Source organism: Bos taurus, chromosome 24 (genome assembly GCF_002263795.3).
Source record: "Bos taurus isolate L1 Dominette 01449 registration number 42190680 breed Hereford chromosome 24, ARS-UCD2.0, whole genome shotgun sequence".
NCBI classification, from domain to species: domain Eukaryota; kingdom Metazoa; phylum Chordata; class Mammalia; order Artiodactyla; family Bovidae; genus Bos; species Bos taurus.
In genome coordinates this window covers 53,452,832-53,524,920 of record NC_037351.1, presented here as the reverse complement: position 1 = coordinate 53,524,920, position 72,089 = coordinate 53,452,832, and the positions used below count along the sequence as shown (strand labels likewise).

General features: G+C 43.2%; 1 long non-coding RNA gene across 1 annotated transcript; it reads right to left on the bottom strand.

The window, feature by feature from the left end:
- Positions 1-19,530: 19,530 nt before the first annotated feature.
- Positions 19,531-61,471, bottom strand: LOC132343793 (uncharacterized). The gene is made up of 4 exons (XR_009492757.1): positions 61,010-61,471; positions 58,947-59,033; positions 40,312-40,552; positions 19,531-20,513 (listed from the first exon to the last, which is right to left on the bottom strand). It is a non-coding gene; the product is annotated as an uncharacterized lncRNA (long non-coding RNA).
- Positions 61,472-72,089: the final 10,618 nt, after the last annotated feature.

Below are 72,089 nucleotides of genomic sequence, written 5' to 3'. Positions count from 1 at the left end.
TTTAACCAAAATAAGATGATACTGTATGCTATTTCATGAGCCTGCCTTTTTGTTTTTCTCTCTCTTTTTTTTTTCAATTAATGATCTAAGGAGATTAACTTTTATTATCTGATTTCTTTTCTTTCACTTTGCAACCCTTGTTTTCAGGCTTATTTCCAGTCGTTTTTAGCCTTTATATCTGAAATGGGATCCTGTAATGCTGTTTTGAATTGCTAAGCATATTTTCTGATTATTAAGGAAAGTTGTTGGGTTCCCTGTGGGGATAAAAAAGAAAAGAGAAACAGATTTAAAGGCCCCATTTCATTATGTAAAATCCACGTAAGCATGTCTCCTGGACGTTTCGGCTGTAATTGACATTCCGGAATCCAGAGCCAGGCAGAGCTTCTATTCTCCACCCAGTGGAAGAGGCCAAGGTCAAATGTGACCCTCGTCGGAACCTCTCCGATTAGATTCAGTGAGCTGTGTGCCTAATGAAAAGCTTCATCTAATGGCTCATTTGTTCAGAGGAACTTTTTCTGAACATTTCTTTCCTCTACCTAATGCAAAAGTCTGCAAGGAAAAGCCAAAAGAAGGAAGCTTTGCTGTTTAAGCATAATTTAGATAATCGTGCAAGTGCACTAAAATGAGACACATTAGATGATCTTATCTAATCTTTACTTTCCATATTTCTCTCTCTCCCTTTTCCTGCTGACCCTGGGGCTTTCAGAAATAGGAACGTGGTTTCTGCCAAAAAAAAAGTAAGAATACATAATGTTTGTGATGGTAGTGATGACTGAATAGGAGCTGTCTTGCTGGGCTAATGGAAAATTGATCCCCTAGTGATCAGGTGCGTAATCCCTCTGAGACAGGGGCTTGACTCTGAATGTTTTACAAAGAGATGGTGGCAATCACCCATGTGGGAGGATTTATGAGACACTGGGAATAAGCTTCCTGCCCACAAATAATTTTTTCCCACTGACCCACCAAGATGCCTGCAATTATGACATGATGTACTTCTCGGGGCGATGTCACTGAAGGGCAAGTTTAGAGCCCAGAGGTTAACTGAGCTCCTTGTACATATAACCGTTGTCTTCAGTCATGCAGTAACTGTGTGAGCCAGGGACCATCAGAATCAGCTAATGCATAACACAGCCTGGGAGGGTTAAGCTTTGATGGGTGATGGGGACTGAGTGTATGCAGGCGTTTAATTGTGAAATGCTGCAGATAAGTGGGTGTCATAATAGAAGCAGAAATTGAAGGGCTCAGGATGGAAGTGAAAGGGAAGATGCGGCTGTAAGAAAGCAGATGTAATGCTACCGATGGCAACGTGCAGCCCTGTCTCATGGAGCCAGGCTCAGTTCAGTTCAGTCGCTCAGTTGTGTCTGACTCTTTGTGACCCCAGGGACTGCAGCACACCAGGCCTCCCTGTCCATCACCAACTTCTGGAGCTTACTCAAACTCATGTCCATCGAGTCCGTGATGCCATCCAACCATCTCATCCTCTGTCGTCCCCTTCTCCTCCTGCCCTCAATCTTTCCTAGCATCAGGGTCTTTTCAAATGAGTCAGTTCTTTGCATCAGGTGGCCAAAATATTGGAATTTCAGCTTCAGCATCAAGCCCTTCCTATGAATATTCAGGACTGATTTCCTGTAGGATTGACTGGTTGGATTTCCTTGCAGTCTAAGGGACTCTCAAGAGTCTTCTCCAACACCACACTTCAAAAGCATCAGTTCTTTGGCACTCAGCTTTCTTTGTAGTCCAACTCTCACATCCATATGATGACTGCTGGAAAAACCATAGCTTTGACTAGACAGAATTTGGTTGGTAAAGTAATGGCTCTGCTTTTTAACTTGCTGTCTAGGTTGGTCATAGCTTTTTTCCAATGAGCAAGTGTCCTTTAATTTCATGACTGCAGTCGCCATCTGTAGTGATTTTGGAGCCAGGCTACTTGGGTTCAAACCTGAGCTCTGTCACTTACAAAGTGTGAGACATTGGTCTGGTTACAGACTTAGTGTCTCCATCTGTAAAGTGTGGGTAATAGCAGAGCTATCTCACAGGGTTATGTGAGGAGTAAATAAACTACTGAATGTAATATGCTTAGTACAGAGTTTGGAACATAGTAAATTCCCAATAAATACTAGCTACTCTTAATACTGGGCTTCTCAGGTGGCTCAGTAGTACAGAATCCACCTGCCAATGCAGGAATCATGGGTTCAAACCCTGAGTCAGGAAGATCCCTCAAAGTAGGAAATGGCAATGCACTCCAGTATTCTTGCCTGGGAATTTCCATGGGTAGAGGAGCCTGGTGGGCTTTCAGTTCAAGGGGCCTCAAAGAGTCAGACACGACTGAGGGATGGAGCCACTTTGCCACTCTCCCCTTTTAGAGAAGGAAATGGCAACCCACTCCAGTGCTCTTGCCTGGAGAATCCCAGGGACCGGGGAGCCAGGTGGGCTGCCATCTATGGGGTCGCATAGAGTCAGACACGACTGAAGCGACAGTAGCAGCAGCATCCCCTTTTACAGAGATGAGGACATTGGAGCTTACAAAAGTTACAAAAATTGGCCACTTTGAGGTATTAATAGCTAGGAAATCCCAGAATGGACTGGAATCTGAATCCCTCCAAGGTTCTCTGCATGGGGTGTGGACCCTGCACACCCTCTAGGTCGGTGTCTTAGGCTGAGTTCCTGAGACACAGAGTCCAAGATGGGAATGTGGATAAGAGAGACTGAATTCGGGAGAACGTTTCAGGAAAGAACCCATAAGAAAGGGAGAAGGGGAGATTGGAGGAAGAAGGGCGCCCAGTGGGGATGCGGTCTCAGGGGAAGTCTCCTCTTGGCGTGGTCCATGGTGGGGAAAGATGGTCAACAAAAAAATCAAGTCATGCATCAGCGTTGTCCCTCCCAAAGGTAAACCGGGCTGGTCTATGTGCCCATCGAATCTGTCAGTCTCTGCCTTTGGCTCCTCCTCCATTTTCCCCCCACCTTCTAGGTTGGGGGGGCTCTCTAGGAAAGACTGAAGGCAAAAGGAGAAGGGGATGACAGAGGATGAGATGGCTGGATGGCACCACTGACTCAATGGGCATGAATTTGAGCAAACTCTGGGAGATAGTGGAGAACCGAGGAGCCTAGCGTGCTGCAGTCCAGGGGGTCACAAACGGTTGGATGTGACTTAGCAACGGAGCAACAACGACGACAATCCAGAGAAGGGGGCATCTGGGAGCCATTAGCTTCTAGAACTCCCAGTAGCCAGGATGGGCCCGTCAGCCAGCACAGGTGATCTGGGTGGGGTGCCAGTAAAAAATACCAGGCCGGGAAGGTCAGATCCATGAGCCGCAGGTAGAGGCAGTCTGGGAAGAGTGTTAATTTGAGGCAACCCTTGGAAGCGTACCATCACGTGGAATCAGAACCTGATTAGGAAAGCTGTATTCATTAAATGAATCCAAGAGTCAAAATGAGGTGTAATGAAAGAATAATATGTGAAGGTATTGCTAAATCACATCACTGTGAAAAAGCCAGTGGGGCCAGGTGAGGAGTGAAGGCTGAGATCAAGGATGACCCTGCATCTCCTATAGGTGTTGATCTGCAGACTTAAGGAAACATCAGGGGTCATAAAGGGAGAGAGTGACCCTGTAAAGTAACTCCCAGCATATCCTGCAGGGCAGGGTGGTCTTGCCTAAAAGTAGAGCAACCTCTCAACGAACACATGTTAGTCCTCCCTGAGAACAGGTGGAACCAGCCTCAAACGGAGGCAGGGACAGAGGAGGCAATGGGATACAGCAAAGCTCCAGCTCTGTGTCTTCGACACGCTCATTTGGCTGAGCCTCGTTACCCCTGGAACATGGGTTTCTCACCCAGAAAACGAGGGCGTCCCCTCCAGCTCTCAAACTCAATTCCATTTTGTTGGCACTCAAGCCAGACAGCATTAAAGTGTGGCTTCCACGCAAATTAGATGCTACATTCTCTACATGCTTCACCCGTGATGAAGGATGTGCTTGCTGCTGCCGCTTTGTGGTTCACTTTGAGAAATCGATGAAAAGCTTTGAAAAATTAGTTTTAAACAGCACTTAGAGAGGACATTTTCGGTGAAGGTGGATGGTCATGGCATAGCAGCATTCTAGATTGGGAGGTGAGAGAGGCCGTGAGGCTTACTGGTCCATGGTCTTTGGGACAGGCCAGACAGCTAAGAATCACACATTCCCTCAACTCTGTGCAAGGCCACTGGATGGGGCTTTGCTGTTTCATAGCAAAAGGGTGCCCCCAAGTGGTGACCGCTGAGCACCACAGTTCTGGAAGCAGTGCTGTGCTCGGTCTCTTCAGCCGTGTCCAACTCTGGGACCTATGGACTGTAGCCCGCCAGGGTCCTCTGTCCATGGGATTCTCCAGGCAAGCATAATGGAGTGGGTTGCCATGCCCTCCTCCAGGGGATCTTCCCAACCCAGGAAATCGAACCCATATCTCTGGCGTCTTTTGCATTGTAGGCAGTTTCTTTATCCACTGAGCCTCTGGAAAGCCCATTAGCACACTAAGACCCCCTAAACCTTGTTCCCATTAGCTCACAGTATCAGCGACTGGAGAAGTAAACCTACCGATCCGTCTCCTGACTACCTTCCTAACGCACGTAGCCGCTCTGTTATCAACTGCACACAGGCCTCCTGAAGGCATGGTTTCACCAGCCTCACAGAGCCCCTTAAACTGCGGCTGCCGGCCACAGATGCAGTAAGCAAGGGCACCGGTATAAAGACAGACGTTAACGGAATAATGTCGGGGCAGCACGTCACATACTCCCAGCAAACACAGGACACGAAGTAAGTGAAGAACAGAACCAGGAGAAATCATGTCGGAAATCTGGAAGCAGTACTCTAGCAGTATTCACGGAACGTTCGGTGACTGCGTTGATTTTTAGGATCTCTGCTGTTGCCATGCTCATTTAACATTTACTTTTAAGGGGACAGGATCCTCTTGGTTCTGTGTTCACAGTATCCTTTTTTCCTGCTCTCTGTCCACCTGACTCCAGTCTGCTTAGCCTCAACTATGGTGATTGAAAAGCAGCACCTGGATACATGGTGTAGCCCTGGAGTGGGAAATGGCAACCCACTCCAGTATCATTGCCTGGAAACTTCAACGGACAGAGGAGCCTGAAGGGCTACAGTCCATGGGGTTGCAAAGAGTCAGACATGACTGAGTATACGTGTGCACGTGAAAAAAAAAAGTGAAAGAGAAGGTCGCTCAGTCGTGTCCAACTCTTTGCGACCCCATGGACTATACAGTCCATGGAATTCTCCAGGCCAGAATACTGGAGTGGGTAGCTGTTCGCATCTCCAGGGGTATCTTCCCAACCCAGGGATGGAACCCAGATCTCCTGCATTGCAGATGGATTCTTTACCAGCTGAGTCACACACGTGCACATACACAGGGTCTAAATCATGTGCAAATATTTCCCTTGTGTCTACTGAAAGTGACCCATGGAAACTCAAAGAGAGACAGCCAGAGGACAACCTTGAGCTGACATCTGGTCTCCTTGGATTCAAAGATACCCCTTGAGTTCACAGTAGTAAACAACAGGTCTTATATAGGTTGGTTGTTGTTGCTGTTAAGTTGTTAAGTTGTGTCTGGCTCTTTTGAGATCCCATGGACTGTAGCCCTGCAAGACTCCTCTGTCCATGGAATTTTTCAGGCAAGAATATTGGAGTGGGTTGCCGTTCTCTTTTCCAGGGGATCTTCTCAATCCAGGGGTCCAACCTGAGTCTCCTGCATTGGCAGGTGGTTTGTTTACCTCTGAGTCACCTGGGAAAGCCGTGTAGGCTGAAGTACTTCCTTAATCTTCTACTGAACCTGAAGTCTTCTTCAGTAATAGACATAGTACCATACTAAAGTTGTTTTAAAATTTTTTGTTTTTTTTCTGCGATTGCTATGTGTTTGGAAACTGTTTGATACTCCCAGAGAGATATGGGTTTCTTGATTGTGTTGACTTTTGATGATGAAAAGAATTCTCAGCCCCAGAGAGTGTTGGGGGTGAGCACATGGGATTCTATCTCTCAACAGCTCCAAGGACACAGATCTTTTTCTGCCCAGTTAACTCTCGTGAAAAGCTTTTGGGCTCAGGATCCAGGGTTGGGTGAGCTGTTCATGCAATAAAAATGTACTAAACGGTAGGAAGTAAACTAAAGTCCACTTACATAACAAGTAAAATTTAGATTGGAATTTTAAAGGGAAAAAAAAAAAAGACTGAGATTGCTCTATAAATGGGGTTGTTTCACACTACACAGGACACAGCCTGTCTATCCCCGAGTAAAAGCAGTGCTCCATCCCTCCCCAAGGCTCTGTGGGTTCCACCTTGATGCAGCTCCCAAGGTGCTCTGACACCTGCCTGGATGTGACTGTCTATTAAGTCAGTCCTATCTCATTAAATTCACATTGGTCTCATTAAACCCTTCAGTTCTTTTTGGTTTAAAGGTTGGCCTGCTACAAAGATCTGTCTACCAAACTACCATGAACTCCTTGTCAGCTCTTAGGTTTTAGGCATGGGAAAGGACAGACAACTCAGGCTTATCCCTCCAGTGGGCTCTGTTTTATCCACCCCAGACTCTGAGCGGAACCCTGCTTCCAGAACCACCTCCTCTGCAATTGAGGTGTTGGTATTTCTTAGCTGGACCAATAGCAAAGCATCTAAAAAGCAGCTGGACTTACTTTGTTGGCAGTCTAAGGAATGGGAGGGCTTCCCAGGTGGCTCAGTGGTAAAGAATCTGCCTGCCAATGCAGGAGGTGCAGGAGACGCAGGTTCGATCTCTGGGTTAGGAGGATCCCCCAGAGGAGGAAATGGCAACTCACTCTAGTATTCTTGCCTGGAAAACTCCATGAACAGAGGAGTCTGGCGGGCTACAGTCCATGGGGTTGCAAGGAGCTGGACATGACTGAGCAACTGAGCACGCAGGCAATGAATGGGAAGTAGGATTTATAGAAAAGAAAATAAACCAGGAATGGTTTCCTCTATAAGATAATTTTATTTGGAATTTCCTTTTAATCACAACCATGGACATAAACTTGATTCATTGTTAAATTAGCTCGACTTTTACCAAAAAAGCTGTACACTCTCACCCAGTAAAGGGCTCCATTAGAACTCAGAACAAAATTTCTCCTGTTGCTGCTTAATAAAGACAAATAGTCATAAGCAAAATCATAGGTAATTTGTTAATAACTTGTAGGAGACCAATGGCCCATTACTGTCTCTCGTGAAGCCTAAAAAATACCCTCTAAAGGAAAAGTCAAGGCAGGAAATGTTATGAGCTACTTAAACAGACTATTGTAAGACATCACTGTCGGAAGCCTGACCGCCTGTATTGGGTTGAAGAGAGAGAAAGAGAAACTAAGACAGTTTTCTTCTGAAGCAGGACCAAAGTTAATTATGTTTTGACACCTGGACTAATGCCTCACCCAGCAAGAGAGGGAGGTGCTTGATGATGATGGAAACACTAGCGAATGCTCGTTACTCATTTCTGATGGTTTCGAATATGAATTTTGGTGGTTTTATTGATCAGAGCAGAACCGGAAATGGAAGATGAAACCTGGCTACTTCACACCTCACCTACAACGTTAGACTACCCCATCGGCACGTGAAAAATCCGGTCATGTAGAGTTTGGCCCTTAGAGAGGGAACTGGAAAGCTTCTAGTTTTTAGAGGAGAACGTTGAGACCCAGATAAGAGTAACTCGTTAGTTGAAATGTCTGATTTAGGAAGGGAACAGAGACGCAGTTGTTTAATTTTTTTTCAATCATTGCCTTCGACCATGTTAAGCTGGATCTTCCTTTTCCATCCCTCTCTGACGTCACAAATTTATCCCAGAGCTTTCCAGTCACTTCCAGTTATTAATAACTCCAGTCCAGTCTAGGCCAATTGAAAACAATCTTGATTCAGTTCAGCTGGCTGTCTTTCCCCCGCCCTCCTAGCATGAACAGGGCATGGTTCTGAAGGGAGATTGGGTACAGTTGACTGTTACAAGCTCTCGTCCGCCTCCCCCCACTGTGTCCCCAGCTCCTTAGGGATTGGAGATAGCAAGAAGGGAACAGGACTTTTTTAACTGGGCAGGGGGTTGCAGTCCTGTGTTGGGTGTGGGTTTGCGATGTGTTGTCTACAGCAGATGTCCAAGGGCTGGCTCCCTGAGGGCAGGGAGTTCTTTGGGGAATTTAAGGAGATCTTGCGAGATCCTGACAGATCGTGTGGGATCTGTCCGTTGCTAGGTATGTACAGTCAGCACACCCAGCTTCCAATTCTGGTGTTTACTCCATAGACTTTTTTTTAAACTTTCTATTTTGTATTGGGGGAATAACTGATTAACAATGTTGTGGGAGTTTCAGGTGAACAGCGAAGGGACTCAGCCATCCATGTGCATGTATCCATTCTCCCCCGAGTCCCCCTCCCATCCAGGCTGCCACATGACTTTGAGCAGAGTTCCATGTGCAGCACAGTAGGTCTTTGTTGGTTATCCATTTCACATATAGCACCGTGTACATGACCTTCCCAAAGTCCCTAACTATCCCTCCCCCTTGACCACCATAAGTTCATTCTCTAAGTCTTCTACAGACTTTTTCCATGCAATCTCTTTGCTGATGAGCAAACTCTTGGGTGGAGTATGACCGGAGTGCTCATGCTGGTTAGCATCTGAGGGTCCATGTTGCCCAAGGGATACGGGTCCTCTTTGTCCCACTAAACCTTGGGAATGCTGACTGCCCTGCAGAGAAAGTGAAAGTCGCTCAGTCCTGTCGGACTCCTTGTGACGCCATGGACTGTAGTCTGCCAGGGTCCTCTGTCCATGGGACTTCCTAGGCAAGAATTCTGGAGTTGGTTGCCATTCCCTTCTCCAGGGGATCTTTCCAACCCAGGGATTGAAGCCGGGTCTCCCACATTGCAGGCAGATTCTTTACCATCTGAGCCACCAGGAAAGGCCTGCAGTAGACTTATCTTTATCCCACCATCTGAAACACGGGGTATATCAACCAGTCTCTTGGCCAAGCAGATGTCCAACCAGGGAAACCAAGGCCAGAACCCCTTTCTTGAAAGTCCTTCTGGCTCCTTCCTGGCTCCAGCACTCCTTACAAGACTTTGTACTTTGTGACTCTTAGGGTTTTCTTCCTCCAATTCCCCTAGCCTGTTGGTAGGTAGACCAGAGGAGAGTAACACAAACCTAAGTGATGCAATCTGAGTTCGGAGCTATAAGACACAGTGGGATGGAAAGGAAACCGAAAGATACTATTACTTAGGGTGAGTTACTATTTCTTAACTGTATGGGAATTTTCTCGATCAAAGCGTGTACTCAATCTTGCTGCTGCGACTATTTCAGAGGCCAGCTTTGCCTGTACTTCTCAGTGATTTAATACTGTTGGTAATAAATGTGCTGCAGTAATGAACAAAACGTAATGGACTGTGTTGGCAAGTGGCATGGCTTGTGACTGTCCCACTTAAGGTTTTTTAAATTCAATGCAGTGCTGCTCTGGTTCCTTGAGAAGCTCTAATCTTGTGTATATAGATAAATTGTAATATCTTTTTGAATTTGTACATGTAAAACCTTCTCAGCACCTTTTCTCAGGCTGTTTTTAATCATTTGCCAAGAATATAAAACTCAAGGTAGTCCTCAGTTTCCAGGCCAAAAAAGAAGAACTGGTATTTATGGTAGGTTTACCATTGTTTTCACACATTCTCATTAAGGGTTTTGCAAATAGGATGATGCATTTACATCAGCAGTAATGTTCAATGGTTTGGTCTATTGAACAAATATTATTAAAGAATAGCTGCAAAACGCCTTTTTTCTAAATATAGAGCTTATGATTGGACTTCACACAAAATTTCATTGTTTCTCAAACTTTATTTTAAATCAGACTCTTACCTTTCTTTTAAATGAAAATGAAAGTCACTCAGTCATGTCCGACTCTTTGCAACCCCATGGATTGTACAGTCCATGAAATTCTCCAGGCCAGAATAATGGAGTGAGTAGCCTTTCCCTTCTCCAGGGGATCTTCTCAACCCAGGGAAAGAGCCCAGGTCTCCCACATTTCAGGCGGATTCTTTACCAGCTGAGCCACGAGGGAAGCCCGAAACCAATTTTTAAATTTTGTTAAATAATTTTTCTCTAAATTCCAAATTGGTAAAAAAAAAAAAAAAAAGTATTGGAATCAGATATGCAAGTGTTTAAATTAGCCTCAGCTACTAACTGCTATATTATTAACCTTACTAAGCCTCAGTTTCCTTATCTGTTAAACAGGGGTAGTAGTTGTTCCCTCACAGAACAGCCCTGAGAATTATTAGAGAGACTATGCGAGGTGCTTAGAGTCGTGCCCTGCACACCAGCAACGATCAGTCGTCACTCAGGCCTCGTGGCCTCAATTCTTCCCCCGGCTTTTACCTGTGCCGTCTGCCACGTGACCCTGCAGTTCCCTTCACCACAGGGCAAGTTCATGCCACTTTAAAGGCAGAAAGTGAAGAGGAACTAAAGAGCTTCTTGATGAGCGTGGAAGAGGAGAGTGAAAAAGCTGGCTTGAAACTCAGCCTTCAAAAAACTAAGATCATGGCATCCGGTCCCATCCCTTCATGGTAAATACAAAGGGAAAAAGTGGAAGCAGTGACAGATTTTATTTTCTTGGGCTCCCAGATCACTGTGGATGGTGCCTGCAGCCATGAAATTAAAAGATGCTTGCTCCTTGGAAGGAAAGCTGTGACAAACATAGACAGCATATTAAAAAGCAGAGACATCACTTAGCCAGGAAAGTTCATGTAATCAAAGCTATGGTTTTTCCAGTGGTCATGTGTGGATGTGACAGCTGTACCATAAAGAAGGCTGAGGGCTGAAGAATTGATGCCTTCACATTGTGGTGTTGGAGAAAAGACTCTTGAAAATCCCTTGGACTGCAAGGAGATCAAACCAGTCAGTCCTAAAGGAAATCAGCCTTGAGTATTTATTAGAACGACTGATGCTGAGACTGAAGCTCCAATACTGTGGCCATCTGATGAGAAAAGTTGACTCATTGGAAAAGACCTTGATGCTGGGAAGGATTGAAGGCAGGAGGAGAAGGGGATGACAGAGGAGGATGAGATGGTTGGATGGCATCACTGACTCAATGGACATGAGTCTGAGCAGACTAAGTGAGATAGTGGAGGACAGAGGCGCCTGGCAGTCTATGGGGTCGTGGAAGGTTGGGCACAACTTAGCTACATGTTCAAAGAGGCTTGAAAAGGTCCATAATGTGTTTTTATTGCCTGTCTTGATTCTCTGCCGGCCCTCTGCCCTGACTCCCATGAGCAATGCTGGAGGATGACCTGTGAGGAAGGCCCCACTTGTCCCAGTCATCCCAGCAGATGCCTGCCTGGAATAGCTGACCTGAAGCTGACTGTCATGAAATGCTATTAGCCTGGCTGGGACCAGTCTGAAATAAATCGCTTAGCTAGCTCACTTAACAGCTATGTACATGCTGAATGTGGAGCCCTCCCTGGTGGTCCAGTGGTTAAGAATCTGCCTTGCAATGCAGGGCACACGGGGTTCAGCCCCTGGTTGGGGAAATAAGGTCCCACATGTGGTAGAGCAACTAGAACCCATGTGCCACAACCCAAGCTCCCTCGTGACGCAGTGAAGAGTGCAGCAACTAACACCTGAGGCAGCCAAATAAATAAATATTTTATATATATATATATATATATATATATATATATATATATATATATGTGTGTGTGTGTGTGTGTGTTTTAAAAATGCCACATTAGATTTCTTAGGCTCCCTGACCGCTTGGCTGCCTCTGACCATCTCCTTCCATCAGTTTGCTGGTTCTTGGATACACACCGTTCCTAGCTCTGTCTCGTGCTTGGTTTGTGCCATTCGTGTTGGTTCAGGTCATTGTCCCCAGGTTGATACAATTCCGTGACTTCTCTCTTCTGCAGGTATTTTAATTTCTGTTGCCACCAGCTTTCTCATTTAGATTTTTTTCCTGGAAAAATTTTGACTCTTATTTCTGGGTTTCCATTCCTCATTTGAACTTTTTCAGCTATTATCTTGGGTGTCCTGGCTCCTGCCTGAATGTTGTTGGTTGAGAATCTCTGGTGCCGTTAACACTGCCACTCTCTAGGTTCCCAACTGGCCTGAGTTTTCTTAGAAAATAACTACCTTGGGCATTGAGATCCAGAATTTATTAATTTGACATACATGTGTTGAACGACTAACATATGCCAGGTACTGTTACGGACATTAGGGATTTAAGAGTGTTAATAATGAAATATTATCTTCTAGGTGCAGGAAGGTAGAATAGATGATGTGATATAAAGCTGTTTAAGTGAACGGATTGGCAATGAGGGGTGCGATGGACTGAATGTTTGTGTCTCATCCAAAACTTGCATATTGAAATCCTCACCCCTAATGTGATGATATTACAAGGCGGGGCCTTTGGGAGGTGATTAGGTCATGAGGGTGGGTCTCTTGTGAATGGAATTAGTGCCCTTATGCAAGGGCTCCCAGTGAGTTCTCTCAACCTCTTTCTGCCAAGTGGGGATGCAAAGAGAAAACAGGGGTCTGCAACCCCAAAGAGGGTCATCACTAGAGCTCAACCATGGTGGCACCCAGATCTCAGACATTAGCATCCAGAACAGTGAGAAATAAATTTCTGTGTTTTATAAACTGTTCAGTGTATTGTACTTTTTTTTTTCTTTATAGTAACCTAGACTAAGACAGAGGGTAAAGTTTTCATTGCAGAGAGACTAGCACAGTCGTGGATGTAGAGCAGATTCTGGGAAAATCCAGATGTTCATCATGGCAGAGGTCTAAGGTATCGGGCATTAAGTGTTTATGCATAGCAAGAACCAGATTTGGAGAAGAAAATGGAAATCATGTTAGAGCAGGTAAGGAGTGTATAGGTTGTAGAGAAAGGCAGTCTTTAAAAGGTTTAAGTAAGGGACCAAGAGGATCATTAGAATACAGTGAATCTGGAACTTCCCTCATGGTCCAGTGGCTAAGACTCTACACTCCCAATGCACTGGGCTGAGTTTGGTCCCTGGCTAGGGAACTAGATCTCATATGCCACAAACAAGAGTTGGCATGCTCCAGCTAAAATCCTGCAAAGGGCAATGAAGACACAGTGCAGCCATCTAAATAAGGTATAGAAAAAAGAATGCTGTGGATTTTACACCAGCGTGGAGGTGGGCAGACTCCTAGAAGGGAGATGAAAGGCATGACTAAGTCAGGGGCATGATAATGAGTCTGAGCAAAGTTGCTGCTGCTGCTAAGTCGATTCAGTCGAGTCCGACTCTGTGCGACCCCAGAGATGGCAGCCCACCAGGCTCCCCCGTCCCTGGGATTCTCCAGGCGAGAACACTGGAGTGGGTTGCCATTTCCTTCTCCAATGCAGGAAAGTGAAAAGTGAAAGTGAAGTCACTCAGTCATGTCTGACTCTTAGCGACCCCATGGACTGCAGCCTACCAGGCTCCTCCGTCCATGGGATTTTCCAGGCAAGAGTACTGGAGTGGGTTGCCATTGCCTTCTCCGCTGAGCAAAGTTAGGACAATGGGAATAAAGGAGAGGGACTGGATGAGAAAGCTATTGTGAAGCCAGAATCAACAGAAATTAGCCTTTTCTGACATGGTGATGGAGAGGAAGAAAGACAATGTGTATGACTCCCAAGTTTCTTTATGGGCAACTGGTTAGAAAAATTTGTTGAAACCCAGGACACGAAGAGGAGAATGTTTGGGAACAGAGAAGCTTTAGCATGTATCAAGTGCCATGAAAATAGTAAATGGTATTAATTCTAGACTAATAGCTATGCAGCTGCTGCTAAGTCGCTTCAGTCGTGTCCGACTCTGTGCGACCCCATAGACGGCAGCCCACCAGGCTCCCCCGTCCCTGGGCTTCTCCAGGCAAGAACACTGCAGTGGGTTGCCATTTCCTTCTCCAGTGCATGCAAGTGAAAAGTGAAAGTGAAGTCAATCAGTCGTGTCCGACTCTTCCCGACCCCACGGACTGCAGCCCACCAGCCTCCTCTGTCCATGGGATTTTCCAGGCAAGAGGACTGGAGTGGGGTGCCATTGCCTTCTCCGAGACTAACAGCTATAGCAGCAATGAAAAAGGGCATATTCCCAGCTGAGATGCTATGCTAATGAATCACAATTATATATGCACGTATTCGGCCTCCCGGGTGGCCTTAATGATAAAGAACCTGCCTGTGGGAGACAGATGTGGGTTCCATCCCTGGGGGGATGTGGGAAGATCCCCTGGAGGAGGGTATGGCGACCCACTCCCGGATTCTTGCCTGGAGAATCATATGGACAGAGGAACGTCCATAGGATTGCAAAGAGTTGGATATGACTGAAGCAACTTAGCATGCACGGGTGCATATATTATTCCTTAGTATGTGCCATGATGTAAAATTTACTGAAATGTAATCTGCAGACATGAGGGCACCAGAAAAAGGGGCAGGATCTAAAAGGCGGATGGAAGAAATGTTTAAGTCAGTGGCATCTGTGACTCAGTGTGTTAACATCTCTATTTATGCAGTGACTCCCAGACAGGGAGTCTGTGTTGTTGCTTGGTGCATAAAGATGTATGGCTGGGTAAGGCTGTAAACTTTTTTTTTTTTTTTTTGCGGAAAGTTACTACATTACAAGTCATAATAAACCTGTATTTTGGCAAGCAGAATGAACAAATTTGTCTACATGATTAGGAGAAAACTAGCAAATCATCAAGATATACAGGATTTGGCAGTGTGTGCATTTTGGGGTTGTTTTCAGAAACATATTTATTTCTCCTCAAAGGGAGAGAAAAATCTAAATGATCACAGTGCCAAAAATAAGTGAAGATTAGGTGCTTTTTCTGCCTACCGTGAAAATGAGTTCTCCATCTGTATGCCACATGTTTCATGTTCTGCCATGAAACTACACTGTTAATAAGAGGAAAATGTGTGAGAGAGAAATATCTTCCAAATTATGATTCACAGTTGGAAAGGATAAGCATTTAAATGTTAATGACAATAATACCATTAATGTTCTGCCTCAGAATAAATCGAGGTATGACGATTAAAAGATTAAAAGAAATTAAGTTAGCATCAGGTTTCTGCTTAAAACTCACACCTCCTATGAAATGTCAAGGTGACACGCTAGCCTTACTCTGTTGCTTAAAGTGGCTTTCAACAAAATCTGATCAAGAATAGGACTGTCTAGCTTGGAGTGAACTGAAGATTGAAATTTCTTTTCATAATGATTTCCTGAGTTATTTCACTTTTTTAAAAGAAAAGTTTCAAACTACTCACCTATTGATGAATTACATATGTGTACATGTGTGTGTGGAGAAGGCAATGGCACCCCACTCCAGCACTCTTGCCTGGAAAATCCCATGGACAGAGGAGCCTGGTGGGCTGCAGTCCTTGGGGTCGCTGAGAGTTGGACACGACTGAGCGACTTCACTTTCACTTTTCACTTTCCTGCATTGGAGAAGGAAATGGCAAACCACTCCAATATTCTTGCCTGGAGAATCCCAGGGATGGGGGAGCCTGGTGGGCTGCCATCTATGGGGTCGCACAGAGTCAGACACGACTGAAGTGACTTAGCAGCAGCAGCAGCACATGTGTGTGTGTCAGGAGGAGATACACGGATCAGTGAATTGGTCATATTTAAACATAAGCACTCCCTGGAATATATATATATTTGCATGTACATTTATTTCTGTATCTGGGGCTTCCCTGGTGGCTCAGATGGGAAAGAAGCTGCCTGCAAAGCAGAAGACTGGGGTTCAATCCCTCGATTGGGAAGATCCCCTGGAAATGGGAATGGCAACCCACTCCACATTCTTGCCTAGAGAATTCTATGGACAGAGGAGCCTGGTGGGCTGCAGTTTACGGAGTCACAAAGAGTCAGGCCTGACTAAGTGACTGACACTTTCACACTTATTTCTATATCTTTCTATACACATTGAAAACCATGATTTCACCTTGCTACCTCCAATTCTAATCCAACACTAGAAGGTTTGTTATAGACTGCTCTTTTCCATATTTATAGCTCTCTTCTTTTATTAATTTAATTGACAGTGTCTGTTAATTGACATTAATTGAATGCTCACTCAAATTATCAACTGATGAATATCAACGAGCTGCTCTATCTTTAGTTGGGTAGAGTTAGTTCCTCAAGGTCCAGTCTCTTTTTCCTTATCTCCACTATTTTTATTATGTGTTTACTGTTTTCATTAAATTTGAGATGTGCATAACTCACTCAATTAAGTCTATGATGTCACCCCTGTACACAGAGATTTGCTGTTGCAGCAGTTGATTCTTACAACTTGCTATCTCTTTTCTGGGCTCATTTCTCCTGCATGGATAGAATTTTGTGCAGGTATTGCTACTTTTGTGCATTCATTCAACGAACATTATTGAGTATGTACTGAGGTGCTTTCATGACACTCAAATGTAGATGTCTAATTGACAGTTAGACATACAGTATGGGACTCAGAGGAGAGTTTTTTAGGGGTGGAAAAATATAGTAGTAGACCATCTGCTTGTATGTAGGTGGTAACTAAGTCATGCAGTTGAACGAGATCAAGAGAAACCCTTGAGGAATTCTGTGGTCAGGAGGGGAGTGTGAAACTGTAAAGAAGACGTGTAAGGATGGTCAGAGTGTTAGGAGGAAAATTAGAGAAGCGTGAGTCCTGTTAGTCAAAGGAACAGGATTTCAATAAGGAGGAAGTTCAGTGATGCTTGGAAGCCAAGGAAATAAGACCATGTAGTTACAGAGTTTGTGTAAGAGCTGTTTTGAGGAGTAATGAGACTAGAAGCCAGCTTGGGGTAGGCTGAGGAGTGAGTAGGACATGAGGAAACAGAGACCGCAAACATGAACAATTCTTTCGAGAGTTTGGCTTTGAAGGGGAATAAGAAGATAAGAACTAGGGGTGGGGGGCAGAGAGGAATGATTCGTCCAAGTAAAATCTCCTTTAGTGGGGGGAGAATGGAAAGTGCTTAAAAGCCACTGGGGGAAGAATCTTTTGGGGAGAAGGAAGTCAAATATACAAAGAAGAAAATAGAAGATTCTGTGGAGTTTCTGAGAAGGTGGGGAAGGATGGGATTTCTTTCCCATCCTTTGATACAGGTAGGCTTGTAATTACACTGGAGCAGGGATGTGCTGTGCTCAGTTGCTCAGTCGTGTCTGACTCTTTGCGACCCCATGGACTGTAGCCCACCAGGCTCCTGTGTCCATAGGGATTCTCCGGGCAGGAATACTGGAGTGGGTTGCCATGCCCTCCTCCAGGGGATCTTCCCAACCCAGGGATTGAGCCCAGGTCTCCTGCATTGCAGGTGGATTCTTTACCATTTGAGCCACCAGAACAGGGATGGTGGCTGGTAAAAATGATGAAAAGAGGACATATGTGGCTGGTTTGTATATTCGCCTTTGGGAGGATGATTGAGTCCTTGCCCAGTGGCCTATAATTTCTCTAAAGTAGGAGGAGGTCAGATGGAAGTGAAAGGAGAGCTTGAGGAGAGAGTCTAGAGATTTGAGGTGAGCAAAGATATGGAAAAGTAGGCATAGGAAGTGCAGCCTCACAGGGTGCCTGGGAAGAGCTGAGTGATTATGAGTTGATTCTCCTTGTGGATCTTTCTCAGTAGCGTCCAGGTGCCTGGGTCTAGCTGTGGGACAAGAGATGCTCGTGGCTGTCCAGGGTTGGAGTTGTGCCAGATGGACGTGATGAAAGGACAGAGGACCAGTGCACTAGGGTCATGTCAAGGGCATTATCAAAGTGGCACGCAGGGTAATCTAAGTGAGGAGCAAAGGGACAAGAAAACATAGAGGGTTTATGGGCTGGAGGAAAGCAGAGGGGTCAGTGCTCTGGAGGGTGAAGTAGAAGAGGTGGGGTCAGGGAGTGGGGTATCTGAGTTAGTGATTTGGAGGTGGAGTTGTTAGGAGTCTGACCTTGCGAATGAATGGCTGAAAACCAGGGATGGGGGAGGTCACTGGGGACCAAGAGACTGGGTGAAAAATAAGCCATGGGACCTTCCTTGAGGACAGTGAAATCACCCAGGATGACAGCTGGGCATGAGCTAAGTACTTCAGCAACGTACTGAAGTCTTTGATGGGCTTCCCAGGTGGCTCAGTGGGTACAGAATCCATCTGCAATGCAGGAGACACAGGAGACGTGTTCCGGAAGGAGACGTGTTCGGGGAGAACCCTGGAGGAGGCCATGGCAACCCACTCCAGTATTCTTTCTTGGAGAATCCCATGGACAGAGGAGCCTAGTGGGCTGCAGTCCATGGGGTCGCAAAGAGTCCAGCACAACTGAGGTGACTGAGCACGCATGCGTGGTCTTCAATGAGCGAGGAAGAGTGGCCGTAGTTCTCCATTTTAAGATACTCACACTTGATTTCACATTTGAAAGTTTGTTTGGGATAGACACACTGTTTAGTTGTGAAAGGATTTATTTACTGTGGTCATTTTTGTTGTCCTCTCTCTCTTCCTCCCAAGCATTTATTTAAAGGACCCATGAACCCTGTAACTTCACTACACTGAGGAAGCGTGATTGTAAATATATCAGATCAGATCAGTCGCTCAGTTGTGTCCGACTCTTTGCGACCCCATGAACCGCAGCATGCCAGGCCTCCCTGTCCATCACCAACTCCCGGAGTTCACTGAGACTCACATCCATCGAGTCAGTGATGCCATCCAGCCATCTCATCCTCTGTCGTCCCCTTCTCCTCTTGCCCCCAATCCCTCCCAGCACCAGAGTCTTTTCCAATGAGTCAACTCTTCGCATGACGTGGCCAAAGTACTGGAGTTTCAGCTTTAGCATCATTCCTTCCAAAGAAATCCAGGGCTGATCTCCTTCAGAATGGACTGGTTGGATCTCCTTGCAGTGCAAGGGACTCTCAAGAGTCTTCTCCAACACCACAATTCAAAAGCATCAATTCTTCGGCGCTCAGCCTTCTTCACAGTCCAACTCTCACATCCATACATGACCACAGGAAAAACCATAGCCTTGACTAGACGAACCTTTGTTGGCAAAGTAATGTCTCTGCTTTTGAATATATAATGTACCATAAATGGAATAGTTAAATCATTTTAAGCTCTTAGTACTTCATCTGGTGAATAGTAGGTGCTTGATATATGTGTGTGTATGTGTGTGTGTGTGCTAAGTCGTCTCTGACTCATTGATTTCCCTGGACTGAAGCCCACCAGGCTCCTCCATCCATGGAATTTTCTAGGCAAGAATACTGGAATGAGTTGTCATTTCCTACTCCAGGGGATCTTCCTGACGCATGGTAGCTATTTTTATTTTTTTTATATTAGAAACTTCAGGGCTGCCCATAACAAGTGAACACTAATAGATATTACTACTGTGGCTTAATAAATAGCTTCATTTGCATATTAAGTTTCCAGAGACACCTGTTTAAGGATATAAGCAACATCAATAGGGAAAAAACCACACAAGAATCCGTGAATTGGTTGCTTCAGATTCTAATTTTTCTTTGATTTTGTATTTTTGGTTAATTGCCAGACTACAGAGTTAGTTACCATGTAATTGCAATACTTTAAAGTTAATTACTAAAGAAACTTTAAAAAATTCCTCCCTTTGTAAAATTATCTATGGAATACAATGGCTGAGAATTCAACCTTAGGTGTCGGGAAGTTCAGATTTACAGTCCGTGCTTTCTACTGGCCCAAGCTTCCTGTGAATTTATGCTTTACTTTGGCAATCATTCACAATTACCCGCAGAGGATATATAGTGTCTCTCTATGTACAAAGCACAGATTTTTCTAAAACCACCTCTAGAAGGGACAGAATATCCAGGTGCTGCTGGGGTTATTGTCTAATGCTGACTTTCTTAACTCATATGCACTGTGCTTTTCGCCGATAACTTTACATTAATATAAGGTTTGGTGCAGGATGATTTTAGGTCATTTTTATTAGTTGCAGAACATGAATAGTGCTATAAATATTGCTGCGCTTAGAGGACAATAACTTAGGCAGATTCAGTCTCCTCCATAAACAAATCTTACCTGCAGACTGTCTTGGCTACAACTTTAGTCCCTATGTGTCTCTATATTTTTCTTCATAAATAAGAGAAGCTTGCTTAGGCTTGTATATGGTGCTAAATATAAGGAGCCAAACCATTACATATGTGGAGGTTTGCTGAACTCTGTATTTGAGTACCAGATTTTTTGACACTTAAGATATCCTGGTTTTCAAATTTGGAATGAAGGGTGTGGTCAAAGACAGTGTCAGAGCATCAGTGGTCAGCCTCTTGGAATTGTGACAGTCTCCAGTTGGAGGTCTAGCCAGCACTAGGCAAGATTACGATGCAAGCAAATACATCTTCATCATTCCTCCAGGCTCTGAGTTCTAAATTGATTTCTAGTCTTTATGGCTCCATTGATCCCCCTCTCTTGCAGGATTCCATAGGCTCCATGCTCACTCTACCCTTCCCCCATCAAAACTATCAACAACAAATCCAAATTCTGAAAACAAGTATGGAGGTTCCTTAAAAAACCAGAAACAGAGTCACCACATGCTTCAGCAATCCTGCTGGGTATATATCTGTAAAAAAAAACAAAACCTGTAGTTAAAAAGATACATATACAGTCCATAGTGTTGCACAGAATCGGGCACTACTGAAGCGACTTAGCATATCCCAATGTTCATAGAAACACTATTTACAAAAACCAAGACTTGGAAGCAACCTCAGGGTCCATCAACAGATGGATGGACAAAGAAGATGTAGTAGAATATTACTGTCATAAAAAGAATGAAATAATGCAATTTTTCATTCATAAGCATTCATTCATAAGCAATAAGGTGATCCTAGAAATTATCATACTGAGTGAAGTAAGCCAGAGAAAGACAAATATCACATGATATTACTTAAATGTGGAATCTTAAAAAAAGACAAATGAACTTATTTATCAAATAGAAATAGACTCACAGTCATGGAAAACAAACTTAGGGTTACCAAAGGGGAAAGGGAGGAGAAGAGATAAATTAGGGGTTTGGGATTAACAGACATACACTATTATATAAAAATAGATAAACAAGGACTACTCTGTAGCACAGAGAACTATATTCAATATCTTGTAATAACCTATATGGAAAAGAATCTGAAAAAGGACATATAAATGGGTGTGTGTGTATATATATTCATATATATATATGAATATATGAATATATTATATATATATATGAATCACTTTGCTCTACACTTGAGGCTAACACAATATTGTAGGCCAACTGTACTTCAATAAAAAAAGAAAAACATAATACAAGTCCTTCAAAAAAAGAATGAATCTATATTTCCATCCCATTATAGCTTGTTTCTCAAAATTCAGTCTACGACAGTCTACATAGAGTTATTTGGGAAGTTTGTTAAAAATACAGATTCCCAGCTTACTCCATCAAGATATCTGGAGATACAGCTTGGATATCTGCAGGTTATCAATTTTTTAAAGTATAAATATTAGGCATGATAAAATTTGAAACCACTAATTCAAAAAGGATCAGACAGTAAAGAATCTGCCTGCAATGCAGGAGGCCTGGGTTCGATCCCTGGGTTGGGAAGATCCCCTGGAGAAGGTAATGGCAACCCATTCCAGAATTCTTGCCTGGAGAATCCCATGGACAGAGGAGCCTAGTGGGCTACAGTCCATGGGGTCACAAAGAGTTGGAAACGACTGAGTGACTAACACTTATTTACTAATACAAAAATTGCTTTTAAATATCAATTTCTTAAAATGAAGAATACATCCACAGCTCTGCAACTTCAGGCTTGTTTGCAACTGGTTTTTTTTATAGTACCTAGAACTCAGTCCATGGCAGATGGCATAGACATTCCTGGATAAAGAATTCTGGAAAAAAAGAATTATTTTTAGGATGTGAAAAAGTCAATCAAAATTTAAAACTTTGACAGGAAAATGAACTGATTGGCTACGTCCTTAAAAATCTGATACCATATACAAAGTGATCCTTTCAGCTAAATGTTTGAGAATAGCATAACTTTATTTCTTTAAGAGAGGAGGAAGAGGAGAAACAGATTTCAATAGGATGCATTCAATCTGGATGCTAATATAAAACTCTGTATCATTTTGAAAACCAAAATGCGTTCTTAAAGCAAATGTCAGGATAAGTTAAGCGTTAAAAAATCATTTACTTGAACTATTCAGAGAGTCATGTCAACAATAATTTTTAAGAAGCTTGTATTATTCTGACTCAGTGAACCCAAATCACTTAATGACTTTATGGGGGATTGATGCAGACTTAGAGACACAAGAACCTGGAAAATGTTTTCCAAGGAATTTATAGAATTTCTATGTCCTTCCTTGAAGTTCCCAGTTAAGTTTAGCAAGAATATTTCTACACACAAAAAAAGGGCATCCAACGATGTTAGTAGAGGTGATTAAATTCAGGTAAGCGATTCTTTTGGATGGCAGGGGAAGGGATGTGTTCCTTAGTATACCAAATAAGGGCATCCCAGGTGACTGTGTGGGTAAAGAATCCACCTGCAATGCAAGAGACACAGGCTTGATCCCCAGGTTGGATTCCCGGGCTGAGAAGATCCCCTGGAGGAGGGCGTGGCAGCCCACTCCTGAATTCTTGCCTGGACCATCCCATGGACAGAGGAGCCTGGCAGGCTACGGTCCATAGGGTCGCATAGCAACGGACACAAGTGAGGCGACTGAGCACGTACGCGTGCACACCAAGTAAACAATCTGATCTACGACAGTTTTTTAATAGGGTGTTTTGGCCTCGTGGAGCCTAGGCTGCATGTGGCACTTTTCATTTGAGAAGAACAATTTTTCTGGACACCACTCGTGGCTCTTCTCTGTGCTGCTAAATGGCTGCCCAGAGGTTCAACATGCTTCGGCATCCCTGACGAGACGTTTACCTTGGCAAGGTGAGGAATGCCACCGGGCGGAAGCCCAGGTTTTATTCAAATGAGAATTCTGCCGCAGGCAACAGAAACAAAGAACTGATTTAGGATAGCAGGTTGGCATGGGAAAATTGTTTTACCTGCTGCTTATCCAAGATTGTTGTTTTTGAACCAAACAATTAGCCTGAAATTAACTAAAAATAAAGTATCGGGCTCTGGTGTTCCATGTCTATGTCAACAATAATAAAAGGAAAATACAAAGAAATTTAATTTTCTGTGGCATTTTAAAACCTAGGCTTTATTTTTTAGAACTGTTTTAGGGTCACTGCAAAATTGAGAGGAAGGCCTAGGCATTTTCCATATACCTCCTGCTCCCACATTCATAGCCTCCCCAATTATCAACATCCCTCGCCAGAGTGGTACATTTGTTACAACTGATGAATCTGCATTGACATATCGTTGTCAGCCAGAGTCCTAGTTCACATTAGAGTTCACTCCTGGTGATGTACAGTCTGTGGGTTTGGACAAACTTATAATGACACGTACCCACCAGTTTAGTACCATTCAGAGTAGTTTTACTACCCACAGAATTCTGTGTGCTCCACCTGTTCACCCCTCCATCCCCCACAACCTTTGCTAACCTTAATCTTTGTCCTGTCTCCATAATTTTGCTTGTTACAGAATGCCAGTCATGTAGTTGGAATCATACAGCATGTAACTTTTTCAAGATTGGCTACTTTTGCTCAATGATATGCATTTAAGATTCCTCCCTGTCGTGTCATAACTTGATAGCTTGTTTCTTTTAAACAAGTTGCATTTTTACAAAAGAAAATCAGAACCAAAATGAATCATCTGGATGGTTGCTTTCTTTTTTGCCTCGGACAAGGCTCTTGTCCTTAGGTCTTCCCACTCTTGTTACTATTACTTGAGAGCAAATTTGTTTTTCCCTTAATGTCTTTGTTCTTTCCTTCATCCGTCTTTCTTCTAGATTCATTTTAGGCCAGATGTGATCTTGGCAACTTTCCAGTTTCTGAGGAGGTATTTAGAGAAAACTGAGACTGAGATGTTTTAAGAAGACTAGGGCGCAATCCTCATTTTTATATACTCTGCTGCTGCTGCTAAGTCGCTTCAGTCGTGTCCGACTCTGTGCGACCCCATAGACAGCAGCCCACCAGGCTCCCCCGTCCCTGGGATTCTCCAGGCAAGAACACTAGAGTGGGTTGCCATTTCCTTCTCCAACGCATGAAAGTGAAAGTGAAGTTGCTCAGTCGTGTCTGACTCTTAGCGACCCCATGGACTGCAGCCTATCAGGCTCCTCCATGCACGGGATTTTCCAGGCAAGAGTACTGGAGTGGGGTGCCATTATATACTCTACCCTTGGTGAAATGGAACAGCTGGAAGTAGTATTGAAAGCTATTATTTATCAAGAACTTACTATATATTAGATCTTTATTTAACTAGACACTTTATGCACGTTACCTTATGTCATACTTGGAACAACTTCAGAAACTTGGGATTGTTGTTTTTGTTTTATAATATGACAGCTTGGGTTAGTAAGATCTGACTCACCTGGTCTGACTGGTCCTAATTCTTACATCAAAACTGGACAGAGAAAAGGCACAGGAAAATATCATAATGCTTGCTGAATGGTATAAATCTGAGTTATAAAACTGTCACCATAAACTTTTCAAGGAATAGGATTTTATAAAAATTTTTTTGCTGGGTAATACAGTTTTTTTACATTGTATGATATTTTCCTCTTGACTAAACATTTAACTCATACTGACTTCAATCAAACATTTGTGAATTAGATATTACCATTTTACAGATGATGAGCTAAATAACCTCCCACAGTCAAACAGTTGGTGCATAGCTGGGGAACTGGAATCCATCTCTCTGTGAATATGTTTGGAATGAGCAAGGCATGAAATCTTTATAAAGGTGAAATTTTAAGCAGTCAGTGTAGCTAGCCATTTCCTAGGTCCTGTATCCTAATGGAAATTTGATACTTTCTGTGCTTCAGGGCTCAGCCTATGGGATGTCATCTGCCTCTTCAAAGGCTGACATGTGGTTTGATCAAACAAAAATGTTTGTGGAGGGTCTTGGGCTTCTGAGGGGAAGGAGAAGTACAAGGGGATTGCGAAAAGGGGGAAGGATATTAGACAGATGAGTTAAAAGACAGTTTGCCTTGGGCTGGCTGTATTGCCATCTGTCACAATGCTGCCTGCAGGATCATCCTTTCAGCTTTGAAGGGACTAAGAAATAATGATTCTGAAAAGTAGAACATATGAATCAATTTCATAACTTCACTCTTTACTTATTTTTAATCATCTTCATTTACATGTCTAAAACTAATTATACATGAAGGAAAAGAATTGGTGCGTTTGAATAATAACTAACTTGGGGGGTGCTGAGTACATTAATTTTATGGTAAGCCATTTGCCTTCGATAATTAGTTTGATGAGACTGATGTTCTTAACAAATCATATAAAATAAATGGGGTTGAAAGACACATTATTCCAAATTAAAAATCAGATGTAATATGCTAGTGTAAAACAGTGGTAATGTGTGTTAGACTTTGGAAATGAAGGAACGAAGGCTAATTTAAAAAACGTTTTGTGTAGAGACTCCAATTTAAAGAATGATGATACTATAAGCATGCTAAAATATAACATAGGTCTTGTTTTAAGAAATAAAAGCTAGAGAGCAGTTTATTAAACCCAGCTTTCATGTTAAAGCTCTCAGAGTCTATATCTGTATGTGATCAATAGAGGCTTCATACAGGAAAGGCATTACTTCTGCCTAAGCAATGTGTAGACTGTATCCCTAAGTAATATTTTCATGTTCTCCCTCTATTTTAAATGATGTTGCATTGTACTTGCACAATAAGGGGGTATGGAAACTTTGGTATCAGAACCTCATAGAAACTGACAGACTTTTATCCGTAAGTGTAAAAATGAAGCCTTTATTAGGCCATTTAAATAAGCCCCTATGTAAAATCTCTGCAGATGGGGACTGCAGCCATGAAATTAAAAGACCCTTGCTCCTTGGAAGGAAAGTTATGACCAATCTAGACAGCATATTAAAAAGCAGATATGTTACTTTGCCAACAAAGGTCCATCTAGTCAAAGCTATGTTTTTTCCAGTAGTCCTATATGGATATGAGATTTCGACTATAAAGAAAGCTGAGCACCAAAGAATTGATGCTTTTGAACTGTGGTGTTGGAGAAGACTTTTGAGTCCCTTGGACGGCAAGGAGATTCAACCAGCCCAATGTAAAGGAAATCAGTCCTGAATATTCATGGGAAGGACTGATGCTGAAGCTGAAACTCCAATCCTTTGGCCACCTGATGCGAAGAACTGACTCACTGGAAAATACCCTGATGCTGGGAAATACTGAAGGCATGAGGAGAAGGCGACGACAGAAGATGAGATAGTTGGATGGCATCACCGACTCAATGGACATGCTGCTGCTGCTGCCAAGTCACTTCAGGCGTGTCCAACTCTGTGCGATCCCATAGATGGCAGCCCACCAGGCTCCCCCGTCCCTGGGATTCTCCAGGCAGGAACACTGGAGTGGGTTGCCATTTCCTTCTCCAATGCATGAAAGTGAAAAGTGAAAGTGAAGCCGCTCATTCGTGTCTGACTCGTAGCAACCCCATGGACTGCAGCCTACCATGCTCCTCTGTCCATGGGATTTTCCAGGCAAGAGTACTGGAGTGGGGTGCCAGTGCCTTCTCTGCAATGGACATGAGTTTGAGTAAACTCTGGGAGTTGGTGATGGACAGGGAGGCCTGGTATGCTGCAGTCCATGGGGTCTCAAAGAGTTGGACACGACTGAGTGACTGAACTGAACTGATATAAAATCTGTATATTTCTTGCTTTAGTTTTGTTAAATTTTTCTTAGTATTTCTTGAAACTTTTATTTGCTGCATACAGATTCAGGAATTATGTCTTTCTTCATGAACTGATATTTTTTTAAGATTATGAATTGTCCCTCTTTACCTCTGTTAAGCTCATTGCCTATTTTGTGTGATCTTAGTGGAGCCACAGAAGATTTTATGTTCAGTATTTGCATGATGTGTTTTTCCATTACTTACTTTCAACCTGTCCATAGCTTTAATTTAAGTTGTGTATTGTGAAAACGGAATATAATTATGCTACTTTTTAGTTCAGTTCAGTTCAGTCGCTCAGTCATGTCTGACTCTGTGACCCCATGAACCGCAGCACGCCAGGCCTCCCTGTCCATCACCAACTCCCGGAGTCCACCCAAACCCATGTCCATTGAGTCGGTGATGCCATCCAACCATCTTATCCTCTGTCGTCCCCTTCTCCTCCTGCCCTCAATCTTTGCCAGCACCAGGGTCTTTTCAAATGAGTTGGTTCTTTGCAGCAGGTGGCCAAATTATTGGAGTTTCAGCTTTAGCATCAGTCCTTCCAAGAACACCCAGGACTGATCTCCTTTAGAGTGGACTGGTTGGATCTCCTTGCAGTCCAAGGGACTCTCAAGAGTCTTCTCCAACACCACAGTTCAAAAGCATCAATTCTTTGGCACTCAGCTTTCTTCACAGTCCAACCCTCACATCCATACGTGAACACTGGAAAAACCATAGCCTTGACTAGATGGACCTTTGTTGGCAAAGTAATGTCTGTGCTTTTTAATATGCAGTCTAGGTTGGTCATAACTTTCCTTCCAAGGAGTAAGCGTCTTTTAATTTCATGGCTACAATCACCATCTGCAGTGATTTTGGAGCCTGGAAAAATAAAGTCAGTCACTGTTTGCATTTTTTCCCCATCTATTTGCCATGAAGTGATGGGACCAGATGCCATGCTACTTTTAAAAAAGTCCAATCTCATCTTATTTGCCTTTTAATTGGTATGTTTAGTGCATTTATAATTAATATAATTGTTGACATATTTGAATTTATATTACTTGTTTTCTATATAGCCCATGTGCTCTTTATTTCTTCTTTTGTCTTATTTGAGTATTTTTTTAGTCTTTTAGCCTAATCTCTCAGTTGGCTTTTTTGCTATACCCATTTGGGTATAAATAAAGTTAGAAGTTAAAGTTAAGTCACTCAGTCGTGTCCGACTCTTTGCAACCCCATGGACTGTAGCCCACCAGGCTCCTCCATCCATGGGATTCTCCAGGCAAGAATCCTGGAGTGGGTTGTCATTTCCTTCTCTAGGGGATCTTCCCGACCCAGGGATCGAACCCAGGTCTCCTGCAGTAGAGGCAGACGCTTTAACCTCTGAGCCACCAGGGAAGCACAATTTGGGTATAGGGGTTATAATATAACTTATCATGGTTTACCTTGACTGATTATTAGACTACTTAAATAAGAAATTTATGATAATATAATTAAATTTTATACCCTCCAGAACTTTGTGATATTGTTTATATACATTTTACATGTTCATATATTATCAGATCAGATCAGATCAGTCGCTCAGTCGTGTCCGACTCTTTGCGACCCCATGAATCGCAGCACGCCAGGCCTCCCTGTCCATCACCAACTCCCAGACCTTATAAAGTCATTGTGTTTGCATTGTGTCTTTGTTCTTTAAGAAAGATATATTAAGAATATAAAATTAAGTATATTTAAGAAAATATATTTAGCCAAAATTATTGTAATTTTAGTTCTCCTGATTTATTCCATTCTGTATATTGACATTTCTATATGGTATTATTTTATTTTGACCTCTTGAAGTCAAATACTACGATATGAAAAATACCTTTATTTAACCTTCAGTTTTGAAGGATATTTTTGTTGGATATTGGGTTCTTTGTTGATTATATTTTTCCTTTCAACTCATTAAAAATATTGTACCATTGCCTCTGACTTCAATTATTACTGATGAGAAATTGTTCATAATTTATATTAATATTTCTTTCTGTGTGTGGAGTGTATCTTTTTTTCTTTCACTTCTTTGAGGATTTTTTTTCTTTATTTCTGATTTTCAATAGTTTGACTATTGTATACCTAGCCTAGTGTGGGGTGTTTTTTTTGTTGTTGTTATATTTACCATGTTTTGAGTTACTTAGTTTATTGCATATATCAGTTGGTATTTTAATGAAAATTAAAAAAACTTACATCCACTTTCCTTAAAATATTTATTTTCTGTCTCTCCTCCCTGGAACTCAAATTATACATATATTAGTCTACTCAATTTTGTCCTACAGACCAATGGAAGCTATGGTCATTATTTTTAAATTTTTTCCCCTCCCTGTTTTAGCTTTGATAATTTCTATTGTGTTTTAGGGAGAAGGCAATGGCACCCCACTCCAGTACTCTTGGTTGGAAAATCCCATGGACGGAGGAGCCTGTTAGGCTGCAATCCATGGGATCCCTAAGAGTCAGACATGACTGAGTGACTTCACTTTCACTTTCCTGCATTGGAGAAGGAAATGGCAACCCACTCCAGTGTTCTTGCCTGGAGAATCCCAGGGAGGGGGGAGCCTGGTGGGCTGCCGTCTATGGGGTCGCACAGAGTCGGACACGACTGAAGCGACTTAGCATAGCATAGCATAGCATACACTGTGCTTTTACCAAATTCATCAACTCTTTCTCTTGTAGTATGCAATGTTCTCTTAATTCCATCTGATAAATTATTTTATTTATAATACTATTTGCTTAGTTTTAGGACTTCATTAAACTCTTATTTAGTATTTTCTTTTCTATCCTCAAAGATCCAAGCGGTGGTCATAGGGAAGTGTAGTGGAGAGACGTGAAGGTAGAAATCATTAGAGTGGAGAAGTTCAAGAAGAAGTTATCCATTACATCTCTGAAGTTTTCCGAGATGGTGGAGGAGTTAAGGCAGAAAGCCAGCCGATAGTGAAAGGGCTGGGCATTGTTCAGCAGCCCATCAGTCTGGGCAGGGCTGGATTGACTGTAGATCTTGGAGGCAAAGCAGATCTCCAATGGTTTATATAGCAAATAATGAGAGGGTTTTTCATAAAGCTGATGGGTAATGGCCTTGAACTGGAAACAGGCGACGAGGAGAATCCTGACTGTACTGTGTAGACATGGGAGAAACAACAGACTCCACTTGAGAGATCTTCAAGGGAGGTGGAAATTGGGGGAAATGTCAGGATTTAATTAAAGCAAAGGGCATGTTGTGTGTCTTTCAAAGAGACTAAGGGCATAAATGAATCTGTTGGTGATGGAATAGGAGTTTAAAAGGACACAGTGAAAACAGAGGAGGGGAGGATGGGAGTGGGAGGCTGGAGCCACAGGTCAGTGGGATGGGGGTGCTGTGGAGATGGGTCACTGAACGGAACGTCACTGGGCACTGCCAACGACAGGGAAAAAGCATTAAAGAGTCCGTAACATCTCGCAGAGCTTCACCTTAGTGGTTTGGTTACCAAAATGGCTCTGGCGTTCCATGGCGGGGAGGCTCTATGCGTCACCTGCAGCTGACTCCACGTGGTGCTGAGAGACCAGAAGAGGAGGCAGGCCCGCATGCTTCATTCTCGGCAACAGTGGGAGGAATTAAGTCAGAGCTTGTACTCTTGTAAATGAAGAATATTTTTACCGACAGAACCTGTCTGAGAATGGTTTCTAAAAGAGGAAGGAGGAGATATTCAGCTTATTGTCTTACATACTAAAGGAGACCTAGGTGCCACATAAGTGGGAAGAAAATACAGAAGGAGGACTAGAGAGGTGAAACCGTATTTTGGAGTCAGAGCATTCCTCACTCATCTTGCCTCCCCGTCCTGACCCCTCCCACCACTGAATGGCCTGGGCTATCTTCATCCCTCTCTGCTGCTGCTGCTAAATTGCTTCAGTCGTGTCCGACTCTGTGTGACCCCAGAGATGGCAGCCCACCAGGCTTCCCTGTCCCTGGGATTCTCCAGGCAAGAACACTGGAGTGGGTTGCCATTGCCTTCTCCTCCCTCTCTGCTACAGTCCCTTAATTTTGGGCAGTTGGATAGACTGTTTCGTGTTGAAACTGTGATTGATGCTAATCACAGGTTCTAGACTCAGGAGTTAGGTGTTTCAATTCCTGCTGTCATTGATGACTTATTATTAATATCATTGATGAATTCTGGTTATTGATGACTTGATAGCTCAACTAAGCTTCAAATTATTTACTTGAAAATAGACTTAAAGCTTTCTTTAATAAACATTTTCCTTTGTAAAGGCAAAACTTTATGGGACTACTTCATAGAGTCACTGAAATTTAGAATCAATACGAAACTTAGAGACTATTCAGGTCTTACCCTCAACAATTTAGTTTACTTTTAATTTCTAAGTATTGTCCCTTTAATTAAACTAGAGCTGACTATTGCTGGAAACTGTCTAGAGCTGGCTTATCCCATATTCAGGTAGAAGGAAAACTTTCTCTTCTACATTTCCTTTAGGTTTCCTGGGCTCTTCTCACTTCTGAAAATTACAAGTGTACTTGGTTATTGCAAGGAGTGGTCCACACAGGTTAAGTCAGATAGGCGTCAAACAAAATCTTAGAATGCAGACAAGTGTCCTATTGGCTGCAGGTATAGGGAAGTTCTGGCTGGATGTCCTCTGGAAGGATAATGTGAAGAACAAGGGTGAGGATTGGGGATGGAGAGCTGGAGGTGGATGGGACTTGTTCCACCGGGGCCCTGTGGATACTGACTGTGAACCAGCTTTCCAGTCTCATCTTATTGGGTGCCACCTGCCTCTTCCACCTGCTTTCAGTCTGGCAATTGTGTGAGGATTGGTGGTGATAGGGAGTTGAGAGTGATTGGGGAGATTTATTCATATTTTTGGGGGCTTCCCTGCTGGGTCAAATGGTAAAGAATCTGCCTGCAATGCAGGAGACCTGGGTTCCATCCCTGAGTCAGGAAGATCCCCTGGAGAAGGAAATGGCAACCCACTCCAGTCCTCTTGCCTGGGGAATTCCATGGACAGAGGAGCCTGGCAAGCTATATAGTCCATGGGGTCACAAAGAGTCAGACACATGACTATGTGACTAACATTCACTTTCTGTTTTTTTTCACTTTATTTATTTTTTTGGAGACTAATTACTTTATAATATTGTATTGGTTTTGCCATACATTGACATGAATCTGCCATGGGTCTCACACCTCCCTCCCCATCCCATCCCTCTGGGTCATCCAGTCACCAGCCCTGAGCATCCTGTATCATGCATCAACCTTGACTGGCGATTAGTTTCACATATGATAATATACATGTTTCAATGTCATTCTCCCAAACCATCCCACCCTTGCCCTCTCCCACAGAGTCCAAAAGACTGTTCTATACATCTGTGTCTCTTTTGCTGTCTCGCATACAGGGTTATCGTTACCATCTTTCTAAATTCCATATACATGCGTTAGTATACTTCACTTTCATTCATATTTTCTACTAAATGTTTCCCTCCTGCCTGAATTGTTGTTGTTGTTGTTATTGTTGTTCTCTTAAGCCATAGACTTTTGAAGCTCAAAACCTAATGAGACTCCTTTTCCCTCTACATTTTCTGCTTTTAAATTACTTCCCAGAGGCAGTGAGCACGGAATAGCTTAGTTGTTTAAATGAGGAGCTAAGGCAAGAAGCAAGGGAGACAATGGTAAGAATCACATTGGCTAACACTAACTACAAAGCCAGCAAACCAGTCAAGAATGTTCTAAAAGCATAAAAAATAAGCTAAAAATACATGCGTGCGTGCATGCTGAGTCACTTCAGTTGTGTCTGACTCTTTATGACCCCATGGACTGTAGCCCACCAGGCTCCTCTGTCCAGGGGATTCTCCAGGTAGGAATACTGAAGTGGGTTGCCATGCCCTTCTCCAGGGGATCTTTCTGCTGTGACCCTATATTGTACCTTAAAAAACCTAGAAGTTCTCTGCCTCTTTATAAATAATATTCAGTGGATATGTTGGTGTTTTACTGACCTTAAATAGTATCTGAAATACAAACTATACAAAATAGAAATAAACACAGTTGGTTGAATGGTGAAAAAAAACCCCAGAAAACAACCAGTAAGTAATTTTTTTTTTTTTTTTGATGTAATTCACTCTTCCTTTTTTCCTTCACACTGCTTTAGAGATAGACTTGTAGGTAAATTTTATAGCCATCGGTAGAAATTTATAGCTTAGTAGTTCCTACTTATAAATTTCCTAACTCATATTTCTGGAGTAAACTTAATGGGCTAAAAGCTTTTTTAAATGGTTTCCAGCTGTGTGAGTGTATGTGTGTGTGCACAGACTTTTGGTGTCTGTATAATGATCCCTCCTCAGTCATGAAATCCATGAATAAAAATGAGCATGTAAAGACATTTATTAGGATATAATTGGGCAGGAAGCACTGTAGTATGCTGCATGTGCATTTAGATTCTGTTATTCACTATGTTTGCAGGATTTAAAATGATGCTTGGTTCTAAAAACCCTGAACAAAGGCTTCCTGAGGAGGCATATTCCATGGTGTGATAGGAGGGCCCTGTGAAACCTGGTATAACCAGTACATGTGTTAATCCTCTGCTCTGGTATAAGCATTCTCATTAGAGTCCAGGTTTTTTAGCATAATTTCAAAGTCATGTACCCAGTTTGATGTGAACAACTAGTGAAAAGTAGGACATTTGGTGAGATTGGGCCATATATCTTTGGGAAGTCAATTCACTGCTTGGGTCTCAACCTCTTTAGCTTAAAACAAGACGGTTGGAATAATAATCTCTAAAGTCTCTCCACCTATAAGTCAACAACTTATCTCATTTTTCATAAACGTTATAGAAAGAATGAAAGGGCAGGACGATGTTCTGAAACAGCATGTGTTTCACTTGGGCTTGGAGGCAGGGCTCCACCTAATTCACTCTGGACAGATCCTTTATCTAAGCTGTTCTAAAAGATCACCAGGGACCATGCTTGATAATCCTCTCTGCCACCTACCTGTCTCAAGAATTTTAGTGTCTATAGCGACACTGTACCCAGAACGTTGTAATTTCTCAGCTAACTGCTGGCTGATGATGCTAATCATAGTCTGCCTGGTGGACCCCAGGCTGCGGTCAAACTCCACTTTGTCAGGTTTTGTTATCCACAGACTCAGAGAGTAAAGATGGTTACTTACAACAGGGGGCCCGTATTCATGAAAAGGAAGGGAATGATTTCCACCCCACCTCTGTCCCTGATTCCACAGACTCAGAAAGTAAAGATGGTTACTTACAACAGGGGGCCCATATTCATGAAAAGGAAGGGAATGATTTCCACCCCACCTCTGTCCCTGATTCTTGGAGACGTTTTGCTTGCGACTCTACATTTCAAAAAATAGCCGGATCGAATAAGGCAATGTGAATGATGTGTTAAGGAACATTCTGTGACTTACCATTTGGGAGGATATATAAAACCCTGCTCTTCTTAGTCTAAAAACTGTTGTTAATACTTTGTTATTTAATGCGATAAGGAACATGAGAGCTTTTGTATCCTGTTCTGTTCTGTGCAGGTATTATGATCACTATTTTATGTCCAGTGGTGCTGATAAGTTTGGGCTGGTTTCCTCTGTTCTCTTTCTTACCCACCTACCCTTTTGATGAATAAGCCGACTGTGGTTAGAGGTAGAGTTTTACACCTTAGGCACAAGAAAATCTAATCAGTTAGTTCCATCACTTGAAATTCAAACTGAGTATTTAGGACAATAAAAGGAATATATATATATATTGTTGTGTCTTCAGGGACTTTGACCAGTCTTTGGGGTTTTGCAGCCCATTCATAAAGACAATGGCAAACGAGCAGGATCCAGAAAGATGCCTGCTTCCTTGAGTCCCCAGGTCAAGTTCAAAATGTTCCTCATGCTCCTGTGGCCTGTAACACTCTTTTCTATGATGGCACTTCTAACTCGAATTATAATTATTTGTATTGTCTGTTTTCCCCGTTGTGTCGTGAATTCCTAAAGAGTGAGGGCCATGTTTGTTCGTCAGTTCCTAATACAGTGTCTATTGCACAGAAGTTGCTCTCTTCATATGCACTTTGTGAATTAATAAATGAATATATTGGAAGGTAGAGTAAGAGGATCTAAAATGGAAGTATGTTCTCCTTAGAAGTTGTACAAGCTGATTCAAAGACCATGGGAGGGAATTATTAGCCTATTTATTTATGTATTTATTTCTTAACACTTTCCGTTTTGTGTGTTTTCCGACGTTCATTCTGTATTATAATAGTTCAGCAGGTGGCTCAGTGGTAAAGAATCTGCTTGCCAATGCAAGAGACTCAAGAGATGTGAGTTCGACCCCAGGGTCAGGAAGATCCCCTGGAGAAGAAAATGGCAACCCACTTCAGTATTCTTGCCTGGTAAATTCCACGGACAGAGGTGCCTGGAGGGGAACCGTCCACAGGGCGCAAAGAGTTGGACATGACCGAGCACACACACAGCGGGTTAAAGTTGGCTTCAAGTTTTCTGATAATCCTTCCACTGAAAAGTAGGAATCTGTATGACTTTCTCTTGAATCTGTGCTGTTCCTGTGACTGCTTTGACTAACAGAATATGATGAAAGGGATACGATATTCATTTCTGTGTCCAGTCCTTAAGAGACTGGCAGCTTCTACTTCATCTCCCAGAGAACTTCTCATAAGTCCTGAGTCACCATGTAAGAAGTGGGAATTCCCTTCTGGGGAGACTATGTGGAAAGGCACTGAGATCTCATGAAGAAAGAGAGAGCCCCATTTGAACCTAACTTTTCTGGTGTCTCCTCTAAGACACTAGGCTTGTGAGCAAAGTGGTCTTGGATCCTCAAACCAGCCTGGCTGAGCCATTAGTTGAATACCACTGAGAGACTCTCGTCAAAGAAGCAGAAGAATCACCCACTGAGCTGTCTTAATACAGGACTAACAAAGTCATGAGTCATAATAATACGGTGGTTGTTTTAAAGCACCAAGTTTTAGAGTAGTTTGGAAGAACAATAGATAACCATCACTATACAGGAGGTGTGCCCTTTTTTAATCGAAGGGGACGCATGATCGAGAGTGTTTGGTGATCACAGAGTTAAATGACAAGGGATTAATGTTGTCAACACGTTGGAGAATGACTCTGCAGTTCTTAAATTTCTCTCTATTTGACTTCTCTGTAAGCAGCTTGAGAAATGGGAAGAGGATAGGTTTTGAATTTAGCCAGATACAGGTTTCAGTTCGGAGAAGGCAGTGGCACCCCACTCCAGTACTCTTGCCTGGAAAATCCCATGGACGGAGGAGCCTGGTAGGCTGCAGTCCATGGGGTCGCTAGGAGTCAGACACGACTGAGCGACTTCACTTTCACTTTTCACTTTCCTGCATTGGAGAAGGAAATGGCAACCCACTCCAGTGTTCTTGCCTGGAGAATCCCAGGGGCAGGGGAGCCTGGTGGGCTGCCGTCTATGGGGTTGCTCAGAGTCAGACACAACTGAAGTGACTTAGCTTAGCTTAGCTTAGCTTAGTTTAGGTTTCAGTTTAGGATCTATTGCCTCTAGGCTGTATGACTTGACTAAGTTACGTAATCTTCCTAAACCTCAATTTCCTCCTGTAAAACAGGACAAATCTCTCAAACAATTTCATTGAAGAATTATAGTGAAGCCTAGTAAGTGGTCAATAAATTTTATCTCCTACTCTCATTACTTTCATTTTTTTCTGGTATCTTATTGACAAACTGAGGCTTTAAAGCAAAGGGTTTAAATTTAGCAACCAGTGGCAGCAGCAGCAGCAGGCTATAACTAGCATAGAAGCATGGGTTATTACTATATTCTTATCTCATAAATATTTTTGGTTTAGTGCTTGAACATACTTGAAACATAGCCAGGAATATTTTTTCAATCAAGACATCTGTTTCAAGTGGGAATGAGGTGGCTGAGAGTTAATTAGTTTCAAGTGGTGTCACATTTCGGGCCAAGTTGAACCACTTGCCAGGGATGGGTTATAATTTTAGCCAGATGAATAGTAAACTATGATTTTTTAAAAATCATATTTTGAGTGTCAGATCAATTTTTTAATCAAATATCACATATCTTGTATCCCTAAATCAGTGGTCAGGCGTCTGTAGATGCTCAATATATCTGTGGATGATGAGGATGAATTTCTCTAAGTGTTTACCCCTGTCAGATTACAGTGATATAAGATTGCCTATTTTTTCTTTTTTTCAGGCTAGCTTATGAAGCTGAGATCAATCTGTTGAACACTGAACTGTCGTACGAGGAAGATGATATCTTGTCCCTAAGTCCATCTATACAGGCTTATTATTGCTTTCATTATTGTGGTGAGAAACACACAGCGTAAAATTTACCATCTTATCCATCTTCACGTGTGCAGGACAGTAGTGTTAATTACATGCCCTCTGTTGTGCCACAAACCTCTGGAATGAATTTCTTCATCCTGCAGATTTGAAACTCTATATCCATTGGACACCCCCTCCTTCCTCTCTCCCCCTAACCCCTGGCAACCATGGTTCTATTTTCTGTTTCTCAATAACCTTGTTATTTTTATACCCAAGTTGTTACCATTCGTTTGCTTCCTTGTGTCGATGATCATATCTCTATTCATCCAGTTCTTTCCACTTACAGTCTCTGCAATTTGTCTTCACCTCCTACGCTGGCTTTATCACCCACATCAAGTAACTTTGTACAGTTCCATGTTTTGAATCACCTCATCATTTTGCTTTCCAGAACAATATTTTTTCACTCTTATCTGCAGCCCCACTCTTAGTGGTAACCTGTCCCAGAGGTTTCCCAATATTTTCCCACCTTGCCTTTGAAAACTGCGGATGAGGAACCCTGGACTACCAGCCACCTTCAAGTATAGTCTGAGGCCATTTCTTACAGCCACACATTGACAGATAGGTTGGTCTCCTTAGCAGTTAGAAGTGGTTGAGCCTAGTAGAAGGTTAAGCATATGGAATCTTGCCTGAGTGTATGCTTGATGAAGAGTAATGCGGTCTCAGCAGTGCTTAAGGGTTTTCAATCACTTAAAATAGATGCTGGGTTTGATACGGTAGTCAATCTCTATCAGGCATATTCAGAAAACCTTGAATCATTCGATTCAGCAAACCTCTGCTTATGATCATTCAATTCAACAAACCGCTGCTCATGTGGCACTCATGATAGCAATTTGAGTGATGAGCGAGTTTTAGAATGGCTTTGTTCCTACTGAGAACATTTCCTTTGAATGTTTCAAGGTTGGTGAACTTGGCCCCACACATGCAGGGGTTGTCAGGTACTTGTGGTGGTGAAGCTGATAATTTATGTCACATTTTTATTTTATAGGGTTTATACTTCTTCCATGATTCCTCATAAACTCTTTATGAAGTACAGAATATTGTACAGGAAGCTGTTTTTAGAAATGATTTTATTTTTAGAGAAAGGGCTGATAAAGAGTTAATATTTCTAGATAGTAGATATAGACTTTTTTCTCCTGGGCTTTTATTAAGCCTCCTGAGCCATCGGACCTTGTAAGTCAGCACTGTCTATAGTCTGAATATAGATTAATGTCCCCATTAATCAATTACACAAGAAAACCATTGGCATTTATCTGCTATCTAGTGTGATGATTTTTCAAACCAAGTTGCATAAGAAACACCTGGAGAAGAACTAGGAAAATGTAAATTCTCAGGCATCATTCCCTCAGGTTCTTATCCACTGATCTTTTGGGCCTAAAAATATGCTTTTTAAGCATTTGAATTTTTTAATCTGTGATGGAATATGCGTAACAAAATTGACCATTTTAATCATTTCTAAGTGTACACCTCAATGACGTACATTCATATTATAGTGCAACCATCACCACTATCCATCTCTACAACTGAATCTATGCTTTAAAAATACCCTTGGTGATCTTGAAGCAGGGAATTCCTTCCACGTTTTGTGAAACACTGATACAGTGTGGGCTTAGAGCTGGACTAGGCATCATGGGAAAAACAAAATTGGTGAAGGATGATCCTGAGACTCAAGTGGTTTACACTTTGACAGAGAACAAGAGAATACGATGACAGAGGAATAGCTAGAGAATAATCCCAGACAGAAGAAAATTTAAGTGATTATATAATTATACATATCATTATACATATACACATGCCCATTAAATTGACAGGTAGGTGCTAAAAGGAATGAGACCTGAAGATACATATGATTAAAGCTTCTGTGCTCAGTTGTGTCCGACTCCTTGCAACCTCTGGATAATAGCTTACCAGGCTTCTCTGTCCATGGAGTTTTCCAGGCAAGAAGACTGGAGTGGATTGCCATTTCCTACTCCAGGGGATCTTCTCCCCTCAGGGATTGAACCGTGTCTCTTGTGTCTCCTGCATTGGCAGGCATATTCTTTACCACTACACCACCTAGGAAGCATATATATGATTGAAAAGTAATGAATACTATGGCGGAATGGGTCTTGAGTTTGACTCAAGCAATGTTCTCTATACAGCCTTGCTGGTCATAAAGGCGACAATGTTAGGATTCTAGGCAAAGAAAGTCATGTGATCTGGTACAGATAAGTCCATTTCTCCAAAGATTGATGACAGCTGATGCAAGTCAGTGATTATGCTGACATCATATTTCCCATCTAGAAATGAGAAAATGAAATTCTGTGAATGTTTCAGCAAGGAGCCAAAGACATAAACAAGCACAACAGTGTCACATGTTTTTGGTCACATGGTCACAAGTGGAAAGTCATAGATCTTTTCATATGAAGAACACCTAGATAAGAATTATTAATTTGGTAAGTATTCTTTCTTGCAGCTAAAATAATAAAGAGAATTTCCACTTTTCCATTATCATGGTTAAAAGCACCTGTCACCTTGCATTCTCAAGACTAAAATTGTTGCCTAATCCAAGGTCATGAAAGTTTACTCCTATGTCTTCTTCAAAGATTTTTATAGTTTTAGCTCTTGCATGTTGGTCTATGATATATTTTGAGTTGATTTCTGTAAGTGATATGAGGTAGGGGTCCAGGCTCAGTGTTTTGCATGTGACCATCCAGTTGTCTCATCACCATTTGTTGAAAAGACTCAGACACCCTCTTTCCTTTGGTCTGTTCCTAGGTAATCTACCAGTCATTGAGGACTTTACCTTATGCTTGCCTCTCCTCCTACAGGGGACAGAGATTTCACTATAAAACTCACCATGGGCTGAAACTGAGATCACATGTCTGCCACGCATAGCTTTTTTCTCAAGATGAGGGAAGGAAGGATTTGGGTGTCTTTCTGAGGTCAAATTCACCCTTGGGAGGAGTGAGTGAGGGGCTAGAGAGAGTTCAAGGTTAGTTTTAGCTAGGGGAACTGACTTCACTTGGAGAAAAGTAATTGGGGATAGGAAATCAGTTTTTCGCCTTAAAATGTTGCAATACCTCTTCCTCCCTCCATTCAATTCGCTGTACCACTCCCCTGCCCCAAATCCTCCTGTGGCTCCCTGTTGTCTACAGCATTGCATCATGGTTTATTTGGTCAGCTCCTTTTTGTTGGGCACTGTATTAGTCAGATTTTTTGGAGAAATAGAGCCTGTTTTATTTTATACAGATACATAGAATTAGGTTTCCTATGAGTGATTGACTCACGTGAGTATGGAGTCTGAGAAGCTCCATGGCCTGTCAGCTGCAAGATGAAGGTCCAAGAAAGCCAGTGGTGTGGTCCCAGTCCAAGTCCAAAGGTCTCAGAATCAAGGCAGCCAATGGGGTCAACCCCGGTTTGAGTGCAGAAAAACAGTGTCCCAGCTCTAGTAGAGCCAAACAGGTTCTTCCTTTGTTCACCTTTTTGTTCTATTTAGTCTCTCAACAAACTGGATGAGATCCACCTTCACTGGGGAAGGCAAACGTGTATACTCAGTCTACTGATTTAAATGCTAATTTCGTCCACGAACATCCTCATAAACACACCCAGAAACAATATCAAGCCAGATATGTGGGCACTCTGATCCGGTAACGTTGACACATAAAATTAACCATGGTAGATAGGGTGGGGAGGGTGGTGGGAGGCGGGTTCAGGATGGGGGGGACACATGTATACTTACTGCTAATTCATGTTGATGTATGGCAAAACCCATCACAAAATTGTAATTATCCTCCAATTAAAATAGATAAATTAAGAAAATTTAACCACGATAGGCACTGGGTTGTTTCCAATTTTTAAGTGTTATCATTAACACTATTGGGCTTCCCTCATAGCTCAGCTGGTAAAGCATCTGCCTGCAGTGCCGGAGACCCGGGTTTGATCCCTGGGTCGGGAAGATCCCCTGGAGAAGGAAATGGCAAACCACTCCAGTGTTCTTGCCTAGAGAATCCCATGGACAGAGGAGCCCGGCAGGCTACAATCAGTGGGGTCGCAAGAGTTGGACACGACTGAGCGACTAAACCACCACCACCGTTAATGCCGCTACTGATTTGGGTAATGGTTTCCAAAACAGTTAAGTCGTCACATCCTTTACCAATGTAACCTTCTTACATGTTGGAACTGTGTCTGTCTCTTTCTGTCAACGATGTCACCGTTTGGCTAGAACAACAGTGCACTAATATGAGTGTGAAAAGAAAGTTCTAGTTTTCAGAAAAGCCAAATTTAATCTTTCTTCAAGTGAGTTGCTAAAAAAAGGAACAAACTTTCCAGTTGTGTGAAGTTGAATGTGGAGTGAATGTTAGATAATAAGGCATTATAGTTAATTTTGTTGTTTGTGATAAAGGCACAATGGTTATGTAAAGCAAATATCTTTATTGGTTTGAGATGCTCTAGAAGTTTGGGTAGCAAAACAAATGACTAGGATTGCTTTAAAATGTTTCAGAAAAAAATGTATATCAGTATTGGCAACATAGTGGTAATTATTGAGCCAAATAATAGGTACATGAATATTCATTATAACATTCTCTCAGTTTTTGTGTATGCTTACAAATTTTAATGAATGTTGAAACATAATCTCATTTAATACAACATGCTAAAGGATTGGAAAAATAATAAATATAGAAAAACATTGTCATCAGAATGCTTTCCAATTCCTTTAAATTATCATTTTTTAAGAAAAGAAACTGAAGTTAAAAATTACAGATGACTAATTATCCTCTGGGTTTAGTTTATATAAGAAAATTGAAGTGCAGTTCAGTCAGTGTATCCATATATGAAGGAATGAGCTTTATTTCTAAAAATAGGTAAAGAATGCATATTTATATATTTAAGAGGAAATTACATGTTTAAGAATGTATGGATTATTTTTGAAACATTTTCACATTAGCTAGCTTTCAAAAATAGCATTTTTCATTTTAGAATAATTATAGATACACTGAAAAGTTACAAAGATAATACAATATTCATGTCTACCCCTTACCAGTTTCCTTTACTATTATTAACTTCCATTAATATAATACATATGCCAAAACTAAGAAACTAGCCTTTCTTAGTTGATTTCTAAGCACATTTATATGGGCTCACATATATATGAACACATTGTGCTCAGATGCTCAGTCGTGTCTGACTCTTTGCGACCCCATGGACGGTAGCCCTGCCAGGCTCCTCTGACCATGGGATTTCCTAAGCAAGAATACTGGAGTGGGTTGCCATTTCCTTCTCCAGGGGAATCTTCCCAACCCAGGGATCGAACCCTCATCTCTCACTGCTCCTGCATTGGCAGGCAGATGCTAGCAGCACCTGGGAAACCCAACCTTACTATATTACTATTAACTAAACCCTAGACTTTTTTTTTCCATTTTCACCAGTATTTCCACTAATACTCCTTTCTGTTTCAGTATCTGTTTTCTCAAATATCAGTTTTCCCCAAGAAGATGGTTATACTGGAGTCTTCCTGCTGGAATCTTCCCAGTGGGCTGCCCCTGACATGTAGATGGGTGAGGGAAGGAGAAGAGATCCCTGAAGTGGATCTTCTAGGCTAGAATCTGTGCAAAGGGAGGCCCCAGGAGACCCAGGAAGAACTACAGATGTCCCCTGAGAGAGCTGGCGTTGAACAGAGGCCACGCCCAGAGACACATGGACAAGATACAGAGGGGACAGCACCACGTCGTGGGGCCATTACTGGGGAAACTTGCCTTTACTCTCTCTCCTTCTACATACACCCCAACCCACGGGACAAGGCCTAGGGAAGAGTGAGGGGGAGAGGGTGAGCACAGACCAAGGTCCCCCACGCTCAGCTGGTGGAGCCTCACATCCAGCCTGCAGAGCAGACAACTTGGGTTCTAACACGCGTCTACACTATAAAAATGAAAAGGGTGAGGTCTTTGAGGATCACCTTGAGACTGATACTGTGATCAGTCATCCAGGAAGGTAAAGGATAAGACTGACATCTTGGTAAGATTCACTGTCACCCCACGGAGTCCAACAGAGCATGATGAGGGCAGCTATAGGAGAAAAATCGGATAAGCACCGCCCTCCCCCGCTACAAACCAAGGCAAAACAAAAAAAACAAGCAGAGACTCTTCAGGATCTCGTTATTTACCCAGAACATCTATCATGGAGCCTGCTACATGTTGAACGTACAATAGATGTCATCTTTCTTTACCATTAGCATTATTAATTTGTTGAGTTTGGGTCTGTTGTCATTTTGTATGTGATTAACAAATCCAAATTTTTTCCTTCCAGCTTGCCTTTCGGTTATGTTTTCTATGCAAAGGAAAACAATGTAAAGGGGCTTATTTTTTTCTTGGATGGAGGGACATTCCTGGGATACTGTTTGAGAGGAGGGGGCTAAAGCAATCCCAGATGGTGTGTATTCTGGGAGACCTCAGCGTGGGGTTCCTCCCTACAGTGTAGAGTTCTTGGAAATTTCCCCGAGGACAGACAAACTCACAGCCTTATATTGCACCAAATCTGAAAAGTGGTAAAAATGAAGCCTGCTTCCCATTTTAAGTAGAATGCTTTAATGTAAGCCTACAACCTACTCCAGTATTCTTGCCTGGAGAATCCTATGGTCGGAGGAGACTGGTGGGCTACAGTCCATGGGGTTGCAAAGAGTCGGACACAACTGAGTGACATTAGTAGGCAGGTTCTTTACCACTGAGCTACCAGGGAAGCCCAAATAGGTTGTTAGACCTCTGTAACAAAGGGGATGAATATCTGATAGCTAAACAGAATAGGGGCTTCCCTGGTGGCTCAGATGGTAAAGAATCCACCTGCAATGTGGGAGACCTGGGTTCTATTCCTAGGTAGAGAAGATCCCCTGGAGAAGGAAATGGCAACCCACCCCAATATTCTTGTGTGGAGAATCCACATGGACAGAGGAGCTTGGCAGGCTACAGTCCATGGGGTCACAAAGAGTCCGACACAACTGAGTGACTAAGCACAGCACAAACAGAATAGAGGCAAAGAAAATGTTGGATTCTATTTATCCTTGCCAAGAGGGGCCCTTGATAGGGCTATATCCTCCCAGGATGGTCTTTGTCTCATTGCATTTGCCAAGCTTCTTAAAATGTTAATAGTTTCTGGGAATACGACAAGAAACAAAACACAAAACACATAATTTGAGACAAAATGATTCTCAGAAAGAGTGTGAGCTAGAGTGTAAATCTTCATTGCCTGAGACAATGCTGAATTTAATTCCAGGGATTAAGGACAGGGGAATCGGTGTGCATCCATCCAGTGTGGTAAGCCTAAATTCTGGACACCTCAGAAAAACATTTCAGAGCATCCTTTCCCTCTCTTATTAACCATCTATGTCTAGCAGCACATACATATGACCATTTATGGACTGCAAGTCCCTCATTCTGCTAGATGCTATGCTGCTGCTGCTGCTAAGTCACTTTAGTCGTGTCCGACTCTGTGCGATCCCATAGACGGCAGCCCACCAGGCTCCCCGGTCCCTGGGGTTCTCCAGGCAAGAACACTGGAGTGGGTTGCCATTTCCTTCAATGCATGAAAGTGAAAAGTGAAAGTGAAAGTCGGTCAGTCCTGTCCGACTCTTAGTGACCCCATGGACTGCAGCCTACCAGGCTACTCAGTCCATGGGATTTTCCAGGCAAGAGTAGTGGAGTGGGGTGCCATTGCCTTCTCCGAGATGCTATGAGTAACACCTAAGAAAAGCACAGCATATGATCCTGACCCTCAAAAACCTTCTGGAAAGAAGACAAAGGATAAGTCAGAGCTGAATTTTTGGATATCAGTGATAAGAACCTATAGTAATTTAGAGACTCTCAGCACAGCAGGCAAGTCAGAGCAAGGTGGACAGACATATATATACTCAGCAGCAAGCTAGTGAACAGATTTGTATGAATGCAAGGGAAGAAGATGGACTTTCCAGGTGGCTCAGTGGTAAAGAATCTGCCTGCCCATGCAGGAGACCAGAGTTCGATCCCTGTGCCTGGTAGATCCCTTGGAGAAGGAAATGGCAACCCACTCCAGTATGTTTGCCTGTGAAATCCCTTGGACAGAGGAGCCGGGCAGGCTACCGTCCGTGGGGTCGCAAAGAGTTGGACGCGACTGACACAACAACAACAAATGGAGGAAGATATGTCAGTTCACTGGATACGTTCAGATAATGGAGGTTTCAGAAAAACTTGGTCTTGTGACGATAAGAAGGCGCTAGAGTAGACCCTTGAGCAGTTGGTATAGCTGTTGGGAAGGGAGAGAAACTGGCTGACTCATCCCCACCAGAATGTGTCTCTCTTCTGGGGGCTCTCCTCAAAATGCACATTCCCTCCTGCCATTCTCCGTCATTAACATCAGCTGAAATTACTCTCAACCATTCAATGAGTTCCTAGAGGACTCGCGTAGAGCTGTCCTCCAGCTCTGAATCAGGAGGCCTGGCTCTCGTGCCTGAGCTTTCTGGCTGTGGTTTTGCATTATTTCTTTCAAAAGTGGTCTTATCTGAGGCGCAGCCAGCCCTTCTCATGGCTCCTCTACCCCCGGATCCCTGTTATATCCACCAGAGCTTTAAGAATTTTGCCGCAAACCACCCAAATGAGAGCTGGCATACATACAGGCCTACCACAGAGGAGGTGCTTAACAAGTCCTGGTTTTAGAACGTTGCTGTGTTCCTTAGAATCTTTGCTTTTTCCCCTCCTTTCCTCAGGTGGCTATTACAGGTCTGTTACGAGTTGTGGACTGACTTAGTGGCCACTGGTGGCATGTCATGAAGAGGCTGCATTCATTCTAGGGAAATCAGTGCCCATTTTGACAGGAGAGAGCTCAGTGATATGGAGTGTGTAAGGAACGTAAGGCAGTGTGAGCACTGATAAACAGGCTGAGGGGATGCAGGGATGTGTCTGGCTGGAGCTTGCAGGTGGCTTCCTGTACTTGTTCGGTCAGATTTGGTGTTGAATCCACTTTCAGCATTCGTTAGCTGCTGAACTTGGTCATATACTCAGGTTCTTGTGCCTCAGTTTCCCCATCCATAAAGTGGGGGGGGGATACTAATACCTACTTTAGGGGGTCTATTATAAGAGCTAACCAGATAATGATTAAAAATGACAAATTAATATTTGATGCTGGAAATTATATGGTGGGTTTCTGTGGTACTATGATAGGACTATGGCTAAGAATTTAGGAATTTCCTGGTCCTGCCCAGCAGCTAGTTCTTTCTCTCAATGAGTTCCTAAGGGAGACAATTACAGCAAAGGACAGCAAAGTCCCATGGGGGCAAAGATGGTCTGTCACCTCTTGTATGGATATTTGGTACACACAGGGAGTGGATGAGACATTTTCTCACAGTGGATTCCCAAATCTCCAACAGGACGTTTCTCTTAAAGCTGGGTCACAGCGTGTGATTTGGATTCAAGGCCCTTGTTGGCTTTCAGTGTCGCCCCTTCCCCAGTCTCATCACTATATTTCACCAACCTAAATCAAGAGGAGGAAATGAGAAGGCCAAGACGGCTGACCTGCAAGAAGGTTCTGGTTCAGCATAACAGCCCCCGAACAGGGAGGGAAGATGAAACAGGAGAGAGTGGGTGGCGTATGTGGGGATGGACTTTTCCTGCAGAGTGGGTCCCCCATCTTCAACATGGACCAATTCGTTTGCATCGCTGGCTCTTGTGAGGAAGGTGGCTTCACTGTAGGAGCCACTTCTGTTTTCTTCAGGGCCCTGTGGGGTCAGATAGCCTTTGAAGGCTGCTTGTAAGGCAATGCGGTGGGCTCTGAGTGTGATGGGGCCTTTGTCAGATTTACTATTTAATCAGACTGCCTTGGATGACAGATTGCTGGTTTCGACATGGCTAGTGATACAGCACTGTTACAATGAGCTCATTTGTGAGCAAATCAAGGCTTAATAAGCCTTCTCCTGCTCTTGCTTATAAACTATAAAGAAGTATTCCTTTTTAATTACCAGTGGCTGTGTGGAAAGCTCTCCTTCAAGGTTCATTAAACTTTTTTTTTTTTTTTTTTTGAGGAAAGGATAATGTTACAGGAGAAGGGTAATATTCTGATTTTTTTTTTTTTTTGGTGACACAGCACAGCATGCAAGATCTTATAAGTTCCCTGACCAGGGAATCGAACCCACGCCCCCTGCAGTAGAAGAGAGGAACCTTAACCATTAGACTGGCAGGGAAGCCCCAGTATTCTGTTTTTAAAGGAAATTTACTTTTACACTATAGTAGTTGAGCAAGATTCAACCAAAGGTGAACTGACCTCTGGGGTTGTGGGTTCTGTTGATTGACAGCTGCATGGCTTGGTGGGGAATCTCTGTTCTCTTTGGATGTTGGTTTATTCATCGGTAAAGTGGATGGTTTCCTAAAGGAAATCAGTCCTGAATGTTCATTGGAAGGACTGATGTTGAAGCTGAAACTCCAATACTTTGGTCACCTGATGTGAAGAACTGACTCATTTGAAAAGACCCTGATGCTGGGAAAGATTGAAGGCAGGAGGAGAAGGGGATCACAGAGGATGAGATGGTTGGATGGCATCACTGACTCGATGGACATGAGTTTGGGCAAACTCCAGGAGTTGGTGATGGACAGGGAAGCCTGGCGTGCTGCAATCCATGGGGTCGCAAAGAGTCGGACACGACTGAGTGACTGAACTGAACTGAACTGAAAGTGGATGGTGCCTGGTCCTGCCTATTGTTTCTGTTAGAACATACTGACTATGAACTGAATGTTTGGTGTCTGCCTCAAATTCACGTGTTGAATCCCCAAGCCCCGATGCAATATTTAGAGGTGGGATCTTTGGGAGGTAATTGGATTTTTATGAAGTCATGAAAGTGGTGTCCCATGGTGGGACTGTGTGCGTGCTAAGTCTTAGTGTCCAGTTCTTTGCAATCCTATGCACTGTAGCCTGCCAGGCTCGTCTGTCCATGGGGTTCTCCAGGCAAGAATGCTGGAGTGAATTACCACTTCCTGCTGCAGGGGATCTTCACCACCCAGGGATCCAACCCACATCGCTTACATCTGCTGCGTTGGCAGGCGGGTTCTTTACCACGAGCACCACCTGGTGTCCTTTATAAGAAGAGGAAGAGCCCAGGGCTCTGTCTGCCTGCCCACCTCCCGCCCACCCCACGGGGGGATGCAGCAGGAAGGCAGCCCGCCATCTGCAGACCTGAAGGAAGGTCTTCATCAGATTCCTGTATGATGGCACCCTGATCTCAGACTTCACAGCCTCCAAAGCTAGAAGGAATACAGCTGACCCTTGAACAACTTGGGAGTTAAAGGCACCGATCACCCGCACAGTCAAAAATCTATGTATAACTTTTGACTTTCCCAAACTTAATAGCCTACTGTTGACCAGAAGCCTTAAAAATAACACAGTCAGTGAACATATTTTGTGTGTTATATGTATACCTACATATATTTTATGCTTTCATGACATAGTTTTTTTATATTTCTCAACTTCATGGCTTAGCAAGTTTTTCAAGTTGTCACAAATCTCTACAAGTTTTTCCAAGATATTTATTGGTAAAAAATCCACAAAAATGTGGTCTCATACAGTTTAAACCTGTATGAGTGTTGTTCGAAGCTAAACTGTAAATGCTGGTTGTTTAGGCTACCCAGTCTATGGCATTTTGTTATAGTAGCTCGAATAAAGACAGTATTTGATAAAGGAATCAGAGAAGGCACAATAGTTACAGGTTAATTTGTTAGAAAAATTTGAAAAGTTTAATGCACTGGGCTTTCTCCTGTTCCAGGATGCCTGTTGTCTAAACCTGGTTCTGACACTTTTCAGCAGGGTGATTCTGAACAAGGCATTAAGATTCTTTCTCTGCAAGGGTCCACGAATTTACAAATACAATTTAAGCCCACTGCTTTATATTTTCTAGGTCTCAAAAAGCACACATGTATGCATGTTATTTTAAAGAATCTTATCTTGGGGTTCCCTGGTGGCTCAGTGGTAAAGAATCCTCCTGCCAACGCAGGAGACTTGGGTTCAATCCCTGATCGGGGAAGATCCCACAAGCTGCAGAACATCAAAGCCCCAGTGCCACGACTACTGAGCCTGTGCTCTAGGGCCTGCTCTCTGCAACAAGAGAAACCGCTGCAATGAGAAGCCTGTGCCCCACAACTAGAAAATAGCTCCTGCTTCCTGCAGCTAGAGAAGGCCTGCATGCAGAAGAGAAGATCCAGTGCAGCCATAAATAAGTTAATAAAATACACCTTTAACAAAGAACCTTATCTTTCAAGTTGCAAAGGTGATATATGCTCACCATGTGAAGCTCAAAAATTACAAGAGCATGGAAAATAAGACTTTCTCCATATTTTTAATCTAATAGCTTGATGTGTTACCCATGTTTCTCTACGCTTATGTAAGTCTCTTTCTCTGTGCATGCATGTGTGTAATTTTTACTTTAGTCTGATCAGGCTATGCTGTGCTGTGCTTAGTCACTCAGTCGTGTCTGACTCTTCGGGTCCATGGACTGTAGCCCACCAGGCTCTTCTCTCCATGGGATTCACCAGGTAAGAATACTGGAGAGGGTTGCCATGCGCTTTTCCAGGGGGTCTTCCCAACCCAGGAATCAAACTGGGGTCCCCTGCATTGCTGGCAGATTCTTTACCAGTTGAGCTACCAGGGAAGCCCCTGATCAGGCTACACTGTTTGCCTATTGCAACCATTTAAAAAAAAAAAAAAATTAGCGGCATTCCAAAGTTCCTTTATGTATCATTATATACCTATCATGCTTTATTTATCCCTTTTCATATCTGCATGAGGCTGTTGGAGGAGGCCACTGAGAGGGTTTAACCACAACCATCTGTTGACCCTGGAAATAGGAGGCTCCTTGCCCCTCCCTCTTCCGTGAAATATACACTCTGCCCAGGGTTTCCATCTTGGGAGCCACTTTCAAGTTCGCAGCCCAGAGAGAGCAGTGTGTTGTTAAGACTCTGAACTGCATTAGTGCCTGAACCCCACGGAGGCCTTTGTGGAAACCTGAGATTCTGGCAGGAGGCTATGAAGATCTACTGGACTGGCAGCCACCTAAAATCAAGCCTCGTAAGTAAATTCCTTTTCTTATCAAACCTGCCCCCCCACCTATCTGGAGTGATCCATCTCTTTCTTTGGTTTCTTTCTACCCTCTGTGTCCTGAGGACCAGTTTCAGAGTTTATCCAGGAAGCTCTTGTGGTTGCAGACCAACATGCATGCGTCAACTTAGATCATTTCACTAGTCACTTGTAAATGAGGATGTTATTTACTTATTTTATATTTCTTACAATTATGGAGATAATATATGCATATGATAATAACCATGAGTGTTGCAGAAAGATGTAAAATATAAAGCAAAACCTTTTTCCTGACCTATTACCGTTTTTTAAATGAAATTCCCTGTAAGTGACCCCTTTGAATAGGTTTCAGTTTTGTTCTTTTGCTGGTTACCACTGTAACTCTAACTTGTGTATTTCTGTGTATTGATTTATCAACTTTGGACAGTATCTGTTGAATGGTTATTATAAAAATAAACAGGTCTGAAATTCAGTGGCAAGGGGACAATGACAGGTTCTTAGATTATGGATTTGAATGTATCCAGATTTAATATCTGCTTATATTATAAAATTATTGATGTATTCCTTTAGAAATGATATTTTTGTTGTTTCGTCGCTCAGTCCTGTCTATCTCTGTGACTCTCTGGACTGTAGCCCACCAGGCTCCTCTATCCAGGGGATTTCCCAGTCAAGAATACTGGAGTGGGTTCCATTTCCTTCTCCAGGGGATCTTTCTGACCCAAAGATTAGAGCTGGGTCTCGCATGGGCAGGCAGGTTCTTTACCATGGAGGCACCAGGGAAGCCCTTAGAAATAATACTTTTCTTACTGGGATGACCCAGAGGGATGGTATGGGGAGGGAGGAGGGAGGAGGGTTCAGGATGGGGAACACATGTATACCTGTGGTGGATTCATTTTGATATTTGGCAAAACTAATACAATTATGTAAAGTTTAAAAATAAAATGAAATTAAAAAAAAAACCAAAGGCTTTTAACACTGGCAGGATAGAAGGGTGGGGGTAATTTCAGTCTGCTATTTTTTTTTTTTTATGAAACTGATTACCTGAGGGGAATTTGTGTAGCCTTGGTTTTATGCCTGTTTACAGTGATCTAGCCTAATCTTGGAATTATTGGAGTGCTTTCTGAAGGGAAGGGTCCACGTTTTAACAAGAGCATTGGAGAACACTAGATATGGAATCCACTGGCAGGTGGGAAACACAAGACAGATTCAGATGGATTTCAAATTTCTCAAGGTTCAGTTTGAGCAAAAGAGGCAGGAGGTGGGCTCAGGCGTACTGGCATCAGTGTGAGCTAGTTAATCAGTATCAGAGACAGCTGAAGCCAGTTTGGTTCTAGGGTGTGGGTGTCTTTTGACCTTGGTGGTTGGAAGGGTTTATAGTGCAGGCACTGATAGAAATCAAATTGGGAGTTTCCAATAGGATTTTCTATTGAAAAAAAACTGCTTGGGTTAGGCAACTAAAATGTTTCCTGCGTTAAAAAAATGTGCTTATGCTGAGTTTGGAATGGATAAAAAGTTAAAATGGGCTGCTGTCCTGAACTCAGTATTATTACAGAATATATTTAAAGATAACTCAAAGTATAAAGGCAGTGATAGATGGAAGAGACCGAGAGGAGCAGGTGGCAATCCTGTTTCAGAGGTGTCATTGATGAACATCACCCTTAGGGTCGTTCCGCCAGCCACGCATCACTTACTGGTGTTATTTGTTGCATCTGTGTGTGCATGTGAACTGTGCTGTTGTGACTGTAAATGAAAACACCTGGGAGCAGTTTAGTAAGACGCTAGAAAATCAGGTCTTGTTCATCTGCCGGCTAACTCAGTGCAGGTGTGCAGATGGTGTAGACTCTGGAGGTGGAAGGTACATATGGGCTCTGCCTTCTTGGTTCCCAGGCATGTGAAGATTCTCTACAGCTTTAAGGGACACTTGCATAGGATTTGGTGGTGGTGGTTTAGTCACTAAGTCGTGTCTGACTCTTGAGACCCCATGGACTATAGCCCGCCAGGCTCCTCTGTCCATGGAATTCTCCAGTCAAGAACACTGGAGTGGGCAGCCATTTCCTTCTCGGGATCTTCCAGACACAGGAATTGGACCCGAGTCTCCTGCACTGCAGGCAAATTCTGAACTACAAGGGAAGCCTAGGATTTGGTGGGATCAGTCCTAATGGTCCTTGGGCTCAGGACTCAGATATGGTGAAGCCTTGAAGGTGGCTGAACTTTTTGAGTAGTTCTGTTTGGATGACGTATCAGCCATCAGAACAGATTGGCAGCCTGTCTTTAGAATGAGGCACTCAGGTTAGTCCTTGAGGTCAGAAGGAGTATTAAAGGTAAAGCTGAAAAGGGAGATGGTGGTAGTCGTGGGGGTTAGCAGAGTGTATACCAGTGGTTCTCCAAGTGTGGTTACCAAACCAGCAGCATCAGGATCACCTGGGAACTTGTTAGAAATGCACATTTTCAGGCGTACTCCACACCTACCAAATCAGAGATTCTGGGAGCAGACCCGGCAACCTGGGTTTTAACACACTGTCCCAGTAATTCTGATCACTGAAGTTGGTGAACCACGGCTGTGGATTACCTATCTGCCTGTTAATTGGGGAGGGCTTCCCTGATAGCTCAGTTGGTAAAGAATCCGCCTGCAATGCAGGAGACCCCAGTTCGATTCCTGGGTTAGGAAGGTCTGCTGGAGAATGGACAGGCTACCCATTCCAGTATTCTTGGGCTTCCCTTGTGGCTCAGCTGGTAAAGAATCCGCCCGCAATGTGGGGGACCTGGGTTCGATCCCTGGGATCAGGAAGATCCCCTGGAGAAGGGAAAGGCTACCCACTCCAGTATTCTGGCCTGGAGAATTCCATGGACTGTATAGTCCATGGGGTCGCAAAGAGTCTGACACGACTGAGTGGCTTTCACTGTTAATTGGAGATTACTCCAGCAGTGTTGATAACAAATCTGAATCAAAAATCCTAGATAAAAATGGTCCTGATGAACCTATTGGCAGGGCAAGAGTAGAGATGCAGAGGATGAACTTGTGGACGCAGTGGGGGAAGGAGAGGATGGGATGAATTGAGAGGGTAGCATTGATGTATACACACTACCATGTGGAAAGCAGCCAGCTAGTGGAACCAGCTCAGCCTGGTGCTCTGTGATGACCTAGAGGTGGGAGTGGGGGTGTGGGAGGGCGGCTCGAGGAGGAGGGCTATGTGTGTGCTTACAGCTGCACTGTTGTCATGCAGCAGAAACTAACACAACATCGTAAAGCAATTATCTTCCAGTTAAAAAGTTCTAGCTAAATCAATTCTAAATTTCTTCTAAACGTCTGCTGTTGAAAACTTTATATTTTCCTCTGTTACATAAAAAATACTGAGACGTTTCTATACACTTGGCAATGTGCTTAGTATTTTAGCTGCATTATTTTCTTGACTTTTCCCATCCTCGCTATTAATGAAGTGTCATTTTTATTTCCATTTTACAGATGAAGAGACAGAAGGATTTAGAATCTCATTAAAGGTTTTGGAGCTGATAAGTGGCAGAGCTGAAATTTGAATCCAGGGAGTTTCACAAAATGAGCTTGGCTTTCTTAACTGCTAAGCTGTACTCTGCATATTCTTAATTTCCCATTACACTCTCCCCCGTGAAGGACTGTGGACCATGCATGATTGGTAATGTATATTGATTACTATTTTCCTGCTGTGGGTATGATGTAAAACTGGTATTCTGGCTGTTATTGCTAACTCATTGAATCTCTTTAGAGTCAACAATTTCTACGTACTTGTATGCAGTTGAACTCAGAATTTAATGCTAAGTGCACTTCAGAATACTATGTTTTAATCTTGCACTTGCTAAATTTATGCTTTTCTATTACACCTGTAAATCTTTCCTTGTCATAATATGAGTGATTTACAATTTTCCCCTCAAGGATTTCCTTGAGTTGTGTTGGTGCCTCCTATTTCATTTGAGGACAAGGGTGAAAATAATGAGACCAGGTGATTTTGAATCAGCTCCAGTGTTTCAGGGCAAGCATGTGATTATTCTTGGTTTTGCTTGTGGTAAGTTTTCTGTAATTGGAAATGTTAGATGATGCTATTTTGAATTCCAAGTGTGAAAATAGTGCTAGAGCATAAAAATCCTCTCTTTGGTGTGACAGAGTGAGTGGGTGTGGGTCAAAGAGACTTGGAACATAAATTTTAATTCAGAAGTGGTACCAGAGAGACAAGTTAATTTTCTAAATCAGCCTGGTGAGAATTGGAGCTCGGAAAATGCTTTCAAGGAAAAATGTCTTTTACTTTGCTAGAACAATCCTGAGGTGATGGGTTCAGCAGTATACTGGCCACCAAGGTTTAGTAATACTTCTGGAGCTGTGGTTGATGTGCCTGAAATCCTGAATATCACATCTTGCTGATTCTAAGAGAAGTCACTTTTTCACATTTTAATATTTATGAAATCAGAATGTACTCTGTGGTTGGTGACTATATGGTAAGATGTTAACATGGGGGTTTTAGCTGAGACTGGAATATAAATTATATTTACAAAGAAGATGGTAACAGAAGGAATCAAAACTTTTTATTTTAAAATTTTAATTGTGGCAAAATATACATAATATGAAATTTACCGTCCTAGTCTTTCTAGGGGTACTGCTACTGCTAAGGCACTTCAGTCGTGTCCGACTCTCTGTGACCCCATAGACGGCAGCCCACCAGGCTCCGCCGTCCCTGGGATTCTCCAGGCAAGAACACTGGAGTGGGTTGCCATTTCCTTCTCCAATGCATGAAAGTGAAAGGTCAAAGTGAAGTTGCTCAGTCATGTCCGACTCTTAGTGACTCCATGGACTGCAGCCCACCAGGCTCTTCTGTCCATGGGATTTTCCAGGCGAGAGTACTGGGGTGGGGTTCAGCATTCTTGAAGGTCATTGCCTTCTCCATCTAGGTGTACAGTTGGTAATAAATACTTTCATGTGGTTGTAGAGCATCGCCACCATCCATCTCCGGAACTTTTTCATCTTCCCAAGTTGAAGCTCTGTACCCTTTAAACAATACATCCTCCTCCTTCCCTCCGCTCAGTCCCTGGAAACCATCCTTCTATTTCTATGAATTTCTTTTCTAAGTACCTCATGCAAGTAGAATCATACGGTACTTGTCTTTTTGTGACTGGCTTATTTTATTTTGTGTAATGTTCTTAAGGTTCCGCTATGTTGTGGCACGTGTCAGAATTTCCTTCCTTGTCTAGGTTAATTAATACTTCCTTGGCTGTATATACCACATTTTAAAATCCATGTATCTGTTGATGGACACTTGGGTTGTATCCACCTTTTGGCTATTGTGAATCATACTGCTATGAACGTGGATGTATAAATATGTGTTTGGGAAATTGCGTTTGACTCTTTGGGGTTTAGTGGAAGTGGAATTCCTGGATCACATGGTAGTTTTGTTTTTAATTATTCAAGGAAGCATCCTACTCTGCCATAATAACTTCATTTTGTACTTCCGAATAACAGTGCACACGGATTTTAATTTTTCCACATCCTCGCCAGCACTTGTTATTTTCTGTTTTCTTTTTGTTTTTGTAGTAGACATCCTAATGGGTGTGAAGTGGAGGAACTATGACTCCTAATGACCTGACTCACATAGAGGGCATGATAAAAGGGTAGGGATTGAATATCAGACATGGCTTTCTGGGAGTATGTTGGTGGTGACGAGAACTGCTGATTTGATCCTATAAGGAGAACAAGTCTATCTAAAACCTTTGGAGAGGTATAAGTTGTGCTTAGTCTGTTTTCTGAAGTCTAAGGGGACCCTTAGGGGCTCTAAGTAGACCATCTAGAGACCTAACACATGTATTTGCCAGCTGCCCTTGCATAGTGGTAATATCTGCTCATGACAGTATTTCAGGCTGGAACTTTCCTGGTCTGTTCTTTCCTCACTTTAACTCTGGAGGAGTTGAAAACCACCAATAGCAAAGTTGTAGAGGGAGGTGGAAGGTTAGGCTGGAAAAGAAAAGAAGCAGCTGACAGCACTGCCTTGCTTGCTTCTCGTTGGCGACAAAGTATTTAGGATGCTTCGACTTTATATCAAGACCGAGTTTTGATCATGTTATGGGACTGAGTACTTGAATTACCAAATTGGAACTGCCTTTTCTCAAGTCAAGTGTTTGGACTTTAAAAAAAAAATTACTTTTAATTGGAGGATAATTGCTTTACAATGGTGTGTTGGTTTCTGCCATCCAGCAACATGAATCAGCCGTACGTATCCACATGTCCCCTCCCCCCACCCCATCCCACCCCTCTAGGCTGTCACAGAGCACCGGGTTGAGCTCTGTGTTATACAACTTCCCACTCGTTATCTATTTTACATACATAATGTATATGTTTCAGTTTCTCAATGTAATGACCCAGAAGAAACCAGAGAATTCATAGGGCCAACTTTCATTTTTGTCAAGGGCAGTACTGTCCTATGGAGCACATTTTAAGGGACAGAGAAAGATTAAGTTGCTTGATGATTCCATGGATTGGGCTTGTTCAGTGAAGTGGTTGAACACAGACATCATGTAGTGAATTTCCCAACTGAACCTCTGTCTGTAACTAAAATGATGGTGAATTGTCGTTGGAAAATGAGAGGGTGGGAGAAGACTTTATCTGAGCCTTGTGAGGATGTTTAAAGAGAGAGACATTTCCAAAGTTATGGAGTTCAGCTGTGGTGAACTTTGGTGTCTGAACACGTGGTGTGTTTAGCCTTGGGATGGAGTGAACCCCTTTGAAGGGAGGCATCTGAGTAGAGGAAATGGGACAGTCCGTTATGGCTGAAGAAGCGATTGGAGAGGGTTCCTTCCCCTGGTCCCTCCATGACTGGGATTCTTTGCTTCTAAGATGTTTAGAGTTTGACCTTGTGGATGCCACCGTTTCTTAGCCACATGCTGGCAACTTCTCTGTCTCTTCCTTAGTCTCAAAAGTGCTACTGCTGCTGCTGCTGCTAAGTCGCTTCAGTCGTGTCTGACTCTCTGCAACCCCATAGATGGCAGCCCACCAGGCTCTGCCGTCCCTGGGATTCTCCAGGCAAGAACACTGGAGTGGGTTGCCATTTCCTTCTCCAATGAGTGAGAGTGAAGTCACTCAGTCGTGTCTGACTCTTCGAGACCCCATGGAGTGCAGCCTACCAGGCTCCTCTGTCCATGGGATTTTCCAGGCAAGAATACTGGAGTGGGTTGCCATTGCCTTCTCTGTAAAAGTGTTACTAGCTTGGGGTTTCTTTAGCATTGAGGCCTGGAGTGTAAGAAAATGCTTTGCCATTTATTCAAAACTCAGCAAACATAGCATTATGTGTGTTTGCCGTGTTAAAATAGCTAATGACAAAAAGTGTCTTTGTGTTTTGAAAATACTTTTGTTTCTGTTGTAATACAAGAACACCCCCAAATTGTTTTTGAATGAAATGTTCAAATTACTCATCCTCTGCTGGATAGTAGTTCATTGTGTCACAGTGGGAGAGAAGTTTATTTTAGGAAAACAGAGTTTGGCTACTCAGTTTTTACTTGGGGGGAAGTAATTTCTCCAAAACTCTACTTATCCTTAACCCTACTAAAACTGCATTCATACTGGCTCCATATTCTACTGCAGTTTTAATTGGATTTTGTCAGTTACTGGGAATAAATCAAATTGGCCTCAACAGCAAGAACATTTATTTTCTTTTAATAACAAAAAATCCAAAGCTAGGGTGGGCTTCAGAGGTTGTACTGCAGAGCCAGTTCTGCTTTTCTGCCCCTTTCCTGGGTTGGCTGCTTCCTCAGATTAGTGACACGAAGGCAGCAGAGTTTCCCCAGAACATATTGTGATGACGGTGCTAGAGAAAGAAGAGATTTTTGTCTCTTCATTAGAATTTTCTCTGAAGCATCTCCTCCTTTCCTCCACTTTACCTGATTGCTTCAGACATCTCATTGACTGGAATTAGGAATCTATCCTAAAACAACAGCGGGTCAAAGGGCCTGCTGGTTTTTTTTTTTTAACTGTTCAACTCTGCCGTTGCAGTGTGAAATCAGCTGTAAACAATACATAAACGGGTGCGACTGTTCCAACAAAAAGTTATTTACGAAAGTAGGAAGCAGGCAGAGTCTGACCTGTGGTGTGTAATCTGCCCTGGCTATAGGCTTCCCAAAGATTGACCTTCTGATTGAAGTTTTAGTTTAAAAGTGGTTTTGAGAAGGACCACATGGGTTTCAAATGAGATTCAAGGATTTGTATTTTTTTCCCCTAAATCAGAAGTCCAAGTCATGGCCTTCACTTTGTTTACGAGATATGAAAACTACTTGTTCCCCAGTCAGTTGATCACAGCTGGTACATTTACAGTTTATTCACGGTTTACTTCATTGAACTGATCTCTCAAGCAGTCTAAGTAGCCTGCTCTTGCCAAGGTGTAACCTTGATGTAATTTAGACAGATAACCCCCCATGAGCCAATCTACCTGCAAGTTAGTCTACCTGCAATTTGCATTTCTCACTGAGCCTACTATGACAACATCTAATTAAATCACACTCTGAATGAGGGCACAGCTTGCCCTAGAAATAATTTAACCAAATAATTAGAAACTTTCTGAAATTGTTGCAAAAATTGATAATAACAGGAAGTCATTTGCAAATTGCCTAAGCCTTCATATTCTAGTAGACACAGGTCATCTATTTTTGGCTGGAAGTCACATGGTGGGTACGTGGCCTAAAGATGCAAGGAAAGGAAGTGATTTGTACTTAGGGAAACTGCATTTTTGATCCCCAGTATCTGTGAGTCTGTTAAAGACAAATACTCTATGTTTTCACTTAGAGGTGGAATCTAAAAAGCAAAGTGAATAAATGAAACAAAACAGAAACAGGGTCTTACCTGGCCATCCAGTGGTTAAGACTCGAGCTTCTGATGTAGAGGGCGCAGGTTCAATCCCTGGTCAGGGAACTAAGATTCCCACATGCCCTGTGGCCACAATACCAGAACATAAAACAGAAGCAATATTGTAACAAATTCAATAAAGACTTTGAGAAGAATGATCCACATAAAAAAAAAAAAAGAAACAACTAAAATGAAAAAAATAAACAACCAGACTCATAGATACAGTGAACGAACTAGTGGTTGCAAGGGGAAGGGGTGAATGGAATAGGTAGAGGGGATTAAGAGATACAGACTTTCAGTTATAAATAAGTCATGGCCAGGTAATGCACAGCCCAGGGAAAATAATTGGTGATATTGTAGTATCTTTATATTGTTCATGATGTATAAAGATATTGAATCACTGTGTTGTACACTTGAAACTAATATTATAAGTCATTTGTACTTAAATCCTTTTAGAAGTAAGGGCAAAATCTCTTTTCCATTTCTTGGAGCAGTCACTGAGGTTGTGCATAATCGTTTTGATCAAACAGTTTCAACTTGTCAGATGTAAACACACAATGACGTTACTTTTCCAATATCAGATTGTGTCAGTCAGGCTACTCTTTCCTGCTGCAAAGCCGACATCCTTAATGACAGTTTGGGCTGAGTCTCTTAATATTTCAGTTTCTTTTGGACATGAACGTAGTCTCATTCCTGTTCTTCAATTTTTTCCTGTTCTTTTTAAAACCTCAATCACCTCATTTCAGGGCTTCCCCACTTTCTCTTTTGCCTCCGAACCCTGCAAATTCTGGAAACTGGGACTATATAGTCTGCCCTCTCGCGAGCCCCTCTCCCTTGCTGTTCCCTCTGGCGCCTGAGTGTCGAGCGCTGGTTCTCTCGCATAACTGCTGGTGGAGAACTGGCCGTCTTCAATGTGGTGTTTGAAGTTGCTGCTCTACTCTGTGAACAGTTTCATATTGAAGGCGGCAAGGTCGTGTCCCCTATCCGTTGGGTGGCCCCATCTCAGCTCTGCCCAGCTCTCAAATGCCTCGGAGGGTGAGTATCACAAGCTGGTTCTTTCAGGGCTCACCCTTTGCATCTGAAAACTCTTCAAGGCAATCTCCCCCTGGTAAAGCCCTGTACTGTGAGAGATCTCCTGAACCTTAACCTCCTCCTTCCCAGCTCCCAGTCCCCATGGGGGGCACCCACCTTGCAGCCTGTTGCTGCTGGCTTCCTCTTGCCCAGCAGGGCGGGCCTGCTTCACGAACGTGTGACCAGGGCAGTTGTACTAAATAGCCCCACCATTGGAGCGTAAGGCCCGAGAGGGTGCCATTTTGAAATTCTTAATCATTTTATCTTTATGTTTTGGAAATGAAGTCAGGCTAGTGGAGCGTGTGTCAGGGGGCTTAGCACCTTGGCCCCTGCACAGACCTGCTGCTTGCTGCCTCCCTGCTTCTTCTGGAGGCCTCTTCCCCACTGCTTCATGCCTCGGGCCTGCCTGGCCTCCCCGTCTCCATCTTTCTCTTAGCACATGTGCTGCATGTGTGGCCTGTGTGGGGGACTCGGGTGTGGGAGGCTTGGAGTGGTGTGTACCCTGCTGTGTCTTGGGGTGAAACAAGGGGGGGATATATTCCAGAATGTTCTGGAGGCACTCAGTGGGCCTCTTGCCCTTCCCTGGTAAGTACCAATCTCAGCCTGGCAGGAAGGTTACAGTGCCTCGGGGCTCACCCTGAGTCAGGCTGGGCCTGTGGAGAGGGTTTTTTCCTGCTCCTGGCCAGGGCCTCACATTTCACTTTTCACTGGGCTCCCCAGTTAGCTAGCTAGAGCTGTTAGTAGGCGGTTCCCTGGGCTAGCCAGACAGCTTAAGCCGCGTCACATACAGCTGGGCACGCTCCTTGTTACTACAGATGGTGGGACAAAGGCATCCCCCGGCCCTCCCTTTCCTGGCTTCTGTTCTGCTCAGTGACTCACCAGCTTCCAGATAACCAGCAGCCCTAACTCTACCGTGGGGGGTTTAGAAGACCCCTCCCCCACCCACAATCTTGTAAGAGGGTCTGGGAAACTTTCGAGAGCCTGCTCACCTTCCTAGGAGGGGGTGGATGGCCCTCCACGATGAAGTGCTTCCAAGGCCATCTCCTCCTTCCAAGTCCACTTGCCTTTCTCAATGGCAGGTGCTGGGAAGCCCCATTAGCCTTTTTGGATTCCAAGGGAACCCAGGCCTCACCTTAGACTTGGGCCTTCTTCTCTCTTTTTCTCTCTTGTTACTCGAACAAGCGTCCCCTGGCTCCAGACACGCGCCAGTGTCCTCAGAGGCCGCAGGGGGTCCTGTGGGTTGAGCGCCGCGCCGCGCAGCTGGCCCTTCAGAGTCTGCACGGCAGACGCCGGCGACGTCGGGCTGACTTCCGGGACTCGGTGGCTCCGCGGCTGTTTGCCGGCTGCAGCTTCCGTTCGGCTTGTTGACGGGAACCTTGACCCCAGCAGCAGAGATTAAAATGAAGCAATTTTGGTCTGAAGAGAAGGAAACAAGCAAGTGGAAGCCCACTGGGGAAATGTCGTGTTCGCTGCTTCCAAAGGAAAAATGGACAGGGATGTGTGTTGATACATGTTCCTGTTTTGGACGCCTTCCTCAGGGGACATGTGGAGAGGCGTAGGCTTTGGGGACACTGACTCTTCTGTCTTCAGTCGGACTGAAGGAAGGACTGACGAGGACTGAAGGAAATCCACAAGATGAGGCTGTTCCCCAGGACAGGTTGTGATGATGAATTGACAGTAGGTTGTGTATTACAGGGCTTCCCTGGTGGCTCAGAGGGTAAAGAATCTGCCTGCCACGTAGGACATCTGGGCTTCATCCCTGGGTCAGGGAGATCCCCTGGAGAAGGAACAGGCAACCCACTCCAGTACTCTTGCCTGGAGAATCCCATGGACAGAGGAACCAGGTGGGCTACAGTCCATGGGGTCGCAGAGAGTCAGACAGGACTGAGCGACTGACATTTTCACTTCGCTTTGTGTGTGTTCTTATTAAGCCCACCTCTGTCACAGTACAGTCAGCGTGTTTTGTTGGTGTATGTGGCAAATAAACATCATGACCCTGTGCTTTTCTTGGTGCCTGAAGGGTTCACTGATGTATGATGTAAACCTCCCAAGTACCATAATCCCACCCCAGACTCAAGGGATGATAGTAATATAATAGTAGTAACTAAAATTCACCCACTGCTGAATACCCTGCATTGTCCTGAATATCTTCAATAGTAACTCGCTTAATTCTCACAGCACCCTTAGAGGATCAGTATTGCTATTATCCCAGTGTTACAGATGAGGGGGCTGTAGCAGAGAAAAGTAACAATGAATAAGTGGCCAGAGCCGGGATTTGGGAGTAGGCTGTCCTGCTTCCTTGGTGGCTCAGCTGGTAAAGAATCCACTTGCAATGCAGGAGACCCTGGTTTCATTGCTGGGTGAGTAGATCCCCTGGAGAAGGGATAGACTACCCATTCCAGTATTCTTGGGCTTCCCTGGTGGCTCAGCTGGTTAAGAATTCGCCTGCAATGTGGGAGACGTGGGTTTGATCCCTGGGTTGGGAAGATCTCCTGAAGAAGGGAAATGCTACCCACTCCAGCATCCTGGCCTGGAGAACTCCATGGACTGTATAGTCCATGGGGTCGCAAGGAGTTGGACATGTGGAGTCGCAAGGAGTGAGTGACTTTCACTGTCTTGCTTCAGTAACAGGCTAGGACTGGCCCTTGTGCTCTTGGGGCCACTCTGTACTTGATGGTGTGTTTTAGGATTAGTCCTCAGGACTGTGTGCTGCTTCTCTCCTTTTGCTAATCCATTCTCTATCCTGTGCCAACTCAAAGAGGCTTGCCTTCTCTGGATTGCATCCTGAGCTTCCTGGCTTTCGGTTTCCATTCGGGTTTGGCCATCAGAATGCACCAGGCGAGAAGAGGCCAGCCTTTATTGGCTGTGGCCCCCTTTTCTCCGCACCCTTGCGGGGTGGCCCCAGCTCTTCAGGTCTGGTGACACCACTGTCTCCTCCTTTATTCAGGCAGAGGAGGATCAAAGCTTCCAGCCTGTGCAGTCCATGTGCCTCACCATCACAGGGAGGTTCTTTGCGCCCTGCCTGCACCTTTGTAAAAGACCCTTCATTAAAATTTAACACTTTGAATTTGTTGTCTCTTCCTGCAGGAATTCTAACACAGAGAGGCTTCGTCTGAGAGTTCATCTGTTGTCCTCTGCTTGAGTCTCCAGGATTCAAAAACACTTGATATTTTTAGAATAATTTTGCAAAAAAATAAAGTAAAAAAAAAGCAAAATTCAGGGTAAGGTCAGGTAGGCCTGTTATCTTGTCATCTTGGAATAGATAATAAGAATAATCCTATACTTATTAAGAAGTTGTCTTCTTTTCCAAGTGCTTTTAGATATATTTGTCAGTAACAATTGTTACAAGTGCCGGGTTCCATGTACCTTATGAAGAACTTCATCTAAATTATTTAATTCTCAGAACAACCTTGGGAGGTCGGCTTCCTGGTTGTTATTCTCATGTTGCAGAGGAAGAAACAGAAGTCGAGAGTGATGGGGCAGCCTGATGAAGGCTGGGCAGTGAGTGAGTAAGTTGTGCGTGTGAATTTACCTACAGACAGTTGATGCTGAGGTCTGTACTTTTAAGCAACTTTTGTATACTTCCTGCATCTCATTTTGCTCTTGGAGCAACTTGGAAAGTGGGCTGGACTGGTGTGATTTTTCTCCCTTTTATTGCAGGTGAGTATACTGAAGGGACAGTGGGCTGAAGTGACCTCTCAGCTTCAGAGCTACTTATGCACACAGACTTTTTGTACAGGACACAGCTGTGTATAAATGGCAGGGCGGGTGCTTACTGGGAGCCTTGCTGTTGAAATCAAGTAGCTTTGAGGCAGCTTTGCTTGGTGCAAAGAGCCTTAGACTTGGGTTAAGAGACGGGGGTTGAAATCCAGACTGAGACTTCGTACTTGCTGACCGCGAGGAATTCTTCCTTGGAGGCTTTGTGTCTTCATTCATAAAAGGGGAGGAATCAATTCCTCCTTCACAGAGTGTGTGAGGATGATATAAAATTATTATGTAAAAGTGTTTATCACAGTAGTTTAATATGTGTGTTAAAAAGTATCCACATGTGTCATCAAAGGGTTGATCTGTGAATTGAAGGGTAGACAAGGAGGCAGAAGATGTTTGGATCCTGATAGCGTAGCTGGTTCCTTGTGAGTGTAGTAACTCCAGGGAAATTTGCAGTGGATGGGCAGGGCTTCATTCAGCCCTGAGGATAGACTGAACACTGGCTGTGTGTTACTGAGGCATTCAGATTTCATGTCACTGAATGGCTTTATTTTTGTGATGGGCTTTTTTTTTTTTACATTAAATCTCTTCTGATACATATATTATCAGAAACTGTCCATATATGAAGTATGAATTATTAAAATTTTAGTTTTACATATTTTCAAGCCAGACACAGTAATTATCACATTCTTCTGAGTGCACAGTTGTTATGGAGTAATTGTCAGTGAAACATACTTCATAAGAAGTCTCAACCTTTCTCTTGCTGTCAGATACTCTTGGCTTTAATGTTCTGTTAACTATATATTTTCTAGGTTTAATGCTGTAAATGCTAAGTTTTATGATTCTGGTCATCTTATTTTGATTAAAAAGTTAGAATGTGGTGGGCTTTATAGTAAAAACTAAAATTCTAACGGGCGTGTGGTCAGGAAAACCTTGAGGCAAAGCTTTCTTTGGCAGTATGTTAGGTGTGTTCCTGTGAGAGGCTTCCCTGGTGGCTCAGAGGGTAAAGCGTCTGCCTGCAATGCAGGAGACCTGGGTTTGATCCCTGGGTCAGGAAGATCCCCTGGAGAAGGCAATGGCAACCCTCTCCAGTACTCTTGCTTGGAAAATCCCATGGACAGAGAAGCGTGGTAGACTACAGTCCATGGAGTTGCAAAGAGTCAGACACAACTGAGCGACTTCACTTTCGGTGTGGTCCTGTGAGGACCATGGTTTTTACAAACAGAATACCCGTGTCTGTTACAGTGATGCCTTGATCTGAGTGGTTTTAGGGTTTGTTCTCAAATGAATTTGGAGTGTAAGGCCTTTCTTAATCATCCCTAGAAGAAGTAATTTTTCACCCCTCTGAACTATTGTTTGTCTGAATGTATTAATACCATGTCTGGTTTAGATGTTTGTACTTTTTCCCTCTCCACTTTGAGGGCTTATATATATATATATATATATTTTTTTTTTTACAAAGCACTGTATTCTTTTTTATAAAAAATTAATTTATTTTAATTGGAGGCTAATTTACAGCACTGTAGTGGTTTTTGCCATACATCGACATGAATCAGCCACGGTGTACCTGTGTTCCCCATCCTGAACCCCCCTCCCACCTCCCTCGCCATCACATCCCTCTGGGCTGTCCCAGTGCGCTGGCTTTGAGCACCCTGTCTCATGCATTGCACTTGGACTGGTGATCTGTTTCACATACGGTAATATACATGTTTCAGTGCTGTTCTCTCAGATCATCCCGCCCTCACCTTCTCCCACAGAGCCCAGAAGTCTGTTCTTTACATCTGTGTCTCTTTTGCTGTCTCGCATATAGGGTCATTGTTACCATCTTTCTAAATTCCGTACATATGCATTAATATACTGTATTGGAAAGCACTGTATCCTTGACAACTGTGTGTGAATGTGTTGTGAAGTGAATTTCTTTCTGATCTGTGTTATGCCAGGTGGTGGGGTCAGGGGAGGTAGGCGTCTGCTATTCCTTCAAAACGTTGAACACGATCTGTGTGCCAGGACTCAGTTGGCTATAGGGGTATAGCGATGTCCTCGGGCTCTGGTACCTGACGAAGGTGCAGATAACCACATCAAGCCCTGTAAGAGGGGAGCGAGGTACAGTGAGGTCTTGGCAGTTACATTGAAATGAATCAGTTCACATAGCATGTTATTAAATGACCCATATAGGTTATTTTCCTTGATAAAAGCCAGAGTAAATTAATACACGAAAACCTCCCACAGCCAGAATGCTTGGTGAAGGGAGTGTTTTGGTTTCTGGGATTTTTCAGTCGGCTGAGAGTTGTGAAAATGCAACGTGGACCTTGTCATCCCTGAAAATACACCAAAAGGCCACTAGGTGGCGCCATGTGTCTAGGAAAACAAAGTTTCGAGTCAAACGACTCAAATTTGAATTGGCATTCTTGCAATCATGACATTTCCCTTGCTTTTTAGGAAAGCTGAATACTGAATGAAAAATTGAGTTTGTAAGGGCTCAGTTAAAAATGAGAGATCACCAGATGTGATCTCAGAACTGAAATTCCCAAGGGAGGTTTTAACACTTTTTTTTTTTTTTTTTAAACAATATAACATTAGAAAAGTGAGAAAATAAAAACCCCAAACACAGGAGGATCAGTAACTAAGCAAATAGTTTTGCCATATGGACTTGCAAACATCAGAGGAGGCAGTGTGGCTTGAAGTTGTGTTTGCTTGATTGTTGTCTTTGATTAAATTGTCTAAATTGAAAGTACAAGTTTACTGTATAAATCTATATATATAGAGAGAGACAATGCTTTTTCTCTACATAAAATAAAAGTGAGTCTCTCTTTACTCCAACCCCCAGGTGTAGCCCACCCAGTTCTTTTGCTGTACATTCACAAGCGTATTTCTCTTTATAGTGAGAGAATGAATATACAAATGGAGAATGGCCAGACCACACATAAAAATAGAACTCTGACCTGCAATCTGCAGCAGCCAGCCAGAAGCCAACCTGCTTCTTCTCTAAGTCACACGTGTAGGAAGTCAGACCATTATCTCTAGCCTCCTGTCCAGAAAGCAAAACAGTAACTTCTACACAGTCAGCTCAGACCTGATTAATTACTGATAGAGCTCTTAGTTTCTGTCCCAGGTTACAGTTTAGGGCTCCCCAGAGAAAGCCAAATATGCACCCCTAAACAATGTCGTGGGATTCCCTCCTCCTCAGCTGGTCCACTGGCAGCTGCTCCACGCTCAGGGTCTGCAGGCAGAGCACACCGGTATCTTTCCCTGGCTTTCTCCTGGAAAGCTTTCCTGCTCCTCTGCCTGCCTCCGAGTCTCTGCCAAACACCGGGGATGGCGCCTGACTCTCTGCAATGGCAGGATCTGAAAACAAATAGCCTTATTGTGTTCTCATTTGTCTGGGCTTCATTTATTTTCACCAGAGGTAGACTCATTTATTTAACATCACATATTTGAGGGCCTGCTGTTCAAAAAGCTGGGTACACAGATATAGTTTCTTCCCATGTGATGCTTACATTTTAGTGGAGGAGAAAAAAGTAAATGTGTTCATAAAAGACTGTTAGGGAGTGCTTCGTGTTCTGAAGAAGAATAGAGCAGGGTCAAAGGATGGAGAGCGACAGAAGGTACCATCTAAGTCACATGGATGGGAAAGTGCTCTCTGGGGAGCTGACACTTCAGTGGAGTCCTGGATAAACAATGGGACTGGGCATGTGGCTACATGGAAAGAGTGGCAGGTGCAAAGGTCCTGCCCTGGGAGGGTGCTTGTTTTGCTGAGTGAAAAGCAAGGAGGCTAGAGGGGCTTAAGGCCGAGTTTTCAAACTGTCCTGACTGTGATTCACAGTAAGATATACATTTTACTTATGACCCAATATACAACGCACACTGTTAGGGACTGAATCATGTCCCACCCACCCCCTAAAATATGTTAAAGTCTTAACTCCCAGGAGCCTCAGAACATGACCTTGTTTGGGAGAAGCATCAATGGTCATTGCAGATGTAATCCGTTAAGCTGAGGCCATGTGGGAGTAGGGCAGGCCCTGAATCATGGTGTGTGTGTGTGTGCTCAGTCGTGTCTGGCTCTTTTGCGACCCCATGGACTATAGCCCACCAGGCTCCTCTGTCCATGAGATTCTCCAGGCATGAATACTGGAGTGGGTTGCCATTTCCTCCTCCAGGGGATCTTCCTGACCCAGGATCAAACCTGCATCTGTTCCATCTCCTGCATTGGCAGGTGGGTTCTTTACCACCAACGCCACCTGAGAAGCCCCTCAGAGGCTCTAGGAGGAGTTAGTGTTGCCTTCTTATCTCTTCCTACGCCTCCGAGGGTGTTGACTCCCAGGGCGGAACAGACCAGGTCTTCCTAGACCCTCTTGTGGATTTGAGGCCTCTCTACCCCAGGGCCCTTTGTATACTATGGACTCTGTGGTATATGTTTCTTTACCCAAGGGTCAGACACTCCTGTAAGAATACTGTGGCATGAGGGGTTGAACCTAGAGCTAAGACCAGACTTCCCTTTGAGCCACACAGGCTGCATTCTGCACCACAGGGATCTTCACTAGGAATACGGTGCCCACCACCACTCTCTTCAGTCTTGTTCTCCCCCATAGGGTCATTCCATCTTCATTTTCAAAATGCCCATTCCACCCTTCTAGCCAGCAACACAACTCTTCTCTTTATATGGAAGTTGATTCTAAGACTCCATTACCTTCATTTTCCAAGAAATTGTGGTGGCTTCCTCGCTGAGTGGCTCTCCTTCATTAGGTCTCAAAACCTCTTCAGTCCCGTAAGTGATGGGGAATCCATTTTCTAATTACTTAGTTTAGTCTTTCTACCAGTAGAAGACTCTTGAGAGTCTCTTGGGCTATAAGGAGATCCAACCAGTCCATCCTAAAGGAAATCAATCCTGAATATTCATTGGAAGGACTGATGCTAAAACTGAAACTCCAATACTTTGGCCACCTGATGTGAAGAACAGACTCATTGGAAAAAACCTTGATGCTGGGAAAGATTGAAGGCAGGAGAAGAAGGGGATGACAGAGGATGAGATGGTAGGATGGCACCACCGACTTGATGGATATGAGTTTGAGTAATTCCAAGTTGGTGATGGACAGGGAAGCCTGGCGTGCTGCAGTCCATGGGGTCACAAAGAGTCGGACACAACTGAGAGACTGAACTGAACTTTTTACCAGTAGGGCTGTGAGGCTCTGGTTCTCTTAGTCATGAAAAAGAGAAAAACAGACTTGACTTGGGGGAACTGGCCATGATGTTCTCCTGTGTAACAAACAATGTCATGGAACATTGATGTCAGACAGGGTCACTCTGAGAGTGTGATGGGTCGAGTCAGATGTGGGACTGCTTTTCTGTCCTATTTTTGGGGTAGAAAATGTCCAAGCCTCGAAGAGGACCCAGTATCCCTCCACCCTGGATAATATGAGCGACTGCTGCTTTTCTGCTTTTCCTTCCTTCTGTGTCAGATTTACTAAAGTACTCAAACCATAGAGTTGCCTCTTCCTTTCTAAAAATCTTATTCTGTATTTTTAATTGCAGTGTGATTGATGTATGACATTGTATGTTACAGATGTACATGTAGTGATTTACAGTTTTAAAGGTTGAGTCTGCTTCTGTTTCATTATATCCACTAGTTTGCGCGACTGAGCGACTGAACTGAACTAGTATGCTGTAGTTTTTAGATTCCATGTATAAGCAACGTTATGTAGTATTTGTCTTTTTCTGTCTGACTTGTTTCACTTGGCATTATGCCCTCCAAATCTATCCATGTTGCTGCAAGTGGCAAAATTTTGTTCTTTTTAGAGCTGAGTAGTATTCCAGCTGGAATACTTGGAGTGCGTTATGCCAAGTAAAATAAGTCAGAGGAAGACAAACACTGTATGATATTCTTATGTATGGAATCTAAAAATATATATGTATATATGAGAATGGGAAACAAATGAGATGAACTTGAGAACTGCAGCAGCTTTTGACCTAAGGGAAGTTTTCAGGCCTCAGTGTAGGAATGGGGAAGCCAGGGAAAACCTGTCTTCCAGAGTAACCTTCCTGAGTCTGGGGGAAAGCAAGGTGATGAGAATTTGCAGGACAGAGTAAAGAGAGCGCTGCACCGAGGGAAATCCTGAGATGAGCGGAGTGCCTCCTTTGAGTGCTGAGATGGGCACTGATGAGCGAGGGCTTGTGAGGAGACACCCTGGGGCAGGGGAGAGAGTCGCCGTGAAGTGCCAGAAGGAGTGGCGTCCAGAGCTCATGACGGTTCCAGAATATTCTTGCTTCTTGCTCCCAGCAGCCCAAGTAGAAAATGTGATATTTCACAGGGCCTGCGAGAGAATTCCAGGAAGGGTCAGTGCTGGGAAAAAATGAACTCCAGACTAAATGTAGGTCTGATTATCACAAATAAAGCTTAACAGTAAGGCACAAAAGCATCAGATTCTTCCCAAGTAACTTAACTATGTCTGAGAGCAAATTTCAAGAATATATATGGAGGAACTTTCCTGGTGGCCCCGTGGTTAAGAATCCACCCTCCTGCGCCAGGTACGCGGGTTCAGTCCTTGGTTGGGAAACTAAGATCCCACGTGCCTTGGGGCAACTGAGCCGATGCGCCACAGCTACTGGAGCATGCTCTACAACTAGGCAGTCTGTGTCATCGCAAAAGATTACGTATGATGCAACGAGAACTCCCCAGTGCCACAACTAAGACCCCATACAGTCAAGCAATTTACATACACGTAGGACTAGAGAAGTACCTGGTGTCAAATAAGGTAATATGCTGTGTCCAGCATCCAATCCAAAAGTTTTAGACATATATAGAAGTAGAGAAATACAGCCCACAATGAAGAGGAAACTCAGTCTAGTGAAACTAACTCAGCAATGATTCGTGATAGAATCAGTAGGCAAGGGCATTAAAGGTTATTAACATGGTACTCCAAATGTTCAGGAAACTAAAGGAAATATTGACTGTGAAGTAGAGACATGGAAGATTGAAAAAGACCAAAATAAAACTTCTAGAGATAAAAGCTTCAGTGTTTGAGAGAAAAAAACTCACTCACATGTATGAAAAACCTATAGCTACTATTGTATTTAATGGGGAAAGACTTGATGTCTCCTCTCAAAAGTCCGTTTAGTCAAAGCTTTGGTTTTTCCAGTGGTCATGTATGGATATTAGAGTTGGACTATAAGGAAAACTGAGGATGTAAGAATTGATGCTTTTGAACTGTGGTGTTGGAGGAGAATCTTTAGAGTCCCTTGGACTGCAAGGAGATCCAACCAGTCCATCCTAGAGATCAATCCTGAATATTCATTGGAAGGACTGATGCTAAAGCTGAAACTCCAATACTTTGGCCACCTGATGCAAAGAACTGACTCATTTGAAAAGACCCTGATGCTGGGAAAGATTGAGGGCAGGAGGAGAAGGGGACGACAGAGGATGAGATGGTTGGACGGCATCACCAACCCAATGGACATGAGTTTGAGTAAGCTCTGGGAGTTAGTAATGGACAGGGAGGCCTGGCGTGCTGCAGTCCATGGGGTGACAAAGAGTTGGACACGACTGAGCAACTGAATCGAACCATACCTGTTAGAAACAAGGCAAAGATGGCCACTCTCATCACTTCCATTCACCGTTGTACTGGAGGTTCTAGCCAGTGTAATAATAAAAAGAAAAGAAAGGGATTCTGTTTGGAAAGAAGGAAGTAAAATGATTTGCAGGTGACAGTGATTAAGTAGAAAGCCCTTTGGAATCATCAAAGTTGCTAGAACTGAGTTTAGTCAAATTCGTGGGATACATAACCAATACAAAAATAATTGTTTTTTATATTGACGACTAAGAATGGAAATCACTATGTTGTACTTTTGAAACTAATATAATGTTTAATGTCAATTATATCAATAAAAATTGTCATAGTAATGTAAAAGGGAAATTGATCTTAAAAGAACAGTACTATTTATAATAACAGCAAAAATATGAAATACTTGGGGATAAATTTGACAAAATATGTTTAAGACTTGGGCACTGAAAACTAAAACATTCCTGAGTGAAATTAAAGATGACCTAAAATAAATGGAGAGATAAACCGTATTCATGGATTGGAAAATGCAACTGAGTTTTTAAGGTGCTGATTCTTTCTAAATTGATCACAGATTTAGTGCAGTCCTGATCACCATATCAACAGACACTTTAAAAACTAGACAAGGTAACTCTTAAATTCTTGTGGAAATAAAAGAACGTAGACTAGCCAAGATAACTTTGTGGAATAAAAAGAACAAAGATTGAGGATTTGAATTACCTAACTGAAAAGCAGTGTGGTCTAGGTATCAAGAACAAGGAATAAAACAGTAGGAGTGGAAGTAGGCCCAGACATAGATGGTCAGTTT